The sequence below is a fragment of the Parus major genome, chromosome 2 (assembly GCF_001522545.3).
Source record: "Parus major isolate Abel chromosome 2, Parus_major1.1, whole genome shotgun sequence".
NCBI classification, from domain to species: Eukaryota; Metazoa; Chordata; class Aves; order Passeriformes; family Paridae; genus Parus; species Parus major.
This window is the reverse complement of record NC_031769.1, coordinates 91657841-91729548: the sequence shown is the minus strand read 5'-3', so window position 1 is coordinate 91729548 and position 71708 is coordinate 91657841. Positions and strand designations below refer to the sequence as shown.

The window sequence follows — 71708 nt, the reverse complement described above, 5'->3', positions numbered from 1 at the left end:
TTTTATACTTTAAAAAAAAAACCCTCACTTTTATCTCTAGTCTTATCTTTATAAGGCTTTCTCTCTTAGTGTATCCTGCACCTACTTCTATGTGCTTTTTTGGAATCCTTTCATTTGTCCATCTGCCTAAGCTTTGGTAGCAGGTAAGGCAGTAAACAGAGGCTGGTTATTTTACAAGTGCTGCATAACTAAGCTTCTCCTGATAAATACACAGGTTTCAAGCTCACTTATTTATGACATGACAAAACTCTCTGCAGTTGTTTTTTTTTGTTTGGTTGGTTTTTGTTTTTGAGGCCAAGACTTTAGGAAACCTATTTTTGACAATAGAAGATGGGCAAAATATCAGCACATAAACCAGACGTTCTTTTTCTTTTGAGGTATTGAGTACCCAGAGCCGCTTGTGGTGGGTAGCTTTAAACACTTTTCAGTAAGATCTGTTGGTTTTTAGAGGAATCCTGTAAATATGTAAGCACTGCTACTTGTGTAGCTGCAGTTTTATCTAAAATGAAAAGTTATTATTCCATGTAGAAAAGCATAAGATAATTCACCACTCATATTCAAAATCCAGGTCTTCAGAAAAAGAGTTTTATTTCAAACAAGAAGATTTTAGATACAGAGATATCTTTGGAGAAAAAGGCTACTTCCAGCTAGCACCTACAGTTTCAACTCCTGTGCATTAGGAGACCTGTCAGATAGGAGGCAGTGTGTCATTGCATCTCTGATAGGCATGTGGCAGTATTAGCTAAGAATCAGAGTAGTTTTCTTCCCACTTAGCTCTCCAAGATCTGAAGCAGAGAGAGATTGCACCATTTCTTGCTATCACTGATTTCTCTGCCTCGTGGCTTCCAAATTAGAGGGTTTTTCTTAACCGAATGACTGAGTAGTATTAATTGGAGAAATATTACTAATCTGAGAGCTTTTCTCACTCTTTCAGAAACTTGGGAATGACACAACTCCCAGAGAGTCTTTTGACACAGCAATGAGCTCAGAACGACTGGATGGAAGTGGTCCAGGTACAGTATAAGTTTTCTGGTATAAACTTTCTAGAAAATGCAAAATGCCTGATGTCCAAAATCTCACTTCCCTCTTCAGATTGAATGTCTACAATTGGTTAAGCAAAGTAGGAGCTTACACTGAGTGAAGAGGATTAGAAACAAGCTCACTTTTTGTGCTACGGATGGCCCTTTTCATGTACTCAGCTCTAGGGCTGAGTTTACAGTGCACTTTTTACTCTTCTTGCACAGAAAGTACTTGGTGCAGGTGCCTGGGCACACCTTTGAAAGAAGACTGGCTTTTAATGGGATCAGCAAAGCTGAAGCTCAACCCAAGAACCAGCAGAAATTCCTGTGCACAAAGAAGTGGAAGTGTTCAACATATCTGAGGACTGGAATATGACCAGTTTTCAAGGTTTAAGTCTGCTCATACTAACTTGAGTAATGCTGACTTTCAGCTGACTGTAGTGCTGTCTGTCTGTCAGCAGTCCTGACTCATGGTCAATGGCAGCTGGCTCTTCCCAGGATTTGACCAGTCTGATCGAAGCCAGGCCTGTTTGCAAAGCTGTGGAGGCCTCTGGATACTGGTCATATGCACAGAGCAGCTCTCCATTGTGTGCCAAATGGTGTTCAGCCTTGCAGTGCTCACAGCACTGATTCCCTCTGCCCTTTGTCTTTCCATGCCTTTGTCAAGCCGCAGTCCTGGGCCCTGACATGGCAGTGCCACACTGCAGCCACCTGAGGACAAGGTTGACAGACTGGTTTCCATGCATACTTTGGGGACTGGTCAATGAAGGCTTCAAAGGGGATTCAGCTCTGGTGGTTTGAGTTTACTACATGAAAAGAGTGATGTGAACTAGGAAATCCAGGTCTTATTTCTCAGCAGTGGTGGTATCCTGCAAGCCTGGCACACAGAATTGCTAAAACATACAGAAGCAAGGCTGGAAAAACATGCCAAAATCAAAATCCAAATGTGGCCATCTTGATTGAGCACTTCAAATATCAATTTTGAAGTTTTATATCTTTCTAAAGCTTTTTTTGAAAAGCATATTCAAAGCATGCCATAATCTATAAATCAGTGCTTTTTAAGCCTGCTTGTCTTTTGAGGAGGACCTTGTGGACTGTATGTGTCCCCTAATGACGGCTCTTATGAGGTCAGAGGAGGAAGGATAGTCTGCACTTCGGGCATTGGAGTAGCTGAGGGTATCTGACCTCAACTTTTCTCTGGTTTTTGTCTCTGTATGTGACACATTCACCCCCACCACACTGCACTGTGCTTGCCCCTTCCTTTTGGCCTCCAGCTGTCAGTTGTTTCCTTACCACTCTTGCTTGAGAGCTCCCCAAGGCTCCTTTTCATTGTTGCAACTACAGTTTGTCTTTGGCTTGGGCTAATTTATTTTAAATTACTGTGTTCTAATAATGTTAGAAGGCCTGAGGTCAGGAAGACAAGAAAGAAAGTTAATGGAAAATTGCTGAATATGGTTACAGCAGAACTGTAGTTAGTGGTGCAGAAGGAGAATAAGTTTTGGGGGTTTTATTCCTTGCTTTGTGTTTGGATGTTGCCTGCTTTTTTTGTATGCACGCATTCACAGGTGCAGGCAGTGTCCTGCTGTTTCACTTGCAGCAAGAAAGTATTTCATGCATGCAGACACAAACTCTCCCTGTCACGCACTCACGCTCATCTATATGCGCCACACAGCTGTCTGCTTTGCCAGAGTTTAACTCCAGCTGGGCTGGAAAACAGCTACATAGGCTAGAAAAACATACTGGAGATTGGCTTGCAACAAACTGTATAAACACTCCCCCTCCCTCGCCCTGCCATTAAAATGTCTGTGCTCAGCACTTCCATGTTCAGTAGGCTTTCTGAATGGGAATAGCAGGTAGGTAGGTCAAGTCAGCATCTGTGAGCATACACTTGGTTTTGCCAAATACCAAAGCTACCAGGCTCCATTTCTGTTAGCCTGTAATTCTCTTCTGAGAACAAAGATGTAAAAACTGTTGAAAGTCCCAGGCTAACATAAGAGTTCCAAGATTACCATTGAAATTGCTTCAATATAATATAATATAAGCCTTCAGCCTCCTGAAAGCTGCGGAGTAGGAAAGTAGAGCAGGCTTTTTGCTTGTTAGCAACCTGGAGTCCAGCAGGCTTTCTACCAGCTTGCACAGCTAGATGGGACTGACTTACTGCTTAGAAGTCACAGTAAATTGATCTCTAAATACCTTGGTCTTTGTTTGGGATAAACAGCATGTTGGTAACCCTACTAATGTGTGGAAACTGTAAGCCATGTACAGTGTTATTAGACAAATCAAAATACTATATAAAGAATACTTTGATCTGGGCTGAGTTTCAAAATCTCTTCTAGAGCTTGCTAAAAGCAACAAATAAAAAGATGTAGCCTGCTGGTCACACACTTGGGATTTATTTTCTGGGCCAGGATTTCTCTGTTGGTCTTGGAAACCCAACCTTTTGTCTGTAGAGACACAAAAACAGTCAAGAGCTGCTTTTCCCACTGATCCATCACTGTTTTCGCAGCAGGTAGACTGTGCCATCTGCTCCTAGAAATATGAACAAGGAATAAGGTCCAGGTAGCCATCATCCCAAATATATTAAAAAGGGCAACATGCAATTGCTGTCTTGGGCAATTGAATCACAAATCTTAGCACATGTCAAAATTAGGAGATTTAGATGCTTTGCTTGCAGTGATTTTGAATAAGACATTAGAGATCCTCTTACGCATAACAGTGCATTTGTTAGCTTGTGGTAGTGTTTTCCACACCACTATACCTGTGCATGCAGCCTTCTGTGCTGCAGCAGACTTGATTTTATGTGTCTATTTATTTCAGTGCCTAAACAACAGCAGACCCTTCCAGAGAGTCGGTTTGCATCGAATAAAGGTGACTCCATCTCAGCATCATCAGAAAAAAATTCAAAAGCTGAACCAAAGGCAGAAGCTGGTGCAAAGGCAAGAAGTTCTTCCAATACACCAACTAGTCCAAAGCCCCCACTGCAATCAACAAAGCCCAGCCTGGCAGGACGACCCACAGTGCCACAGAAACCACGCTCTGCCTCTCGTACTGGTGAGAAGCTCTTCTGGGCAGTTGTTATCCCCACCTCTGGGTGCTGTTGTGTGGGCTGTGGAGGAGACATCCATTGCTACATCCTGAACAGAAGTTAAATGGAGGGGGACAGGTTCTTCATTGCCTTGCTCTTGACTCACAGGCTTCTTTTCCACCTCCTTTTGCCCTAATTCAAATAGACGTATTAAAATGGTCTAATGTGTGATCCTCAGCAGTAAAGTGTGAGAAGCAGTAGTGGCAGTGGCAGAGCTGTTTTGAGTTAGCCTGCTTTCACAGAAAAGGTGAGCACAGAAAGCTACTTCAGCATCAAAGCCCTGTTGTAATAGCACTGACAAAAGTAAATGTGTTTTCTCTAAACACCTGACTATATACTAAAGTCCTTGGGGTTTTGTGGCAGGCTGTTCTTAGCCCCTCAAGTAAGCGCCTGTTATTCTTAATAACTTGCACAAACCAGCTGTCTCTTACTTTTCCCTTGTTTAGCCTTTGTTTATTTCCTTTCCTTATTGCTTTTGACTGAAAATAATTATAACTGTGTTTTTATAACCCTGCAAGACTGTCTCTTGCCCAGATATTATCTTAAGGTTTCCAGTAGTGGGAAATGGTTCTGCACTTGTCTGTTTGCTGTTTGATAGGCCAGTGTCACGACCTCCTCTTCCCAAAGTATAGCCACTGCAATTGAGGGGAATTAAAAGCCAGTTACAGATTTCCCAAGTATTCACAGCAAATACAGCTCATTAACTGACAGGGAGTGAAAAATATGAGCATGGCCATCTGTAAGAGCTTGCAGCCCTCTTGACTTTTCCCATAATCACTGTTGACTTTAGAATGATGCAATTTGTGGTAAGGATGAGGAGTCAAAGGGATGTTACAGCCTCCCCCCTGCCCTTGATGTGAAACCTGAGCATTCCTTAGTCTCTGCACTCCAGTGGGCAGAATGTCGTTCACACACAAAATCACCATCAGGTTTTAGGTAGATTTACATTTATTTTATTGACCATCTTAGAAATGGTCATCGAAGTGAGGGATGTCGAGTAAGATGCTCATGAACATGAATGCAACAGGAAAGCATAGATTTAGTGGTGCTTAATCTGTAAAATAGGCAGTCAGAAAGACCTGAGCTGTCTGTTTCTGCCAGCTCCTATTTCCTGCAGAGAGAGCATACTATGGATTTAGCACAAGGGAGTAATTAATACTTACCCATAATAAGCCAGGTCTTTGGCCAATAGTTAAAGCAACACTGTTGCAGTCTAACTTCTGTCATAGTACTTGTAGGAACCCACTGCCTAAGGATACCCAGGCAATGTGATGAAGAAAACCAAGCAATCATCCTTTCTATGCTCTTGCTCTTGCTGTTGCTTCCAGCAGTGTGGCCACAGAAATAGTAGCAAATTTTTTGCTGAGTAATCTGGGTACAAAGGAGCACAGCTCAGATGTCCACAAATGGTCAAAGACTGAAAGTCTATATCTAGTTGTGTTTGCCAATCACTGTCCTCCTCTTCGTGGTGGTATAGAGCTTCCCCCAGCAAGTGGCCTCACAAATGTATCAAATGCAATGGAGAAGGTCCAAGGATTATATCTGTTCATACCAAATTGCATTTGGGATCATCACTTTCCCGTGCTGAAGGTGAAATAGTTGACTCTTTGTGGTGTCTCCTCAGCAGAAATAAATTTTGATGAATTTCTAGTATGTAACTGAATTAACTCTTTTTACAAATAGGCAATACAGATGATAGTCTGAATTCCTGTTGTTCTTCTGTTGATGCTAATGTATCTTCCTAGTTCCTCTGTTATGTACTTATGCCACTGTTTAGTTCTTGAAAAGCAAACTTAAAAGCAGTTTAAGTAATCCACTGTTGCTGCACTTCTCTACTAACGAAATGAGGCCTGTCTAGTGTAAGACTGAAAAGGTCTTCCTGTAAGGACTGTAAAGATGGTAATCAACTTGCCTTACATAAGCCATATCCAGCCTTTTAGGGAAACAAGATATGCAGATGGCTTTAAGCTGTGGAGTTGAATTAAAGTTTCAGATTTTCTCACAGTCCAGAACATGGAAATATTTTTTCTTTTTAGCAAATCTTTATGGATGCCCTTGTGTTATGCTCTGGGAAGTTATTTGTGGAAGTACAGAGTTCTGTAATGCTTTTTATGTAATTTGTTTCCTGATTTCACTTTTAGACTTCAGTTGTGAAACAGGACACTAAATTGATCAGTTCATTATGTTTCAGAACAATAAAAAAATAACTAGAACAAATATTTCCAAAAAAACATCCAAAATTTCTTTTTAGCTGTCCTTTGCAAATAAATCACTTGGTCACATCAGATTTCTATTTATGCTACAATAGTAGCACACAAGAAAAAAGGCTGAAATTGAGGTCTTCTCATTGACTGCTTAAAGTCTCTCACCTGGATTGAGGTCCATACAGTTTGTTCTCTTGTTGTAATGTAAATTCCTGAATCCTTTTTCTGTTCTGGCTGTTTCTTGTTTGTGTATTGCGTTGAGGTTTGGCCCGTCATAAAGAGCACTGTTTCTTTAATCTTCAGTGTAGATATATTTTTTCCTTCTCACCCTTTTGTTTGTGGTACTCCACAGAGGATGCTCCAGAGTCTCCCTCCGGCCCCAGTTCCCCAAAAGTTGCCCTGCTTCCACCAGTGCTGAAGAAAGTTCCTTCTGAGAAAGAAAAGGATGGTCAGAGCAGCCCCTCAGTCAGATCATTTTCTCAAGAAGGTAGGAGTGTTTGTGTAACCTGGTGTCTTCTAGTGAAATTTGTTGTGTCATTGTCTCCTGATTTGTTTTCACTTGGAAGGGTTATGCATTTGAAAGTACAAAAAGCAAGGCAAATGTATCTGGTCACCTATTCCACATCTCATCCACCCGTCTTCTTTTGATCAAACCAAATGAACAATTAATCCCTGGGTATTAATAATATAACTGAACAATTAAGTGTAATTAATGAACTAAAAATTATGTGTTGTGTACCTTTATGGTTGGTTGGGTTTGAACTAAGATGCTGGTTGATATTGGTGGTATTCACAATAACATGAAATGCAGCTCTGTGGTTCAGCACATTTCCAGGGGAGCAGCCATAACTTTGTTCCTTGCAGCCAGCCCCTGCTCTCTTTGTTTTCCTTTCTGTGGGGTCTCTGTGTGTGACTGGGTTTGCCTCCCCATCCTCAGGCAATGAGTCTCTATGCCAAGTCTTGGTACCTTTTCTTTTAGGCCACTGTCTTCACTTGGCTGATTTTCATGTGTGCACTGGATTTCTACTTCTGCTGATGCATTTTCATGCCCTGACTTGACTCTTAGAAGAGCTAAAGCTTCCTCTGGTAGCATAGGATATGTGGAGAAGTAGTCACAGGAATGTTGCTCACCGTTTGTGAAATTGTGAAGCTGGTGTTAGCTGGCACAAGTGATGATTGAAATCTGGGGGTGAGATGTCTTCCTTCCTGGGTCTCTCAAGAAAGACATCTAAGGTGATTCCCATCACTTAAGCTGTGAAACAAAGAGGTGCCCTTTCACACTCTGACAGCAGATTTTTACAGCATAGAATGGGAAAAAATGAGTTGAGGCAGCTACATAATGCTGGGTTGTGAAGACTAAGAAGTTGTGCTTCCTGCAGAGCCTACTGTCATTATTCAGACATATTGCTAAAAGAAATAGGAGTCAGGCACTGTGCTTTCTTACTCCTTGCTCCCTTAAACCTTTCCAGTCAAATTACCCAAACCCAGAATTTTCTATTCATCCCTACATGGCACTGTACATATTTTATCGATAATAGTTTAGACTTACCAGGTCCTTAAGGAACTGCTGGGCTTTGCATAAAGTTGTTTGGGAAAGAGTAAATTCTGTTTATTTTATTTTTATCCTTTTCATGTTTTCTTTTTTATTCATTACTTTCCTACTTCCTCATTCAGCCATTCCTCTGTCCTTGCTTTCTGCCTCTCTTCAGGCTAGCATGTTCACTTTATTTCTGCAACTGGTAAATCACTGCATATCTGTCCAAGTTAGTAACAAAATCATATCTTCTGTGAAATAAAGCTACAAATTAGATGATACTTGATTTAAAATTGCTTAATATTGATGTTTTTAACTGTACTTCATGGGACAATCTGAAAATACAACTCTTTTCGCTCTTTTCTTTGCACTGCGTGGCTGAGATTGGGCTGCAGTTACCAACACTCCCAAGATATCTGGGCTACATTTAAATAAGGAACTGGAATACTGATCACTGCTCTCTGAATAATTGATTAAATAGGTTGGATAAGTGAAATTCTTCATATTACCTTCTGTAGGTAGGCCTACAAACCAGCTTAGGAGTATAAATAAATCCTTTTCCTTGCTAGAGCAAACAGGAGATTGTCAAAAAAGAGATGCAGCTCTTGACTGTGCCAAGCCATCTGGCAGCGTGAAAACCACTCCGGGGCAGTGTTCTACCAGTGCAGAAGAGGAAGCTAATGTGCTTGGGCAGAGGATGGCACAGCCAACTTCTGGTTAGAAGTTTTCATTTTTCATCAAGGTGGCACTTGTGAACTGGCACTAACAATTGTTAAGAAATGGTAATAGCAAAGAAGCCACAGAAGGGTTTGTCATTTGTCATTATGAGAAAGGTAAAAAGCTCATGGGGTTCTAATCCTATTCTGTGCCCATGGGATTTACATAGCATAAAAAAATTCGCAGATAAAACTGTCTGTATTTTTTCTTTGTGTCAACTCCACTGACCAGTCCCATCTAGCACATGCAGCCCCTCTGCAGAAGAGCACTCACTACAATCTGTGACTGCTCAGTGCAGCAACACTGGCACGCTGCAGGGAGGCTGTCTGCTGCTTGCTGTGCTTCCACACGTCATTTCTAAGATCATGCACTTTAGCGTTTCAAAAAACATTTCAGATTGAATATTGTTAGTGCCAGTTTTAGTGCATCATTCACAAAAACCATTTGAGAACTGGGTAAATCAGATCATTTATTTTTACTTTGATTTTCAGTTGCAAAAGCAAACAAAACCACCACATAAAGAACCCAAGCCCGCCACTGTTAGTTGAAGGAGCAGCTTTGACTCACAGTGGTCTCATTCAGTAGGCTATAAAATGTTTGTTTCCTTTATGTGCTTTTAAAATATAAAAGCTCCTGTTCTCAAATGGTATATGTTTACATGTTTCTCTTTACCTCTTAACTGGTTGGTTTAAACAGTTGCTCAAAATTACTTTTTTTTTCTAAAGCATTTTCACTGTGTATTTGAATATCTTATGCAATTCCATTTCACCCACAGTTTTTCTTTTTATAAGACAACACATAACCCTTCCTCAGCCCAAAATTATCCTTTTTGTATTGTAGAATCAATCTTAGCCCATCCAACCTGGGAATCTCCCCTCTCTATCTTAATCAAATTATTATATTTTGCTTCATTCTGAGATACCTCTCTGACAAAGTAAGTTTTGCAAGCTGAGATCCTGTCATAGACTGCTGCAGGTCACCTGTGTATGGTTTCATCAAGGCAAGGGTAAGCTCTTCTGGCAAGAAGCCTGCTTGTACTGTGTGGACTTAAATGCCTGATACATCTTTCAGTCATTTATGAGGCAAACTACTTGCATATATATATCAGGCCATAAACTAAAATGGCCGCTGCAGGTTGTGTTTTTGGGTTTTGTTTGAAGAGTCAATGAAGGCCAGACAAAAGTCAGCTAATTATTAGGAGGTACTGGTGCCAAGGATGACTCAAAGTATTTCCAGGCACCAGTTTCTTTGAAAAGCAATGGTGTTTTGGAAGGTAGAAATACCTGAATATTTTTTACAGGGTAATCCTCTCCAATTATATGAAATGTCTTTAAAAACCTTTCTCAAAATCCCTTCCTGTTTCCCAACTTGCAATGCCAGGACAAGAATGCAGTGAGTGTGTAGCTGTTGGCCCTTATTTCCTCACATGTTTCAGCTAACACAAATGAGAAAGCAGGTATTTTGGACTCAGGAGAACTCTTTGCCTGCCTTGGGATCCCTCTCTGTCCTTCCCACATTCCTGGCACTGTGACACAGCCTGCCACACTTAGAAATGGCTGCAGAGATGGTCAGTGGCAGGCTGCTGCTGTGGCTGGAGCTGCGTGCTGGTGACAGGGCAGGCTGTCCCTTGAAGTGGTGAGGCTACAGGTGAGTGGTACATGGGGAAGGAGAGGTGGTGCTGCATGGCCACAGCAGCTCCTGGTGCCTTGTTAGGAGAGGGATTCACAAAAGTGATCAGGAGCAAGGATCAGTATGAGCCAAAGCAAATCATCCCTACCCAAAATGGTGGAGCAAAGAAGGTCTTGTAATGGCAAGATTTAATTTTGTGGGAGTGAAGTGAGATGACTTGCAGCAAGGTCACATTTATGGGCCACTGTGTGTTTGAAGTTTCACTTTAAGTGGAAGTAAGAGATTTGTAATGCAATCTGTCCTTGGGTAAGGTCACCCTGGTTGATGTGTATAACCATCTTGTTCCCACAGCAGTTGTAGGCCGCTGATTAGATCAGCAATCTCAAGAAGGTTTTACAGCCTGCTTTTCCAATTTATTTTGAAGCTTATAGGTTTGGAGAAAGCCCTGGCTTTATGGAGATTTCAGAGTGCTGGGGGAGCAAAATGGGTACTGTTTGCATTTAGATCATGGGAAGTGGATATGGCCTCCTGCTTTCCCCATTGCCGAGCACAGCAAGGTGCAGAGCCCATGGTCTCATCTGGAAGAGATGATGGTTGGGCTCAGCCATGGGTGTCCTTACTGTCAGCAGACAGGGAGGACATTGGGACCTGGCAGTGTAGTGGGGCAGGGATAAGCAGTTTGGGTAACTTGGATGCTGAGGTGAATGTCCTGATCAAAGCTGCTGAGTTCGAAAGAACACAGATGAGTCCTGCTAGGGGGAGACAGGCCTGCCTGAGATGTGCATCGCTGGTTTGAGGGGTGCCCAGCAGGCACATCTGCCTGAGCAGTCAGGAGCGCACTGTCTGAGGTCCATCCCAGCTGGAGAAAAGAATGCTGTTCTGGTTTGGAAATAGTGTGATGAGAAGGAAATCTCCAGGCCATTTCTAACTGTAATGTTTATCCATGCCACAGTGATATACGAAGTGTCATGTTTCAAGTTTGCCTGCTTGCCAACCAACAGTGGAATAAAGCTTGCTCAAACTCTCCTCACCTTTTTCTGGCTTGAAGAATTAATGGACCTATTGCTACTCCTATTACTGCAGCTTAATTCAGTGGGACCAGGAGCAGCTTCCTTGCGCATTAATGACTTTTTTGATTGTTATTTTTCCTTCTTTCTTTCTTTCTCTTCATTAGTAAGTCCTATTTCTGTTTTATGCAGCTGCGAAAAGAAGCCCTGGGCAGCAGTCTCATGAGTTCCAGGAACTGAAACAGAGATCCTTAAGTAAAGATGGCCATCAGGGAAGCAAGTCCAGTGACTCTGGCGAAGAAGCAGATAAAGATTTTATTTTTGTTTAGCAATCACAACAAGTGCTTTGTAGCGCAAGAGCTTTTTATAACAATTGGGGCTCAGCAATCAAAAGCCCTTTTAGTCAGCTGCTCTCTCACCACAGGTACATTTCCATGCAGAAAACCTGATCTTCCAATTGTGATTTACAGTACACCTGGCATTGATTTGGTCCTTAATTTCTGGTCTGTGCAGTGCAGGCATTCCTTTCCATGCCTTTGCCTAAAGCCAGCTATTCTTTCATGTATTCTACTTGAATTTCTCTGAAGCAGCTACAAAGAGTGCCCTGCATTAGGGCATTTAGAAAGCAAAGCAAATTAACTGGACACTGTCTTACACTAATACACTGTACAGCAGGTAATGTGTTGTACTGCTGAATGTAAATGTGTCAGATCTGCACGTGACTTACCTATAAATATATTCTTGCGGTATGCAATTGCACATTGTAATTATATTAAAAGAGCACACTAATAAAATAATTTGTATAGATTATATATATTAAATGCTTGGGTATGGTTTTTACATTCTCCCATAGGGAGCTTCTTTCTTCCTGTTCTCCTACTGTACATAAAGCTCCAATGCTTACATTTGTGTACCGTCAGAAAGCACAACAGAGAAGGATTTGGATTACGTATAACCATGGTATGCTTCCACATTTCATATATTAATGTATATAGTTGGTTGGAATGAGGGCAATTGAAATTTTATTAATATTGGTGTTTTCTGGAGGCCTTCCTCAGTTCTGTCTGCATATTAGCTTCCTTTCAATGTGTAATTCTATGAGAAACATAGTTCAACATCTGTAAAAACATTTCAGCTTTTGAGGGAGGGGATGCAAATTTCACAGCTACCCACTTACATTACAGGTTGAAGGGATTTTATTCATATGTATATTTGTAACAATAAAAAATGATTTTACAACTGAAATACTAGTCTTTGTTTTTGCAGCACTGTTTGTGGTCTAATGGTCTCTAATCACTGAATGCTGGCATTGGGTCGGGTAGGTAAAGTGTGCAGTTAAGAAAAAAAACCTGTCTAATTTTTCTGCTTCTAGTTAAGTGCCTGTTCCAGCTGAAAGGAACACATACGCATAATAAAACTGCTCAAGGAACATCTCTTTACTATTCTCCTCCCTTGGAACCTTCAGCAAAGTAGCCTTTGTGTGGGCCAGAAACACCTGCTATCTAAATGCTCAATTTTGGTCCAGTAGGACAGAATAAAGTTGGTTTGGTAACCGTCTCCCAAGAGCAATTTCCCTGGCCCTTCTGTGGCTTCTTGACTGGACAAAAGTGCTCAGACACCTGCCTGTCTGATGACCTCCTGTCTGATCCCAGTGCTCATGCCTGCTGTTGCCACTTCTCCTATTGCACTATAAGGGGCTGCTAAGTCAAAACAAAACATCTTAGAAGCACTTGGTAGAGGTTTACATCTCAAAAGTAGGTTACAAGGTGGTGGGAAAGAGGTCCTGAAGGCTGGGGGTTCCTTCTTGGGATTTGCCCTGGCTTGAAATGGCGCACTTACCTAAAATTATTAAGAAAGAGTCTTCATATTCATATATATACTTTTGATTTATTTTCCATCTGTAAAAACAAAAGATAAATTGCAAAGGAAAACTTGAAATACATGTATTATAAATGGAAATTTAATTTATTAGTAAATAAACTGCAACTTTTATTCCTATAGGATATAGAAAAGACAACTGTCTGAGAAGTATAAGTATGCAAGAAGGGTTGTTCTAATTATTGGTTTTGTGAATTTAAGAAAATTAACGGTGATGATCATGGTATTAAGACAAAAATTTAAAATAGTTTCTAACTTCCAGAGCAGTTAGTTGTTGAGGATTTCTTACTTGTGCTTGATGTTCTCCTCATCAGTCATCTGAGTTACCGTTCTGGTCCTGCTCTGAGGAACCACAGCAGTAGTGTGTTCTCATCACCCTGGTATCAATAAACCAAAGAAAGGAATGTCTCAAATGCTGTAGACAAAGCATGTGTTTGTACTTTTAAGAAGAAGAAAAGCTTCAGTGCTGTAACATTAGTTTTCTGGAGTATAAGGATTTCATTAGACATCAGTGGTTTTCCATAATTTCCATTAGGAAGGTCATTCAGTGTGTTGTGGGCAGACTGAGTGGTGGAGGAACAACTTCAAGGGAGTGCTAGTGAGAGCTCTTGAAGACCTGGGGTTTGGCTTTTTCTGTGTGTGGCTTGGGGGTGGGGAGGAGTAATGGTTTTCATTTACTTTCTTTCTGCCTGGCATGCCCAGCACTGTCAGCCTGACTGAAGAGAATTCATGTTGCATCCAGAGCACCCCTCTTGTACCTCTTCTATACTTAAGAAATAATGACTTTTATTTGAGCTCATAGAGGCCATGGGTAAGTGCCAGTGTGTTTCAGGAAAGGAGCAACCATTGTCCCCTGCTGCCAAGCCAAGTCAGGAGGTTTGGGGGGGGGATCCTTGTAGAGCAGGGAAGGTGCTGCCTTTCCATGAGCTGCAGGCCCTCCAAGCAGGTACGTCACTGGCAGAACCCTCATGTCCTGTTTCCTCCCTGCTGCCTGAGCTGCTCTGTGGGTGGCTCCTGTGATCCTTGCCTATCCTGGCCCATGTGCTTCTCTGGAAGGGTGAGGGGCAGAGCCCAGAAGCCACATGCAGCTGCTTTGATGAGCTGTCAATGGCAAGGATCCCTGGAGTTCCTGGGAGACTGAACCAGAGATCAACTAGAGGAATCAACCAGATCAACTAGATCACTGAAGGAAACGGTTGCTAACTTGTTCTCCCAGGGCATCCAAGGAAATGGTTGCTAACTTGTTCTCCCAGGGCATCCATAGTATCTTTGAGAACCACCAATGTACTGTGTTCCTGTCACACACTGGTACTGCCTGAGCACCTCCAGCTCTGCTGGCAGTGGTGAGAGCAGTTTGGCATGGAAGAAGAGGCACCCTTCCTCCCAGGCATGCTGCTGGCATTCCTTTTGCAGCTGAGGGCATCTCCACAGTGCTGTGCTGCACATTCTGGTCACACAGGGCTCAGAGGCTTCAGCTAGGGTTATGTGTGGCACCATGGCTTGGTCCCTGGGCCATGACTGCTGTCAAACAAGAGTGTAGTTCCCTTCACCATATTTAGGGGTGACTGCAAAGGGGCAGCAGCATCTAAGGTGACAGCAAGGCCCTTTGCTTCCCCGCCTGCACATAAGCACATGCATAGGGAAGGAGCAGCAGCCCTGGTCACCCAGAAACGCTGCCCTGAAATGGGTCTTACTATGAGCATCTCAGTTCAGAGCTGCATCTAACTGGTCCACCTTTAGGAAAAGGGGGGAAAAAGCGCTCCTGGAGGGAGCTGCTCTGCTCTTTTCTGCTCTTAAATATGGTTGTCAGGTTTTGCTGTCAAGGAATTTCACGCCTGATGTACATAGTGGGAGCACTTCCCCCTCTGAGAGGCACTGAAGGGCTGTGGCTGGGTGCCAGGCTCCAGCGTGAACTCGGACAGCTCTGTACCACAGCTGCAAGACCTACGCCCCACTTCCTGCTAAAGGAGGTTAAAATCTGACTGACATATGTTGAGCTTTTTAAAGTATTCCCTGATGTGCAGTAACAACAGTAAATAGCTGCTTCCTAAGATGGGAATTGCAGTCATCCTAAATCTTCTCCTCTGCCAGAGCCAGCCATCCAGAATGAGATAATTTGGGAATTAATGTGGTCCATTAGTCATAAATCTGTGCAATCCACCACACTTAGCTGAGAGCTGCCACCAGCACGAGCTCTCACCACCACTGCTTATTGATTGATTAATGTGGAGATGCTTTCTCCCTTCTATTGCAAACAAAAAAATGTACTGAGAATATGTTTTGGGAAAATAGCAGGAGGCTCTGCTCCTGTTTGAAACTCATGAGAGCTGTGCTGCTTTTCCCATGCCCAGGAATGCTAATACTGGGTGGGTTGTGCCTGAATCCCACCTCTGGAAATTATCCTCTGCTTGTGCTGAAGCTTGGGGAAGGTTTCAGGTAGAAACACAGTCCTTTCTCTCCAGGCTTCTCCTGGAGCCATGAGCCAGAGGAATAACAAACTGCGCAGGTTGAGTAACATTATCATTTAATGCGTGTCTCCTACTGATCAGGCCTGGAAAACAGCACAGTCTTCCCCCATCCTAAGAAAATGGGGAGGATGAAAATCACAACATGAACACATGATGCCAACCTTCTCTTTCCTTCTAAAGTAGGAGCTCCCCATCCCAGAAATAAGGGATCATAGGAAGATCTGCCAGGCACCTTCACAGCTTTCCTACTGATGTCTGTGCCCATCCTCCTGCAGTTCCTTATGCCTCCTCCCAACAGGGACATCTCGCCAGCACCACAGCAAGTGCCTTTGGAGCCAACTGAGCCATCCTCCACTAGTGTCCAACATTTCCAAAGCCTCCAGACCACAGGCAGGGCAGGACTTCACAGCAGCTGGGGTGTCTTCCCCAGGGGGCAGAGAGGAGTGCACTCATTTTTAGTTGAGAGCAATCAGCTTCACCAAACAGACAGTGCTCCTGGGAGTTCTTCAGGCCATGATAGCACCTTGTTTCAGCAAGCACTGCCAGTGACTGGCAGCTTAAAATGCTGCTCTTTTCATTGCACATGGAAGTCTTCTTTTCCCTTCCTGAAACTGAGATTTCTCCAGCTCTGGAGGGCTGTTTTACAGAGCTGCAGAGTTTGTGTATTCAGAGGCCCAGGGAACAGGCATCTGAAAGGGTGAAGAAATGGTGAAGTGAGGCCTCAGGGTGATCTGCAGGGCAGGAAAACAAATCAAATAGTGTAAAAGCTGATGGCAAGTCACTAGAAAGCAGCCTAGTTGGGGGTTGCATCCAAGTGTCCCCTGGGATTGTGAAATGCCCTAGGGATTCCAGGGTCTCTCCAGGGAGAGGAGAAATCCTAGCTGATGGAGAAAGACTAGTGCAGGGCAATGGCTGAGCTCCTGATAAAACTCCTTTTTCCTCTGAATCTGGAACAAAGCTGCGCATTCTCAATCAGCAGCCAGGGACGAGGTGGTCCTCAGGATGAGGCACTTGCTTGGGCAGGTACCAGGACCAGGATTCCAGCTCACCCCCTCCCTGGGCCCTCTCACCTGTGGTTGCTCCTGCTGCATCAGGGAGATCCTGCAGGGGCAGGGGCTGTGGGTGTCTGAGGGGTGCAAATTCCCTCTATGCCAAGTGCCAAAAAGAAATTGCTGTGAGAGCAACAATGCTCATCAGCACCAAGAAGCTGAAGAGTGAGACCCTGTATTTTTGAGTAGAGAGGAAACAATCTCTGCACAGAAGATGGTGTGATTACGAGGGATCTGTTATTACAGGACTTAATTTCTTATGCAATCTCATAGCAAACTGAAGAGGCTCCAGCAGATAGTCTCTGCTCCAGCAGATAGTCTTCCCAATTAGAAAGCTGCTCTGACTTTGACACCCCTACATCAGCTGCCCCAGGGATTTATTACATGCAAGTTCCAACTGCTCATGTTTGGGAAGCATGCACAGAGAAGCAGATATGTTGCCATGGTCCCTCCCAGTGTGTTGAGGTTTTTGCTCTGATGCCTATGTGCTGATGCTGCTTTGGCAGTTTATGATGAGTTCTGCCAGCTGACCCTGAATCCAATCCTTCAGAACCTGTTCTTTCTGCTTTTCCAGTAAGTTGAACTGAGAAGAAAAAAGCTGCATGGGAGAAAGAGCATTTAATTAGATTTATACCAGCCAGGGAAGGCAGGAGAGGGGCTGCTAGCTTGGCAAATCCAATTTGGTTTCACTGAATGGAGGAGTCAAGTTAACTCTGTAATCTCTGTTTAGCATCGTTCCAGGAATGCTTCCTTCCCTTCCCATTTGCTTAAGTAGGTAAGACCCAGCAGAGGGTAGAGGAGAGTGCTCTGGAGGCTGTACAGCCCAGATGATTTGGACAACATTAAATTCTAGCCAAAGACTGAAATAATGAAAGTCATGAACTGTAACTGAGACTGCAGCCCCTGGGTAGCATTGAATAGCATGTAGCTGGGGGACATACCAGCTTTTCTTCTGGGAAATCTCAGATCCCTTCTGATGGCCTGAGTCCTGACTCCTCATTTCAGTGGAATCCTTGTGGAAAGAGGTTGTCTGCTTAACACTCAAGGGATCCCATTGCTGGTCCAAAATGAAGAAGAGTGAAGCCTCACAGCTTGGAGGGCTGGTTGGGAAGGTTGGAGAAACTTGGCCTTAATGGAATCTGTGGATGAAAATGTCTGTGGGATGGTAGTCTTTGTGTCACACCACATCCATCAGTTCCTGACCTGAACTATCATTGCACTTATTTGCACCTTGAACCCACACACCCTGCACCACCTGAGCCAGAAAGATGGATTCAGGATCTAGCCCAGCACAGGAATGTGGGATTTTTTGGGTCAAGGGAGGGGGTGGGATGGAAGGTGGGGCAAGAGAAGGGCATCCTTGTTGGAAGGTGGGGGTCTACTGCTAACAAGCAGCTTGTACCCATCTGAGGGTAAGTTGGAAAGAAGAGTCTTTTTCTTTTCTGCAGCAGACAGCTTCATCTCTGACTTGATTTCCAAGAAATGGTAGGAATGGTAGGGGTCTTCACTGACTGTATTATTTCTGTTTCTATTTCCTTTCAGTTTGCTTTTCATTGCTTTTGAAGAATTTTCCTTTGCTGGGATGCTCATAGACCCCTTGCTGGGCAGGAGCACATCATCCCACCCTCGGCAGCCCCAGCTGTGTACAGCAATTCAGCCAGCACACCAACCTCCCACTGCTCTGATGAAAATCTGGGTCTGAGGAAAATGGGGCACACCGAGGATCTGGGCTGGGGCTTTCTGCAGGACCCATGCAGGATCCAAACCACCTGTGAAACACCTTCTCAGTGAAGGATGAAATGCTGATGGCTGGTGTTGGCTTCCTCAGTGTCTCTGGTCAGTGAAAAGCTGAGGGAAGATAAAGCCATTTGATGAAGAAAATTATTTCCATTTAACTGTGTCTGTATGTATTTGGAATTTTCTTCTGTAAAGGCAAGGAGCAAAGTCATACTACAAATCCAAATATTTCATTTGTTTTTTTGTTCTCTAGTCTATTCACAGGAACCCAAATGTTTCATTTCACATCAATACTTTGAGTCTGGCCCAAAGAATGAGGCATTTGTCAGCTGCCCCTTATTTTTGTTTCCAGATCAGCAATCTGCACTTTAATCCATGTTTTCCCATTTACAGTTGCTTGATTAAGCCTTTCTACAAAGCTAGCCAAGGTTGGGGTTTGGCCACAAGCTCCTTATTTTGCTGTTTACTTGGCAATAATTGCCATTTATTCATTTATTATCAATATCAATTAAATAAAGCAGCATTGCTGGTGTCCTCAGCTGGAGGGTTCCTTGAGCCACACAGCAGGACCAGGCAATGGTTGTGCAAAAGTTTCCAGCCTCAAGGGTTTTACTGAAGCACATTCGTTTAAGAGCCAAGTGCATCTCTGGTCAGGGTGGATACATTTGCTTTTTTTTTAAGCTTTTCAAAACACAGATTTGAGCTCTTCAGCCTGGAACTTTACTGCACAGTGCAAAGCTGAAGCCAAAGTCCTTAATCAAAAGTGTTCATTACCTTTTAAAATACTGCCTGCCTCTAACTGTCATTTATTCCTCTGAGTAAATAAGCCAAGGCACAGTGGTCACTGAGTTTGGTACGAGCTGGACACACAGCAGCTATCTTCAGTGTGTTGCTTTAATGCTAATGCCAATAGGTCCACAGTTCAATATGCTCGTCAAACGTACAGTGTTCCACAGAAAGTCCAGCTGGATGAGTAAAAATTGTTCTGAGCTGTTTTCTGTTTAGTTTGTTTTTCTTCTCATCCAGGCTTTACTGAGTCACCTAAAGCAACTGGAGAAGCTGAACACTTTTCAGGCATACTACAGGATGGCCACATCCTCTCTGCAGGCTGGGATTTACCTGGTTCCAGTCACTTTGAGTTAAATTTTGCAATTCCACCCCTACATCCATTTTGTGCAATACTTGAGACAGGGCAGAGCAGCTAAGCTGTGCATCTATGGGGTGGCCCCTGTATCTATAGGGTATTTCAGTAGAGGGTTTTGTGGGGAGAGGAAAGGCATAGCTGGTACAAACAGAAGAGGAATCCATCATCTCCGCTCCTTTTTCCCCCTTTGCTTTGCATTTCACGCAGTCTGCTGTGTGAAATCAAAATCTCACTCTGCCAGCACTGAGAGTGCCCTGGGATGACAAGGATGCTCAGATGGAAGGACACATATCCTCATGCACGTGTTGCTCTTGTGAGAGCCCTTTAAGCTTGAGGATCCTTTTTTTCTCTCCAGACGGGACCTGGTTTCACTGGAGTTGTGTGAGATGCTAGATAAATACAGTTAGTTTAAACAAGGTGTCACTTCTTGCCTGTTCTTCCTCCTGTGAAAACATGGGGGAGAACCAGCTATGAGAAGCTCTTCTCAATGTCCTGAGCTTTGCATCCTATCCCATAAAATCTTGCTATCTCCATCCCTGCCAAATGGCAGGGTGCTTTCATGTGCAAAATATTTCAAAACATAGATAGTGTTTCCTCTTAAGTTAGTTTTGTTAAAGATATTTTTTAGAAAGAAACCAGTTGTCACGATCGTAATACCAGGGGACCTCGTTGGTTATCAGCCATGGTGGTGGTTTCCAAAGACAGGTTGCAAACCATGTCTTTGGAAAGAAGAAACTGACCATATTCATGTTCATCATGAAACTGATGAACATCTCTTTCCTAAAAATCCTGGATCAAAATGTTCCCTTTCTGGGGCAGATAGGCTTTGGGTCCTGGGAAGAGAGACGGGGCTAAAAAGTGACCTTCATGCCATAGTGCAGTGGCAAGTGACTTCATCCCACACAGGAGATCAGGCAGCTCCCATGGGGCACATTAGGCCACTACTGCCAGGGAGCCACGGTGGGAAACACTGGGAAGAAGAGACTGAAGGAGGGGTTCCATGAGGTAGCCCTCAACCTAAGGCAAGGACTTTTGGCAATGAGGTAAAGACAGATGATAGAGAAACCTGTGGAGTGACTCTGGTCTTGCCTGCAAGGGACTTGGGCAGGCATCCCCTACAAATTTAGACTTTGCCATGTCATTACCTAATGAGTTCCTCTCTCATGCTGGGGTTTCCCCCCCTGAGCATGGTCAGGGAGTGCTTGTGGCCTTGCTGTTGCATTAACATCTTGATGATAGTTTTTCTGAGGTCTAAAGGTGATCCCAGGCTGCTGTCCAAGGAATCCCTGTACTGAGATGCTTCCATGCTGCTGTTCAAACACATTAGCTTTACAGGATCTGATTTTTCTTAGCACACTGGAAAAGCTGGATATTGCTGCGATTTCTGTTGTGATCTCCCTGAAACAAATTTCCTGAGTAAAAAGAAGTCAGTTCTTCAAGGGTTTTTTTCCCCCCTCAGATCAAATAGGAACCTTCTCATGGCAGACATTAAATCCTTTTTAAGGGCCTTTTTTGCTGCTTCTGAGAGCCTCTCTAAAGCAATCATTATGTGAATAAAACAGAAATATGTATATATTGAATCAAATGCAATCTAGAAAAAAATGTTTTTAAGAGTCCCAAATGAGATAATGATTCTGGCAGTACACATGGAGACCAGCTCAATCCCAGGTGCCTGAAATCACTGCAGGTGAATGTCACATTGGTGACATTCAAATCAAATCTACTCCCAAGCAGGGCCATCATGAATATAATGCACTATCAGTACAGAGACCTTTAACCCTATGGTTTCTCCGATTGATTAGTATGACAGGAGGAAGACGATGCAGGTTTCTGTCCGTCTTCATCCTCTGGCATTTCATTCTGGTAATGACTGTGAGGAATGAGAAGGTGAGAGAACTCTCCTTGCTGCTGCTCTGCTCTCATAAATCGAGCAGAAGAGTTACAAGCTTTAGAAAACTCCCTTTTTCTCCCCTGAAACTCCACTACTTCTCTGAAGCCTCACATTTCACTTCAGCCTTCGTTCGGAGAGGTTTGAACTTTAAAGGTCGTTTGCAAGCGGCGCACGGCTCTTCCGAAGCGGCGACTGTGGGGTCGGGCCGCTCCAGCCCACCTCGACGGCTGAGCTCCGTCCTGCCACAACTCACACCCGAGAGGGATCTGGGAAGTCGCTGGGACGAGCCCTGGGAAGGGGGAGACTTCCCCCCCGACCCCCGTGGGGCCGCCCCCGGGGCGGAGCCGCCGCCCTGAAAGCCGGGCCCGGCGGCGGGGCCGGGGCAGAGGCTGCGCCGCCGAGTGAGGCTGAGGGCGAGGCTGAGGGCCGGGTCCGGCAGCAGCACCAGCAGCAGCACCAGCAGCAGCACCATGGAGAGCGGCGCCGACGGGCGCCTGGACGCCGCCGCCTTCCTCGGGGCCTGGCGGCGCTTCGACGCCGACGGCAAGTGGGGACACGCGTGGGGGGAGCCGGCTGAGGGGTGCGTGGGTGCCGGCCCCGCTGGGTGCCATGCAGGGCTCTGTCCGGGCAGAGGGGACCGCCGGGGTGGGTACCCGTCAGGATGTGTGGCTGGGTGGGAGCCTGGGATGCTGCACATGGGGTCGACATGTCCGCGTTTTTCCCCCACAAAGTCCTGCAGGTGTTTTCAACTCCCCCTCTTTCTCCTCACCATGAATATCATAGCTGTAAATCCCCCTTTTCACCCCAAAAGTTTTGCCTTTTCATCATTTCCCCGTTTCATATGCTGCCGTCTCTTTTGGTTCCAGTTTGGGCGTTTATTTTTGTTTCTGAAAAGTTTTCTGTAAGAAAAACCCCGAAGGCTGCACCACAGCTGTGCCCGGCCCTCACACAGAAGGGAACAGATGAAACTGAATAGGATGTGGGGCTCCTCTGAGCGGGCAGGCAGGGCCCCCAGCTGAAATCCTGACCCTGAAGCCTTGAGCTTGCATGCCCATGACATAGTTCCTGGAACTCAGGCAGTACCCATGACCATTAATACATTTGCTTTTTATTTAGACAATGGTTACATAGAAGGGAAGGAGCTTGACGATTTTTTTCATCATCTCCTGGAGAAACTGGGACCAGAAGTAAGTACTGTGCCATGTTAGTTGGGCATCAGATCCAAGCAAAAAAGTTGTGCTGAGAGATGGGTTGTGTTTGTTGTTCCCTGATTGCCGACTTCCTTAGCAATCCCGAGGTAAAGAGCTTTTCTCTTGGCAACAGGGTGGCATTTAAGCACGTACAACAAGTGTGCTCAGCTGAGCAGTTTGATCAGTTGTTTCCAGCACAACAGCTGCTGGTCAGGGGGAGATCGCAGTTGGCACCAGCTGAAGGGGCTGGTTGGCAGCATGGAGAGAAAGTCATTTACTGTTGTTGTGTAGAAACAAGTGAAAAAGCACCGGCACACAGCCTGGCCGGCTGAACAGGAGGGCAATGTTTGTGGTTAATTTGTTCAAGCCTGTGCTGATGAGTTTTGTTAATATGATAGGTTTCTTTCCCAGGTCAATTTTTAACAAATACACTGTCATTAATTTTAAATGGTGCTTAGGAGGAAGGCTTATGTCTATATAGCCACAAATGGCTAAAAGCCAAATGAGAGTCAATTCTGTTGCTTCTAAGACCCAGACCTGGCTCTACAGTGTTTCTGGACTTCTCCCCAGTTTCCTTTCCTGGTTTTGGCAGCATTTCCCCTCTCTCATTGTCTTCATCTCCATATAAACAGAAGTTGCACTACAATTTACAGGGGCTGCTTTCCTTGGCTCCAGGTCACACCTTGCCTATGACTGTCACCATCAGTGAAGGAGAAATCCTGCCAATCAGGCCAGCACTCAGAAATATACAAAGGATAGAGTAATATTTTCACTCCACAGCATGTGCCCAGATAGGAAAAGGAGGAAATGTCTTCCAAATGGAAGGAGAGGGCATGCCAAAAAACAGAGATGAAACAATTCCTTTAAGCAAAAAGTAATTAACAAAGACAGAAAATGTAGCTGATAAAGGGCATAAATTCGTAAGTATCAAGTGTAAATCAGAATTGTACTTACAAGCCAATTAGTATTGTTGGATCTTTAGGGGTACAATTGAAAAAAATAGAAACTGTGAGTAATTTCTTTCAAGCATATTTTTATTTAATTTGCAAGTAAATTTGGATTGAAATATTGGCAGTTTCTGCAGAAATGTCTTTCAGAGCACGAATGGTTAGATGAACAGGAAGGCACATAAAAAGGCTTCAAATTAATCAAAAAAGATTCAGCAATAAGAATATTTAGGGACACAGAAAAGCTGATTAAAAGAGAAATCAGAAAGTTCATGGTTGTTTACTCAGGAACAAAAGATGAAATTGGGATTTGCTTGTCTTGGGGTATTGAGACAGCAACACAAAGCATGCTCAAACAAACTCGGTGACAGCAAACATGAGATGTTGAAGGAGACACTTAAGATGAGGCTGCAGAGCTCAGTGCTGCAGTGGGACCTCCAAGTGGGGCTCTCTGGAGTGAGATGATGGTGATAAAATCTAGAGTTAACCAGAGATCTCATGCTGAAGGCAGCTTCCTAAGGATGTGAGTCAAGAGCAACTTCAAGCCCCACCCTAGCCTCTAGCTGCCCTTGTGCATCCCTCACATGAGGTCCTGGGACAGCATCACACCAGCTGAGTAGCAATCCCAGGGTGTTACAGCAGTTTTTGTGGTCTTGATGATACCAGTGTGAACTCCATTACATTGTGTCATTTATCAGCACACAGAACTTGCAAAATGAGGGTGTTCTAGCAATGAACTCCCTGCTTTAAGAGATCAGTAATAGTTTTATTGCTTGTGAGAAGTCCCTGCTTGGATGACTCCAGCTTAACTCAGCACCCTGATCCAGTTAGCATCTCCATTGCTTCTGCTATCTAAGTTCTGCCATTAATAGAAATAATTTAATACAAATTGAATGGAGAAAGAACCAACTCCCTCCCCTCCTATTAAATAGAAGAAATAGGCTGATTCTGGGGGACAGTGCTCTCTAACTTTCAGGCTGCTCAGACAGGCTCTCAAGTGCTTTTGTTTTTTTCTCTCTAATCTTCTTGCCTATTTTTGGTAGTATTTCCACTCTGGTAATATTAGGGATAAAACTACATGGCAGGTTGCAGGCAGAGCAGGCTGTCTTTATGGCCTAAAACCCAGAGGGAGCTTTGTCCTGAGAGGCTGAGAGCAGTCCTCTGCCTACTCCCCTGGGTATGGGGGTCACTTGAGCACCAGGTTAAAAAAAGGTCTTTACTACATTTGTACAATGAGTTTCTCTAACAACATTGAGCTACTTTTCTCCTTTCCACATTATTTATATTGTACAGGCTTGTTATTATGGCAGGAAGGGTAAAGGATCCCCTCTGCATTGGTTTTACCATCTTACAGAAAGTGTCCTCTGTGATGAAACTGATGAGCTGGGACTAAGCATCTCTCTGCTGTACCACTCATCTTGACCTTTACTCCTTTGGGTTCTTAATGTCTTTGTTTCCTTGCACAGTAAAAGGGGGAGACAGCAATACACTGGCACAACTTACAGATGTGTCACAAGGATTAATTAGTGACTGCGCCTGAAGTGCTACACCAGTGATAAATAATGTTATCAGCACTGGAAGTTGTCTTTGCTTGAATAGAAAATGGCTTCATAATTATATTTTTTCAGCCTGCATTCTCTAAGCTGTTATTTTTCTTAATGACCACTGTGATCCTTCAGTTCTGTTTTACTTCCCAGTTACTCTGCAGCATCCCTAGTTGACACTAAATGCCAGGGGATAGGAGCAGCTGGGAAAACAATGCAAAAATGACCCTGTCGGGAAAATGAGAGACACAGCTCTTCCTGACAACTCTGAAGAAGGAAAGAAATTTGAAATAGCATCCAGTGATGGAGGCAAATTAATTGTCATTTATTGAACCATCAATAACTGTGGGGGGAAAGGGAAAACTTTTCAAGAAAGGTAGACCTGTAGTAAACCAACCAAATCCCAGGTGCTGCTTCCTGTCCCATCTTTTCCAGCAATGGATGATTGCTGGGGGAATTTGGACAATACACTTAACAACACACTTAAATTTTTGTCCAGTCTCAAAGTGGTCAGACAGTTGGACTAGATGGTTGTTGTAGGTTCCTTCCAACTGGAATATTCCATTCCATTCTCTCCTCTCCTGTCCTATTCTATCCTATTCCAGTCCTAAGAAGGTCCCTTCAGTTTCCAGGTGTGTGTAAATTCATCCTCATGCCAGCATTACATTTTCAAGCTGTTGGCATTATCCACCTCTTTCTCTTATCATTGCAGTGACTTCTCTCTAACCATTTGAGCCTCCAGCTTCCAACCTGCTACTGCATGGTTACTATGAGCTGCCTGGGCTCTCCTCTGCTCTTTCATAAACCTCTTTCCTCTACATTATGGCACCTCTTTCCATGCATTTTCTAGAAGTTTTTATGCTGAGGTGAAAGCGCAGTAGAAAGGACATTTTCTTTCAGCATCAAGGAAGTAATTTTATTAGAACAGGAACTACACCTGCATTTCTGTCTTATATTCCTGTACATCTTCCTTTCTGTATCAAGATCATTAAGGATCTTCCTTGCTTGCTCTTTTCTGTGTTTTTAATGAAGCTCTGTATATATTCTCATAATAATTAGGTAAGAGTTTTATAGAAGAATGGCTATAAGTTTTGTGATTGGATTACTGAAAGTTTCCATAAAAACAATGATGTCTGGGCAGAAATGGAGAAAAATGCACATTGTTGGGTTTTTTCAGAAAGGTATTTCACTTTGCTTAAATTATACTCAAATTAGATAGAAAACTTTTAGATAAAGAACGGTTGCCTTCACCTAACTGTGTAGGAGACCACAACAATTGTTGAAGTACAAATTTTATCAGACAAGACAAGTATTAGCCTTTTTAAATCCCTCCTGCCTGAAACCCACATGGATAATTATGACTGGAAGGGGACAAAAGTTAATCCTCTGGAGCTCACTCTGAGCAGCCATTAAGGATTTGTCTTTGCTTTTTACTTCCAAAGAATAGAAGCACCCTCCAGCTACTCTTGAATTTCATCCTTGCCTTGCACACTGCATTGTGTCTAAATAATGTGTATAATTTAGCATGGTCAGGAATGCAACAACTAGTCAAATAAAGTTTAATGGCCAAAATATCAGCCAGCCTCAAAGCCATCCATGGCAGATTTCCCCTGTGTTTACCACCCCAAAAGAACTAAGGTCAATGGTAACCAGCAGGTGAACAGCAAGAAGACTCCTAGCAGAAAGCAATCACTTTGCATCCACATCCAGAATATTTCAGAATTCTAACCCCTGGGTAATCCTGACTCTTTAAATACTAGGAAAGAATTCTTTCCTGTCAGGGTGGAGAGGCCCTAGAACAGGTTTCCCAGAGAAGCTGTGGATGCCCCATCCCTGGAAGTGTTCAGGTTGGATGGGGCTTTGAGCAACCTGGTCTGGCGGAGGATATTTGGACTGGTTGATCTTTGAGATTCCTTTCAACCCAAACCAGTCTATCATTCTGATTAAAGCCAAATAGAATGATTTCTTTAGGTGTGCCTTTCATCAGCCTTGATTACCCTAGCCAGCTCCCAGTCCTGTTCCTTGACATTAAGGCATGGATGTGCCTCAAGGTATTTCTTAATGCAAACTCAACATACCCATGGTAAAAATGACACAATATGTTTTAATCACCCAAATGCATGTCAAACTACTTTCAGTGTAGCAGAGAGGACAGAACAAAGAATCTATCCAAAACCTAACCACAAAACCATGATGGCACAGGAAAGGCTGCAGTAGTCTTTATTGGATGCTGGTGAGTGCTATGGGAAAAAAGCTTTCCCATTTTTGTGTTGATGAGAGATAAAAAAGGAACCAAAACGGCGATGCAGGATGACAGGGTAATTGCTCATCTATTGCCACATGCAGGACTACAGTAATTCCTAATTGAAAATCCTAACCAAAATTCAGGGCCAAATACTCAAGTGATAGCACTGAAGTTAAATGAGCAAGATTGGCCCAAAGGAGAAATTGGCCCTGGAGATGTAGGGTGATATCCCACAATAATGCAGGCAATCCAGCCTACAACTACATGGGGGTAACAAAGTCATTCATGAGATTAATTTTTACAATGAAGAAATGTCTGGCCCAAAAATGAAAGGTTCTTCTTCTAAAGTCAAAGCGTACATTACTGATGTCTCTCATCTGGTCCTTGCTGGCCTTGTATCTGTACTGTGTAGCTTTTGGCACAATAATAGCTGTTGACTTTGTTTTCCAACTCTCCTTCTTGGCAGGCACAATTTATTTCCGTAGATCTTGTAGGAACTTGATATCTGTGGGACCCTTGGCCTTTCTATCATATTTGGCTGAAACTCTAGAAGACACGTGTTCAAGCCAGCATTTTTAGAAAATTCTCTAGGTTTTCTTCAAGAAACAGAGTATAACAGTCAATTAAAAGGAGTTTCATCTTTTTTTATACCCTTTATATCGCAGCTTGCTTCTAAAATCATGTCAAGAAGGAAAAATAAATCTGTTTATTACAGGATTTTTTTGATGAGCAGAAATTAAATGAGACATCCCATTTCATCAAGTTGGAAAGGCTCCACAGTGCTCCATACATTCACTTTTTGCCCCAAAACCAAGTGACTCATAGCTGTATTTTCATCAAGGCAAAATTCTGGCAAGCACATGAATCCCTTAAGGAGCAAAAATTTAATTAGTCAGCATGAGGCAAAGAGTGCAACAATATAAAAGGAATGGATTAACAAAGAAGACAGATTACAACCAGGTTTCCAAACAATCATAATGAGCCATGACAAAGAAATTAAATGCTGTAGAAATTTAAAAAAAATGTGACTGTGCCCTTTCTGTGATTACAAACACTATTAAAAACCAGATTACCTTTGTGATGCTACAAATACTTCTAAAGGGTTTTCACAAAAGGGAAGACAAGAGACGACATGGAAAGGAGAAGCCAGGAAGCAGAAAATGAATTTGTTATGGCAACTTGAAGCACAGAAACTTTTTTTTCCATAAAACTCTGCAGAAGAGCCTCTGTAGTAATAAATGTACTTGTTAATCCTGAAAAATAAATGAACAAAGTCACGGCAATATTTTAAACTGTGTTCTTTTATGAGAATAAAAATGACATGGCTTTCTCCTCATGTTAAGTAGTCAAGATTTCTTTCCTGGCTGCAGTGAGAACATGAAGCAGCCCTTGGAAACCATACATCATCCACAAACTCAGGGAGGTGCATACACCAGGGAAAATAAGGAATTACAAGAAAGGCTTCTCTGTACAGAGTGACTGGAAAGGATGCAACAGCATTCATTTAAGCCCTCACCAAAGGGAAAGCTTTGCAAACCTCTGAAACTGGTTAAGGATCTGTTGCTTGAGATAGGCAGCATAATCAAGACAGCATTTTCTGATAAAGAAAGATATGCTCAGCTGAAGATGTTTACTTGCTGCAAAGCCATTTACTCCTGTTCTATCTTTTGAGACAAGAGGCACATTTTTCTATGCTGCTATTTGTTATATCATGGTTTAACCCAGCAGGCAGCCCCACAAAGCCACTCACTCACTCACTCACTCACTCATACACTCCCCAGTGAAATTGGAAAGGAATCAGAAAAGTAAAGTGAGAAAATTCATGGGATGAGACAAAGATGTTTTAATAGCTAAAACAAAACTCAAGGGCACAAGCCAAGGCAAAACAAAGAATTTGTTCACCATGGCTTGCCACAGGCAGGCAGCTGTTCAGCCATGTCGAGGAAAGCAAAGTTCCATCATGCTGACTTCAGTAGACAAACACCACTTTCCAAACATCTTTCTTTTCCCCTTTTCCCCCAACTCTATATGCTGAGCACCTGTCTTGGTTTGAAAAGACAGGTGTCTGTTAAGGAAGGCAGAAACTTCTCTTGAAATAGAAATATGTAAACACAACCCCTCTCCAAATTATTATAATTTGGAAATCAAGGGGCTCTCAGGCAAAGATATGGGAATAGGAATAACAGTTCTTTACCAGGAAAATTAAAATAAAAATGCAGTAGTACAAAAAACCACTGACAGAGTCAGAATATAACCGGATGCCCTGTTGGTCAGGGTGTTGGTAGCAATCAGATTAAATGGTGGCTGCAGTCCTGCAGTGACAGATGTGGTTCTGTTGAAGCAATGATCCTGTAGAAGAGTGTAATTTTCCTCTGAAGGTCCAGTGCTGGTGTAGATGGGTCCTGTCTTGCTCTAGGAATCCAGTGGAGAAAGGCTGCCTGTGGTGTTCCAAGTCTCAGATTATATCCAGGTAGGAATGGTTGGCTCCTCCCCCTGGGTGGAGTATCTGGCTGATGTAGTTCCTGTCATCTGGAGCATCTGGTTGATGTAATTCTATCAGTCATGCAGTGACTAACTCAATGGTCCATTAACAGAAGATGTCCCCCAGGAGTTATGAGGGATGAGTCATGGAAGAGATAAAGAACATTGCAGCAGCTGTTTTTAACAGATGGTAACAGAACACATACTTTTGGTTACATCTCACATTGCAACCCAAGACAGGACCATGCCATATAGTATGGATGTCTTTTGGGTCAGTTGGGGTTAGCTGTCCTGGCTGCGGCCCTTCCCAACTTCTTGTGTAGCCCCAGCCTCCTTGCTGGTGGGGTGAGGTGAATCTTCAGATCATGTCCTTTCTTGGACAAAGGGAACAGATCAGGTAGGTTATGGGGATTTTCCAGTCTTTTAAATGGTTTTGGAATAGAAAGGAAAATAGAGCAATCTACTTGTTTGCACCACCAGTAGGTCAGTCTTGAAAATCAGGTCTCCCCACTTTAGCTTCTGTTTGGAATGTCTAATTTGATCTGTTGGGGCTTTTTTCAGTCTTCTGGGATTTTTTTTTTTTGGTAAAGAGAAAGGTCCCCTTTGAAACCTAATGGTCATAACATGAGGTGTATTGTTCCTAGTCTAAACACTTTTAATATAGAAATAATTTTGTCTTGAATATGCATCTTCAGAAAGCCAGTTTGTGTTTTATTATTTTATCCTTTGTGAGTGAAGGCTGGGTTTTGGTAGAACTATTACCAGTTGTGTTTCATAAGTAGAGTATTTATGAAGAGAGAAAGATTGCACAGAATGAAAAGTCCACTGTAGTGTAACCCCTCTGACTAAAAGCTTTTGGAGCTGTTTAAATATAATAAGTATTCCAGGCATTTATCCCATAGTTTAAATCAGTTTATAAAAAGATGGTCCTATTTTTATGCAGATAACAGTGTCCTTGCCACAGAAAGCTCATTAAAGTGGTGGTTAATAGTTGACCAATAGCACCAAGTTGAGGAATAAGTGTTTTAACAAATGACTAGTTTGAAATGCACAGCACACTTTTCAAATCAGCTATGATTATAATTTTGGAATTATCTCATCCTACTGGGCTCCGAGGAGGATCGTTTCAGAATACTTTGCAAGCCTATTGAAGCTGGCAAGTGATAGGCTCACCTAACTCCTGGGAGGTGTCTCAAAGTGTCAAGGTGCTGTGAGAAGGCAATTTAAATAGCACGAGGGTGAGTTATAATGCCAAGGGGGAAGAAAACCAATGTGTGTGTTCAGTGATGTGCTGTACCCTCAATATCCAAGCCCACGGGACTTTCTGGACACCACCATGGGAAAGGAGGATCCTGCAGCCATGCCCTAGGACCCACTCAGCCACTTTTCCTGAGTCATGTAACCTTGGGTGCATCCTGGTGGGATCACTGCTTGGTGTTTCATCCCTAAACTGGGAGCTGCCACACTTGGTGTTACACACCAAGGATGCACTCCAAAGGCTGCACTGTGTGGAGCTGTGCATTGGGTAATCACTCATCGTCTTGTGTCACAGTAATAAAAAAGAGAGTGTACAACCTAATGGAGATTCACTAGCAGGTAGAAAAAATGAGAAAATGTGCTAGAAGACCCAGGAAGGAATATCTGTAGTCCCACATCCACCTGGTTGTAGAGATGATAAAAACTTTGAAGGACTTTTATTCAGGGATTGGGAAGCTAATTTATTGTCTTGTAAAAATTTCTACAAAGGTATGCCACAATCCAGTGTGGGTTATACTTCTCCCTTCCTTCCCTCCCCTCCCAGGGAGGGCCACCTCCCACATGATTGGAAGAGAAGTCAGGTTCTGCTCAGTGTAGGTGCTAAGGGTAACATAGGATTTAATTGCTCAGGAAGGATTAACTAGGTGAGCTTCCCAGCCCAGCCACAAAGCTCATATGACCTGAAGCCTTTTCACATGGTGAAGAAATTGTATTTTGTGTAGTCCAGTCAGAGTGGGTACCCTCATGGTTTCTGCTAAGGAACCCGTGCCTGATGGACCTAAGCATTGTATTTCACCTGTCACAGCAATGCCTGTCAAAACACATAACCTGACAAGTCTGGAGAATGCCTCACTATGTATAAATCGATTACGGGGTTGAGCAGATACAAAGGGAATGTCAATTGCTTGAAATTCTGTGCTATTAACCCAGAAACACTGACAGGGCTTGGTGCCAGGTCTTAAATCAGCTGACAGGCAATAATAAGCAACAATCTAGCTCCACTGGCGCCTTTCAAGGCTGATGATCTAATGAACTGGAGACATGTCATTCAAGGATAAGGATATCTTCCTGAAAAGCACAAGCTGAAAACAAGCAGGATGGAAACTGCTGTAACATGCCCTTGAGCAAAACCAAACTCCAGTGATATAATGGGAACAGTTGGCTAAAAAAGCAGGTGTCATTGAAATATTTTGGGGTTTCCAAACACTGATCTCCCAATTGAAAGCTTAGTAGCTGCAAAGATATGCATAGGACTTATTTCCAAAAATTCATCCACAATGGTGTGTCTGTGGGCTTTTAAAAGCATTATCCCCTACTGTAAGAATGCAGTGGTCCTGGTGATTATCTGTGAGTGAGGAGAGATTTCTTCCAGGAGGATCTTCTGGTGTCCTCAGCAATTTCATGCACATGTTTTCCCCATGGCAGAGCACCATCACAGAAGAAAAAGTTCAGAGAATGAAGGAGCAATTCATGTCTGTCTACGATGTCACCACAGATGGACGCTTGCAAATCCAGGAGGTATCTCTGCACAACCCCAGCCCAGAATTTCTTTTATAGAAGGATGGAGAATTAGAACAGACTTTTTATAGGGTCTGTAGGAATAGGACAAGGGGTAATGGTTTTAAACTGAAAGGGGGAAAATTAAGAGTAGATTGAGGAAGACATTTTTTTAATGAGGGTGGTGAAGGACTGGAAGGGGTTGCCCAGGAAGTTGGTCAATGCCCCATCCCTAGAAACATCAAATGTCAGGTTGGATGGAGCTCTGAAGAGCCTGATCTAGTGGAAGATGTGCCTGCCCATTGCAGGGGAGTTAGATTGGATGACCTTTAAAGGTCCCTTCCAACCCAAACCATTCTGTGATTAAGACCTGTAGCAGCAGACTTGGGAGATCTGGAAGATAGAGCCTAGATGCAGAGGAGGTGACTTACAGAGTATTACATTGGTCAGATCCTTTGGTCTGGAATTTATTGCCAAGGGAGAAACATGCCAAACCAATCTTGCACATACTGGATCAGCAGCTACCCAAGTTTTTTTATTTACTCTCATGGTGTGGGTTTGTTTTTTGTTGTGGGAAGTTTTTAAAGGTTTTTTTTCCAGCTTGCAAATATGATCTTGCCGGATGATGAGAACTTCCTACTGCTTTTCCGACGGGAAACTCCCTTGGACAACAGCGTGGAATTCATGCGGGTCTGTATCTACACACTACCTCCTCCGCCTTGCACACCACCAGCTTCTTCAACACCAACCCTTCTGCCCTCTGTAAAATACAACTTGGGAAATAGATGGCTATTGTGGAAGCAAAACATGTTCTGACCTGTTCAAGAAGGTTTTACATTATTTACACAATCAAAACACAGGAATGGTATCTAGGACTGGACTAAGGGTACCCAGAGAGCTCATTATACTTCACAAACACTCCCATCCACCTATCAGTCATGCCACTACAGACAAACATCCCCACTCATCAATTCACCCTGCAGTCCTCATCTGCAGTACAGTATAGACCAAGACAGCAGAGCAGGCACATTTTTAAGCACCATTTTATCCTGAAACATTAGACTGTTAGGGCATGGGCAGGAAACCTCCATAAGCTGGGTCAACAAGCCCATAGAACTTCTTCCTCTGCTCTCTGCCCCTAAGTATCCCAACATGGAATTTCAGTTTTTCCAAGACCACATGTGGTTACTTTTACTTCACACACAAACTGGGGGCTTCTGCAGATCAATGTTTGTTGTTGTGTATGGCTTTGACTCAGAGCAATAAAAGAAGCTGCATGTACAAATTAGGTAAGAAATACGAAACAATTTCTTAGTATTGTCTTCCTTTTATAGACAGTGTGTCTGCATTAAACATGTGATAACAGCATGTAGCATGTACAGCATCCAAGTGTGAGTAAGACCTATTGTGTGAAAAGTTTATTTTATTTCATCTACAATTAATTAAATGTTGGATAATGCAACAACTTGCTCATTATGGAAGTTCTGCTTTGAATCTTTACAATCTATCACCAAGCAGATGAGTAAGTGCAATATTTATGTGCTCGCATGAATCTATCCCCATTCAGATCTGGCGCAGTTACGATGCTGACAGCAGTGGATTTATTTCAGCTGGTGAACTCAAAGTAAGTTATTCTAACAAATCTCTTTGGGCTTGACCTACAGCTCACTGATGTCAATGGGAGCACTTCCATCAGCTTTACCAATTTGCTGTCTTTTTGTGTGATTGACAAATGGTATTTCTGTGTTGTTCATAGAGAGTTTAAGTGCCTTCTGGCATGGTCTCAGGGGCCCTGCAGGAGGGAGGATGGTTTGCTGTTGCCCTCGATGTCTTGCTTCCCCCTAGCCTTGTCCCATGACCCCAGTTGCCTTGGTGACCTGAGGCATCTAGTGAGCCCCACAAGCACTGCCTCACCTTGGCTTTGCACATGTGCTTCTCCCAGCTAAACAGGGAAAAGCCATTGTGTTTTATTATGGGGATTTCTTCACAATCTCTTCCTGAACCTGCAGGTTTTCTGAACACTGATTTCTCATTAAAGCTCAGGCTATTCAGGCAAGAGCCTGTTCAGAAACCATAACTCAAATATTTTGAGCTGGCAATCACAAAAGTCCATCACTAGGCTGCACATCATGTGCTGAAGTCTCAGTGTGTGGCTTCAGCCTGTGTCCCACCAAAGATGTAAGAGGAGGCTTGAGTGTTGTACTGAATGACAAATATTTTGATTTTAGATCAATTAGCAAGGATTGCAGGACTTATGTTGTCTTTTGCTTATTTCATGAGTCTATTGGGATTCACTCCAGTATGCCTATTCTGAGGAATTTCATTTACTTTCTAATTTATTCAAAAAACATATTTCAGCTAAAAAAAATTGAACTTTGTTCAACCAAAGACACTAGTACTAACCAGGAATGTGAAACCAGATTTGTGTAACCCTGCTGAATTTGAATTGAATTTCCTACTGTAATTTCTTGACTTTACTCTAGAGAGTAAAATTTCCGTCTTTTCTTACTACAGGATTTCCTGCGAGATCTCTTTTTGCAGCATAACAAGATGGTTGCTGAAGTAAAGCTGGAAGAATATACTGACACTATGGTAAGAAAAGATAGAATTAATGTTGTTTAGATCAGAGTACAGCCTAAAATCTCCTTTAGGGTCAATGTCTGCATCAAAGCCCTCTTAAAAGGTGTGTCAGAGATCCCTGGGGGGAGTTAGTGCAGACTGCTGTTAACAGTTCTTTGCACTGGATATCAGCTGGAAGTGCATTTCAAGTAGTTTTGCTAGAGTTGAACTATTTCCTATGAGAAAAGAACTCAGCTTTACACCAAAGCTGGCTGAGCTCTAAACCTCTTTAAATAGAGGTGAGGTGCATCCTTCTTCAGGGTAGGTTCAGCCTCAGCCAGATCTCCAGCTCATTCACTTCCTCCTTTCCTCTCTTCCTCCTAGCAAATCCTTTTCCTCCCAAAAGATGCAGGTATCTGGCTTGTCTGTTCTGCAAAGCCCAGCAAGCCTTGCTGGCTCCCTGCTGCTTCCCTAAAAGACTGAGAGCTTGAAAGTTTCAATTCTCTGCCTGGCTTATCACAATATAGCTTTTATACTGCAGTCAACAACATAGTATTTGGTGTGGGTTTAGCATCAGTCGCCTGGATTTCAGAGAAACTTCTTATATCTAAACATCTAAAAACAAGAAAAGAAGGGGGAAAATCTCATTTCTGGATGTCATTCTCAAGGGTATAATTTGAATTCCACTAGCAGACATCTATCACTGCAATTTTCTAAATGGTTTTCAGATTGGATTGCCTTGCTTCTTGGCACAAAATCTGTGTTTGTACCTAAAAAACAGCTTGGTATGCAAGCAAACAAGGAGCTTCCCACATATTTTGCAATACCATATTATGTACGTGTGATGTCTGTATGCCTAGAGATGTGACCCTTTAGAGCAATGTGAGAAACTGTACTGTTACAGAAGAGTGTATATTTTGTTTTTCATATTTAAAAGACAGTGAAGAGAGAGGAATGCCAGCTGCAGAAATTATTTTCCAACTGGCAGAATCTGAAAACAAAAAAAGCCCAGAAGTTACAGCTAAGACAAAAATCTTTATGGTAGCATTTGCTGGTAGCAAATACTTTTCATTCTGCTCCATTAAGGTTTCCATCCCCTGTGCTTAATCTCTGATCAGGTGCTGGGGAATGGGTGATCTGAAGCTTGTAGACAGTGGGTGGTTCATTTCCTCCAGCTCCTTTCTCTTCCCTTTAATTTCAAGAGATAGATCTATGATTCCACTACCCAAAGCAGCTAGGTTGTGTAGATCAATGCAGCTGAGAGCTGAGAGCCAGGAGGTCTGGTTGCTACTCCCATGGTTTCTTGTAGAAGGGCTTTGTATCTCCAGAGTGGCAGTTTAAAATCCCTATGTTAGAGGATAAGATTTGATCTGGGAAAAGGGATGCTTTGTATATCTAGGGGAATCTATGATCTGAAATGCAAATCTGGCTCCTGAAGACAAAGGTTTGCCAAGCTGCAATGCCAAAAGAATCAGGGATGTTAATGGTTATTAGAAAATGAGAATATGGTAGATTATTATTTTATTCTTTGCAATTCTTTTCTCAGAGCTGAAGATCAAGGATGTTTATAAACAAACCTGGTCCCCAAAGCTAAGGCAGGGAGTGAAATTACCACAGGCATAATCTTATCCTATGATATCCTGGAATAAAATAGAGGATATGAATTCCACAAGTAACAGCAAATTATCTGCATGGGCAGTATCCTATAGCATCAGATACACTCCACAAATGATTGTGCAGGAAGTTAACTGAAGTAAGAAGGCAAAATTCCAAGGAGGGAAGAAAGATTCAGCCTTGCATTTGCAGGGCTGAATTAAAGAGGGAAAAGTGACTCAAAGGTTTGATGTCAAGGCCCAGGGTAATGGCAACCCTTTGCTTCTTCTCTCTCATTCCTCACATGGAGTGAGGAGCTGCTGGAGTGCAGAGCCCCACTACCACTGGACTCTGCCACCATCACCACTGTTTAGGATAGAGGCCAGTGGCCCATCCATTCTTTTCCTAACAGACTTCCTGTTATATCTTTGACAACCAGCAGCGATTCTTTTTCTGAAGATTGGACATCTTATATTTCTCTGCCTTATTGCTTTGCTCCCAGCCTTTTATCTTTTCAGAGCACAAATTCCTTGGGACCAGGACCTGTGTCTGCTGCACACAGCATCTCTCAGGGTGGCCCATCCACCCAGCTCAGGGCTTTCAAAGGCCAATGTAGTTATTATTCAGTTGAAATAAGCTGTGTCCCAAGGAGCTGTAAGCCCATCTGTCTCCCCAGGAATACCCAGATCTCTGCCCTATTTTCTGTACATGTACAGCTGGCTGCACACATCTTAAGCAGCTACTGATATCCTGAGTGGACCCTAGGGCCTTCTGGAGATAAAGAGGAAAATGGAAAAACTATAATTTTAAAGAAGCTAGCCCAGGTTTGAGAAAGAAAAAAAAAAAAAATGCAGCGTTTTATGGTTCTATGCTGGGTATTTGTGAGCAGTGTGATCAGATATGATAAATTCTTGCCCCTTGTGCTGCTATCAATGATCTCATACCAAATTAAAAAAAAAAAAAAGAAAAAAAAAGGCTGAGAAGATGGAGAGAGTATTACTTTTGGAAGAGATTGGTCATCTCTGGAAATGAACATCACTTTATCAGGTTGCTTAGCAGCCGCTTCTTAAGAGGCTATTCTGCTTCCTTGTGACCTTGACATCCTTTCTTCAGAGAGCGCTGATATAGATCAGGGATTTGATGAACAAATGATGAGCTCCTATAAAGACAACAGGTAGTGAGCACATTGGTATTGCACAAACTCTGTAAGTCTGCTAAATCAAATCTTAAAGAGCACTAAAATCACTGGGGAAAATCACTAAAGAACACTTGAGTTCTCAAGACTCTACATGGGGGACTTTCAATGATGATGCTGTGCTGAGGCAGCCCCTTTGTAGGCACTGTTGGTTTTTTTTCCATGCCTACATGGATACATATTTGTATTAACAGCCATTAAGTGTGTATTAATAATTATTTACATGCACCCACTTGCAGTTCTGAGTCTTTGAAAACTGTAATCTGTAGGTTGGTTGCCTTCCCATGGGCACTGACCAAGAGCACTGACCTGTTGGCAGGGAGCAAGTGCTTGGAGGTTGAAGTGAAGCCTGGTATAGCTCTGAGCCTCCTGAGAAGAACTCCCAGGCGTCCTGCAGTGTGTGCTTTGGGAGACAGAGTGACATAGATAGAGACATGGCTGAAAATGGTTGGAGGGTTTAAATAGTGTGGTGAGAATTTTCGCTGGAGAAATGAAGACTAGCCCCGTTGATGCTTCACAATGAGGACACTGTGGATGATGACAGTAGAACAACTTTTCTCAATCCTTCCCACCTCCATTCGGCCTCTGAGGTCAAGCTGTTAGGTTTCTGGATCCTGGTGAAGTTTCAGCTCAGGAATGCACATCTCACATATGAATTTGACAATTTTTATGAGTGACAGACATTTTTCCCTTACCTGTGTGTGCACGCAGCTGTGCACTTAAGTAGAATATTGTAAATGCTGGGATATGAACTGGATTTAAGATATGGTTTCTGATAGTCCGCAGCTTCCAGATAGCAGCATGTCACTTCTGGTTTGTAATCCCAATGTCTTCAAGCTGCATGCAGGGCAAGCTCATTTCTGAATCAAACTTCAGCAATTTAAGTTGTTTATTCTGCTGAAACAGTCACACATGCAACACTGAAATTCACTTTTTTCATTGCCTTACGTTGATAATGTCAAATGGAGCATAAAAAATTCCTTTTATCTGAGCATTATTATATTCCAGTAAAATGCAAAGGATAGTTTTTGTCCAGCCATCATGCCATCTTTGCCCACCACAGGTTAATATTCTAGAGAGGCAATAATGTAAGTGCAGTGACTAATAACTCAACAAGTATTCATCATGAACTACAGCATTTGAAAGCTTGTAGATGGTGATGACTGAGGATGAAATCTTAACCCCAGAGAAGTCTGAATATATATTTTTCCCAGCTGTAATGACACCAGGGTTTTGCTGGAGTTATCTGAGAAGATTCTCCTGGGCACTGAGTGCACAAACCTGCAGCTGAGGGCTCCTCATCTTCTCAGTGCAAAGGGAAAGATCCCTGAGGATGATCTATGTCCACATTATGCACTGTGGACTACCTTTATTGTACATTGGGGGGATTTTAGGTGCTTTTGCAGCTGCTGCCTGTCCCCTCTGCAAGGATAATGCCTGAGTTTCAGTGTGGTCAGTTCCATGGCTGTGAAATTCTATCTTTTCTCAGTGCTGATGCCAATGTACTCATGCAGGTAAATAAAAACCAGAGCACAGAAAATTCAGGTGATTTAGACCCTTAACATCTTACTAGTCAAGCTTGCATATCTTTGTTAACAAAGTCTCCTATGACTACCAAAAAAAAGGTGTAATAATGGAAAGACAAATATTTATTGTATTGAAAAAAAAACCTAAACAGAATTTGTTATGTTTGTGAACACACCAAGTAAACTTCCCAAAGCTCTAGAAATACCATGGGAGTAGAGCGTAGCACACAAGATTGGTTCCTAAAGTGCAGTCTTTGCTTATCTCTTCTCCTGGTAGTGGTCCATGCTGGCCTCTCTCCCAGGTACCTGAGAGGACCCACACAGCTGATGAACACAAATCTTTCTCCTGTGTCCCTTCTCAGTTTAATGCCAGTGGTACTGTCACATCCAGTTTTGCACCACACTTGCTGTGGCATAAGCCAAGGGAAGCAGAAAATCCCATTTAAGCTCAAACTTAATTTCAGAAGATCAAAACCCATAGAACTCATGAGCCTGCAGGCTTTTGAACACCTCAACAGATAATGCCTTGGTCTCTTAGGAATCAAAACACTCTTAGAAATCCTGTGCTAAAGAACTTGTCTATGTGACACAGGTGGTCTGGCTGAGCAGGACACTGAGGGTAACTTGCTGGCCACTGGGCCCTCCTGCCACTCTGTAAATGCCTTTGTGACCCCATCTTTCCCTGAAGAAAGAGCCCACAGGCAGTCCTGCAGCTTGGCCTGATGCCAGTCTTTATACAGCCTCAATAACCTCTCTACTCCATGGCCAACTTTAGTTTCAGCTGTTGGGCATAGATGCCCATGATATATATATTAAAATATGTCTGTGAGAGTAGGAGGTCAAGTAAAACTGACTCTCTCAGTGTCCCACTTTATTACACACAAAGAAAGAGAACCAGAGAAGTATAAAAGCAGGTTTTAGTGAGTCTGCTGATCACAGAACTATTTATTTTGGGTTTGCTTACTTCTTTCCTTATCTCTGTCATGGAAAATAGTTGTATATTTCTCTCCAAAAAACATATGTGTTTGTCATATTGTGGTGTTTCAATGGCCTTCACAACACTGGACTGAGAAAGCAGAGCTATTTCCTTTGCTGAATTAAAAGCTGATGGCAGATTTGATTTTGCACTTCAAAGAAATGGAGACGTAACAACTTCTATTTGCAAACCAAGCTCTTATATATTCTCTGTCTGTCTCAGAGTGCCTCAGAGTACATTCAAACAAACAGAGGGTGTGCCCTTGCTGCACTGCCATTAAAATGTCAGTGAATTAATTTGTGCAAACACTTTAAAATATGGGGTAGCTTGTCAGTAAAGGAAATGCATCATCTTACAAAGCATACTGCTAGATGCAACAGAGCTTTTAGTAAAATTGAGTGCTATTTAAACATGCCAAACCATGTCCTTAACCACACTGAGATGTTTCATATCAGCCTGGCAGCATAAATATACCTTTCAAGAGTGTAAACTGAAAATCCATCAAATTTAACATATCAAGATGGGGTGTGAAGGCAAAAGTTTAAATTAGAAACAACCTCATAACCATTTCAATTATCTGCTTCTCCCATGATGTATGCTTTGTCATATAGGGTGGGTACCCTCTGTCATTCCTTGTGTACTCATGCACACAATTAGCAGATCAGATCAAGCACTCACATGCTTGAAACTTGAAAGTTTAATTAAAAAACATTTCCCCAGGCTGTTCCTCGAGTAATGCAGCCATGTAGTGGGTATGCATGAACTCCACTTGTCCCAGTAACAGGATTAAGTCTATCTTATTAGCTGTGGTACCTGAACTAATTCAGTGAACACTAGCCTTCCTTCCCTACATGTTTTCCATCTTTCATGCCACTGGGCAAGAGTTAGTTTGGCCTAGCTCTTCCAGCCAGACTTTTTTTCTTTTTGTTGACTGGTATGGATGATCAAAATATTGCATTTGTTTGAAAATTGTATTCAGGGTAGTTGTGGCAGAAAAAGGCCAAACAAATAGAAAACACAAAGGTTATCTCTTATGGAGCTGAGTGAAGGAGGTCAGGGAGGGGAACTGGTTAGCTATAAGTAGACATGGTCACTCACTGGAAGTTTAATATCAAGCTGAAAGATAGTGTGCTAGAGAAGAATGTTTCCTTCCATTAGGCAATCCACTAAGGAGTTTATTACCTCTCATTTAAATGTGTTTTAATGGGATCTGCCCTGCCACAGGAATATAGTGAAGGGTTCAGAAACAGGTAGGATTTGAAATCAAATGCTCACAAAATTGATAATGAAGCAGAAAGCCTTTCACATCTAAGCCACCATCTCTAATCTAGTCTGTTTCATTAAGAGTGCAGAAAACTCTACAGCCTCCTGGTTATTTGCATCTTCTGAAACCATGAAAATATGCTGCACCCACAAAGTAGAGCAGATGCAGGGCAGACAGGACACATGAAGTTCCAAGGCAAGGACAGCCATGCTGGGATGCTTTATTTATTCCTTGGAAAAGGACATGAGGCTGGAGATGTTTCACTGGAAAACGAACATGAGACTTGTCCCAGATAAGCCTGTGTGAAATGAAAATTGTGCCCCAAGTCTGCTCTTGGACAGGAAGCCACCAGTTCTGTCCTGGTCCCATAAGCTTGTATGGAGATCAGGATATTGTGATCACAGAGTTAACTTCTCCCAGAAACTCAGTGTTTGCTTTTCTGAGGCATCACAGAGAGAAAAATACATCTGAACTTGAAGTCTAGGCTGAAGCACTGAATTTTAGTCTCAAGACAGTAATTCTGAAATGCAGCATAAATGAGAGAAAATAAAACACACTTTCAGGAGCTCAGAAACGTGTAGAAGAAGTGAAGTACAAAGTCTGCTAAAGGCAGTACATTTTAGTGTGTTTTGGTAAGGATACTGTATTTTTGTATGAACCAAAGACCAGTGCCTTCAGCCAGAGCTGTCCTGACCTGTCAGCAGAGTTCCTGAGATCTGGGCCCTGTGTTTCCCACCAAAAGCTGTCCTTTCCCAGCAAATGCTGTTCTGTCTCACCCCAACAGCTGCACTGCTTTGAGGTGAGTTCCTACAGACCATGTGGGTAACTAATGCTCCTTGGTGGCCTAAACCAAGAGATTTAGAGTGACATTTTCAAAAGCACTGAAGTTACTGTAGAGCCCAAGGACTGTGGTATTCCCACTACCCACATGCTGGTACTTTCTCTAGCCATCTACACAGGGGTTGTCTCCATAAGCTTCTTTTAGGCAGCATATTTTAGAGCAATGATGTAAGCTGGATGTAGCCAAGTCACCTGTGGTGGAGAGTGTACAAAAGTGTAGTGGTATTTCTCCCTCTCCTCAAACAGCAGACAAAACCAGGTTAGGCACTGACGTTCCATTTGGAAAGAGGCTTTTAAAATATTTGGGCTTATTTATGACTAGAAAGAACATCAATCATTTTCTGTGACTTGCAGAATAACTCCTTTGTCAGCCAGGAACTGAAGGCTTAGGTTTATCTCTCTGATGGCAGTGGGAGGCTGTCATTGCAAGGACATTTCTCCCCTTGAGAGAAATTCACCTTTTCACCAGCAAAGGCAGCTTCTGCTCCCATCCCTTCCTCTAGCCTTGTCCCACTGCTGCTCCAGCAGAGACCAGGGAGAAGTGCCCTATTGCTGTGGGAGACCTAATGGGGCAGGAAGCAGCATGCAAGAAGTTAGATCAGCTGGAAGGGAACAACCTGGACTGATACAACCAGAGGGAAGTCCTCAGGATGGCCTGGCAGCTTTATTTGTCTCCCCAGCTCTAGAGCGAAGGAAGATTCAGAAGTCTTTCCTCTGTGGTTTTGCAGAGAGCACATTTGGCAGAGGCCAGTTAAATATGAAAATAGCTTTCTTTGTGCCACTGAACACCCACATGGCTCTCATGATGCCATTTTTCCAAATATCTCAATATGGGCCTTCAATCATTCATAGGACTTTCATGCTGCCTTTCAATGGGAGAAAAAGTGAGCCCATACCAAATGCCTCTTCAAAAATTCCACCCAAACCTCACAAATGTAAAATACTAAGAATAATTAATGGTATAGAGTCTGTTGCAGAATCTCAGTCTAAAGGTGGTACAACAAAGGGTTACCATGGACTTGCTGTCCTTGCTCCCCTTGAGCAATGGGCAAGGAAGAGGCAGCACTGACAAAACAGGAAAATTTTCCCTGAAAAATGGCAGCTCTCCAGATGCTAACTTTTCTCACATGATTATTAGGCTCTGCCCTGGCTCCACTGCTGGGAAGTGCTCAGGACATGCTGCTGGCTCCCACATATTTAGGCTATATCATAGGGGATAATCCTGTCCCTCTGAGCTTTGCCAGATAGGGACTGGTCCAGGCCTTCTCCTGCAGGTGTGCAATACCCAAAAGATCTGTAGTGAACCAATTACTCTGCACAACCACTAAACAAGCAAATGTGATCTATCAAGGTAAGATTAATGCATATTCCTTAAGCGAGTATTTGACAAAAAAAGGTAGTCTGTCATAGTAAAATATTCATCTTCCCCCAACACAATGTGGAATGTATTTTTTTCTAGAACTTTGAGCCATGAGTTAGTCATGTTTGCAACTCATTAAACATCCCCTCCACCCCTTTCTTTGTAGCAGACTTTGTTTTGTGCCTTGAAGAGAAACACAGAACCAAATACAACAAATAAAGAAATAATACTTTTTTGTGTGTGTGATGGCTCATCAAAATGATACTGTTCAGGAAAAGAAAAGGATAAGTTTTGAATTCACATTTAACCTCTTGATGTTGGCAGCATGAAGCTTCTTCCGAGTCTTAATGCATTCTAGCAGCAGGCCTTGAGCCAAGCAAGCCCCACAGCTTTAGTGGTGCAAAATCCTGACCTGAGTGTTAATTAGAAGGTGGCATTTGCACCTCAGCTGCTCAGAAGCCACAGCAACAGTGAAAGGTAAGGTAGGAGCTCAGGTGGAAGTGTTTAGAAATTTTCCCCTTTTTCTGGCATTTTTTTTCAGGGCCAAGGCAATGTCAGTATTTAATTTCTGAAGGTCTTTTCTGCAGACCTGCTTTATCCCAGTGTAAAGTGGGAAGGGAGTGGTACTGGTATTTGATTGCTTTGGGTTGTTGCTGTCAGAAAGCTGGTGGGTTTTGCTGTTGCCACCCTTACACCTGGTGTTAGCACAGGATGCCATGCTGCCCAGGGTTTGGGCAAGCACCCCGAGCAAGCAGAGGGAAGGGCACAGGGCAGAGTAAAATGTATATTGGCTATTTTTTTGTGTGTTCTCTTTGTGGCCAATCTATTTTATCTATTGTCTTCTTGATTTATAGATGAAAATCTTTGACAGAAACAAAGATGGGCGACTGGACCTGAATGACCTGGCAAGGTAGGATTTAATAATGTTGATGGGGTGTTTCAGCTCACAATGGTAGATCCACGCAAGGTGATGCTCTCCCTCTGGGGATGTGCAGTTGAATTCTACCTCCTTTTAAATTAGATCTGCTCTGATCCCACCTCTCTAACCCATGGTCCCCATTGCAATAATTTGAGAATCTAGAGCCAGTGATACAAGCAATGCCAGGATCTGTCTGTACAACATCAGTGTGCTCTGGCATAATCTGAGGTGCTTCCCAGGAGGTGGCAAAGCAACCAGTGGCTCTCTTTCTCCAAAAAAAAAAGGATGTCAATCCTTTCAATAGGGTCACAGACATGCATTTATTTTTCATCATTATGTGCATCAGGGATTGCAAAGAATTTTGAATGCATTTTGAATAATGAAAGTCCCACCACAAAAGAGTTTGGCAGTGGCAGTAGGAAAAAATTTGGAGAGCCAAGGTGAGATGCTTGTGAATGAAACTGGGGACTCATTCATGGGCCTGTCTCTTTTCTTGATACCTCAGAGGCTTTTAGATGATTTTCACTACCTTGAAAGTATGCCTCTCTCTGTAAAACTATGTGCATTGGTTGGAAAGGACTAAATTTGCAGACAGAGTCTTAAAAGACTATTTTAGAGGATGAGGGGACAGAGGTGATGGTTTGCCACTGTTACTCTCTGCTTTGGTTCCTAACAAATGCCAGCACAAATAACTGCGGTGCATACAGCAGTTCCCTTCTACCATGAAATATATTATGAGAATCTGAGGCAGGATGGAGAATATCTAAAGGGAGTTGCTGTTACAATTTTCTCTTAAAAACAATTCCATTTTGGGAATCATGACATCTGAGGCTTTCCTCAGATGGTCTGAGAATATTTCTCAGACTCCAAATCCCTCCATGTGCAGACACTGCTTAGCATGCCCTGTGCCATGGGCTTTAAAAACCTCAGGGTTAGTAAAGCAGTTGGAGAGAGAAAAGGGTTTATCAGTCTTGACAGGCTTTAGGAGATGAAAAGAGAGGAATTCTGCCAGTCTTGGTACACAGGCCAGTATTACTTTTACAACCACTAAGTCTCCCTCTGAGAGAGAGCTATAAATCACTTTCTTTAATGCAGCACAGCAATCCAGTTACAAGGAATAATTGTCTGGTAGCTCTTGCTTTGGAAGCTGACACCCTCTGTTGTGCAGGACCACCAGAAATGCTCTGGGAGAAGCAATGGTACTAATAGGCATGTCTTTGGTGAACCAAAGGGCACCCTCTGTGGCCATCAGACAGGGAGGAAGGCTTGTGTTCCCACAACAGCCCTCTGTAAATAACCCCACAGGCAATATTCTCTTTTATAGGCCTTTAATCTAACATCCCTTTGCTCTGCAAACAAGGAGAGCACAGAGTAGTTTGTGTGCAGATGATAAGGCGAAAAGATCATAATTTAAATCTCTCCATTCAGGATTCTGGCACTCCAGGAAAATTTCCTTCTACAATTCAAGATGGATGTAAGTAGCACTAATTTTTGATACACTGATCCTGTCTCAGCTAAGATGACCTCAAACTTAAAATTTTTGCTTGAATTTTCCATTTGTTCATCCTTTCTGTACACAGGCTTGCAGCACGGAAGAAAGAAGGAGAGATTTTGAGAAGATCTTTGCACACTATGATGTTGTGAGTCCCATGAATCAGTTCATTGCCTTGTGGTTTGTAAACGACAGATTTAGCATATGCTGCTGTGCTGAGACTTCTTCCTCCTGCTGGGTACTGCTGGAGTCACTGAGGAGTGGCAGCTGTGCCCAAGCCCATGGCCCATGAGCCCAGATGCCAGATTGGGAGGGGTGAAGTAGGGGCAGAGAGAAGCAATGCTCAGAGATCTTGTGTCAAGGACCCATTTCAAATTTCTCCATTGCCACGGCCAGTGCTGCTGCATTAACAGTTTTTCTGCAGGAGATGCAAAGGAGGCAGAGGAGGTGGTGGCTTTAGTGCTCACAGTCTCTGGCAGTTCAGGACCTGCATCACCACCATGCTGAAAAATAAACCCCATTCAGATATCAAACCCAGGGAGTCTGGCTCAGAACAGACACAACCATTTAACTGCCTTTTAGACATCAGAAATTCAGTGCTGCTTCTGACAGTCACACAACTCCCTCAGGGTGATGGGAGACATTGCTCCCATTTGGTGGGAAGAGATGGTTTGTGAAAAACAAAGGGATCTTAGATACTAGATATTAGGAAGAAATTCTTTATTGTGAGGGTAGTGAAGCACTGGAACAGGTTTGCCCAGAGAAGCTGTGGATTTCCCAAACCTGGAAGTGTTCAAGGCCAGGTTGGATGGGGCTTTGAGCAACTTTGGCTAGTGGAAGGTGTCCTTGGCCATGGTGGAATGGTTGGAATTGGATGATCTTTAATGTCCCTTCCAACCCAAAACATTTCACGGTTCTGTGAACTTTATGCTACAAAGTTTGGTGACCAGGTGGTGCTACTGACCAGTAAATGCTGCAGCAGTTTTGATTCACTGGGGAGTTTTGATGTTTATTCCTTCTTTCAGAGTAAAACAGGAGCACTTGAAGGCCCAGAAGTGGATGGGTTTGTCAAAGACATGATGGAATTGGTCAAGGTATCTTCATGGCTCTGTTTATTTGTAGTCTGTATTTCTTTAAGATCAGTGCTTTTAGAAATGTACACAGAGGCACTAGTAAGAAGATGGAGTCAAATTTTAGTTTGATCATCAGCAGAAGGGAATTCACCATCTCAGTATATACACAGTAGAGCATTTCACCGTAACAGAAATTCTGCCTCACAAATGAATACAGCTTCCCTCAGCAACTGTTTTTAAAAGGTCCATTCTAGTTCATACTTTGAATTAGGCAGATGTTACAGCATGACATGATATGGATGTAACATCTGCCTAATTCAATGGCATCATAAGGATGGGTCATCACAATTTCTTTCTTCTGTTTTCCTTGTGGATGTGGTTCTCACCAGAATGACCTCATGGTTCATTAGTTCATCTCAGGACTACAATTGAAAATTACTTGAGGTCTATATATAATCAAGAATACTGTACCTGGTGTGTCTCTTCAGCTCCCAATGGACAGAAGAGTCTGTCTTCATTGGATTATCTTGAATTTCCAGATGAGTTCAAGATAGAGCTTTTGACCCAAACAGAATCTGATCTTTAGCTTCCTTTGAGCCTGAGCTGTTGCATTTCCACACAGTGTGAAATATCTGTGCTGCCACGTCCATTCAGGAGAGAGCAGAGAATGGCAGCTGTGTGCTGATGGCTGTGTGCGTGTGTTCTGGCCATGTAGAGGGCAGGGTGTGGGGATGGGCAGGAAGCTGGATTTGTGCCATGTGTGAGTGTAAAGGAGGGAAATTTGTACTTTACCTAAGGGACTTCATCAGTATTGCCCTTGGGCACCACAAGCTGTGCATGTGAATTTGATCCCCTCCTGAGAATGTGGGAAGCAGAACAGGCAGTATAGCATTAGGAACATACAGACTGTGTGGCCTGTGAAATGTGTCTTCAACATGAACTTGATCCACTGAAAGGTATTTTTACATTGCTGACTAGCCTGTAAAATAGCAGTATGCTGACAGAAATGTCACATTAGTCCTTGCACAGCAGGTTTCAGAGAGGAAACCAGATGAAAGCACAGGTCTGGTAGAGCAGGGATCTGCATTGCATAACTTACCAAAGTTTTCTTTTATATGGATCAGATATTGATGGCATTGACTGAGCACAAAAGTCATGGTGCATTTCTATATAATCACTTACAGTTCCATGCACCTTCTGCTTTTGCAGGGCACTCTTTCCCCATCTTCTGTTTGCTTCCCCACAGCATTTGAGATGATGTGGGGCCTTTAGGTCATTCTTCTTTGGGTGGATTTCCCAGTTGCTACATGGTAGGCTGCTTTACAAGCTGGGGAAATCCAGAACCATTTTCTCTCAGCATTCTTTTTCTCTTTGTCTGCAGCCCAGCATTAGCGGGGTGGACCTGGACAAGTTCCGCCAGATCCTGCTCAACCACTGCGATGTGAACAAGGATGGGAAAATTCAGAAATCTGAACTAGCTTTGTGTCTTGGGCTGAAAATTAACCCATAGCTGGGAAAGTGCTTGTGGTTGTGTTTTCCTTGAAAGATTTGCCTGCTGCTCCTCATAGAAGTGTGTCCTCTGCTGCTGTGGGAGTGGTGGGGAGCTGAGGCACCATGCTCCCAGGCTGAAGAGTGGGATGTTCACAGGGGCCTCCTCACTCCACCAACTCCTTTGTGATGTTCACTTGCTGTGCCTCTTGTGGGTCCCCTTAGCAATGTCTCTGCCCACCAGCAGATGAGCTGCTCAGAAGAGAGGTTGTTGTTCTTCTGCCCTCATGAAATGCTGCTATGCCCATTCTCCTAGGATAGGACTAAGCATCTCCTCAAAAACATTCCCTCAGTGCTCTCAGAGTGCAGCTACTAGGTGTTTGTGATGGTCACTTTATATGTGTGAAGTCATTACTTTGGTGAACATTGTGCTTTGTGCATTTAAAATATTGGACGGAGGAGAGTGTATTTGTGCAGAAATAAAATGGCAATTACAGAAATTCAGTCACATCTAAGTTTGTGTTATGTACAGAAAGCCATCTGCCACAGGCTGGCAGGCTGTACATAGTAACCTTTTATGTAACATGCATCAAATGGCAAGAGGTTTTGTAATGCCTATCAGTTGTGGGGTTTAAATCTGCAATGAAACACAGTATATCCTTCCCATGTGGAAACCACACACACCATATGTGGCTTGTGTGACACCCTCACACATGTCACCCTCAGGATGAAGCCACAGAGTAACACCACTCCTGAAGGACACTTCTCTTCTGATCCAAACTGAACTAACCTACAAGGTTTCAGTAAAATGGAAAACTGGAAGGACAGAAGCCTGATGAGAGAAAACTCTCATGCTTGTTTTTTTTTTCAAATCTGTTAGAGTTGATAGATACTTGTAACCCTTTTTGAACTTAAAGCTTCCTATCACTCCTGGACCATGAGTATAGTCCCAGAGCCCAATGGCAACAGCATCATTTGTGACACATATTTCCCTATTCCAAAGGCTTTGACTGAATATTCAGAAAGTGTCATGCCTACACTGTCATCCCCGTATAATTCTTTCTTCATTTCCCAAGAGAAGATTGCGGGGGACTGGTTGATGGCAAAAATTCCTCACATTTCACAATTTCTGTCTCATACATGCCAGACCCACACTTGACACTACTAGGGTCCTTCTGGTTATGTTTTCCAGGAAGCAAAATGAAACATTCCTGTTATACTCAGTTTTGTAAAAATTAATCAGAAATTGCCTTCAGTCAACATGAATAGAGATGTAAACATGGATTGCATAAAGCTCTTAAGAACATACTCAATTTATACTCATTTTCATTGATGATAATCTCACAGACCAAACAATGCTAAGTGCTTGTTTAACCCCAGCAGGAGCTAGGGCTTTAAATTCTGAAACTGCTTTTTATCACCCTGGCAGCAACACAAATCACAACCACAATAACAGAGCTTTACAATGGTTCAAAAAAAAGGTAAACAAGGAATCAGGCCTTAGCTTTAACTCCTCAAGCCAGCAGGGGTGCAGTTTTACCCATGGATGCTCTCCCCTCTAAGGAAAGAGCTGTGGTCAGGAGTGCAGGACCACCAGCAGAGAAATCCCCCACACTGCTGTTTATCAGAAATGCTTTATCACCATCTTTGAACAACTTGTAACAAATTCAGCAGGGTACAACAACTGTTGTTTTATTGTACCTCAAATAGGATGTAGGATGTGACTTACCAGCATAAAGAGTTATGCCTTTAAGTATATTCCTCTGTTTGTCTCTCTTCTTTCAGTCTTTATATCATTCTAATTGTTATTATTATTTTCTTAAAAATACAGTTTTTATTCCTATGGACATGGGAGCTATTTCTGTACCATCCCCTTTGATTTATTTCCACACACAGATGCTGGGTCTTTTTGCTCTTTGTATTTCCCAGTGATGGAAGGTCTATTTTCTGCTTCCCCTCTGTTTAATCCTACTCATATCAGTAGAATTTTTTCTTATTTATTGAAGTATAAATTGAAGCACATCCTGTCCTGCCCCACCAAAACTACAGAAACTCTTAACCTAAAGGGAAAATTAACTTTTAAATTAATACAACCACAGCTCTCATTTCAAGAGAATTATAAATTATTATAATTATTATCTCATTTCAGGAATTATAAGCCACTTCCTCTTTATTGAAACCTTATGCTTTTCACATCCTCTACAGCTGATAGCTTTTATTCAACAGACACTGAGCAGTACTGAATTTGAGATGTCTTGCCTCTTTTGTACAAGTCTGGGATTTATTTTTTTAAGTACTGATTTTGACAGAGGCTTCACACAACTGGTTTTACCAGCTCTTAATAAATGAGTGCATAACCTCCAGTAACTGAGTTTAAAAGAGCATTTTACAAAACATTAGCAAGAAGTAATTTGTAATCATGGATTAAAAGGTTATATATGGAACTTAGAGAATGAGGTTTTATGATTTTTTTAGTTAGCTAGTTTTCCATTCCCACAAGGGTTTGTGTTTTTTTTGTTGTGTCCTGGCCAGAAACCAGGGAGCAGGAAAACAGACATGCATGCTGCCTTGTAAGGAGAGCCATATCCCAGTGGGACTACAGCCTCAGTGAGCTGCAGATCCCTTCTAAGCAAAACAAAATGTCAGGTGCAAAGGAATTTGAGCCCACATTACAAAGGTCAGCAGGTCAGTCACTAGTGAGACACCGTTTTATAAACTTGTAGCCTCTGAAAGTCAACATTAAAGCAGGAAACAGGCATCTTGAGACTTCTTGCAGAGAAGACCTGTTCCTTACAGAGCTTTTTATTTTGGTTTTGTTTTTTAATTATTATTCTCACTTCAGTAATAAATAATCTACCAGGTCCTTTGGTCTCAGACTCTGGTAATACCAACTTTTTCTGTTCCTGTGGATATAAAGCTGAGCAATGCATCTGATAAAGTATAGCTGTCTTCCATTTTGCAAATTTGAAGGGTACTTCTACGTATTCCTATGTACAAAACACAAAATACTTCATACTTGAAGGGTTACACAAAAATACTTGTTTAGCATTTAGATATATGAAAACAGCAACAATTTTGATGGTTATCGCTCACTTTTTAGGAGGCTGCATCATGATGACACGTATTTGAAAGCAGAAAGTGAAAAAAATCTTTACAAATACAGTTTTCCCTTAGTATTTTCATGTCTTTCTTTAGAAAAGTGGGGTTTAAGGGATTCACAGTTTTCTATCTCTTCATAGTATTCAGATCTACTGAAATAAACTTTTAACTGACTCATCATATTTCACAGATGTATTTCCAAAGCACATTTAGCAGCCACAGGTGTAGTGGTTAATATGCACGGTGCTCCCAAATGTGCATATTTATGGTTGGTTTTCTTCCTTTGCTTGTTTAACTGGCAAACTGCTGGATCTGGAAATCAATGTATGAATTTCCTCAGAACAAAGCTGTTCCTTTGCTTCTCTTTTCACTGTGAGTTGTATGAGATCATGCCCTGCAGTCCTGTCATGCTCCCTGCTCCCATGCATGCTACCTCTCATTTTTGGTACTTGGCATAACTTTTATCTGGATGTCTTGACATGACACCTTCATTCAGGAGAAGCTGACTCTGACAGCTTCAACTGGCTCTGTAGAACTGATACCCATGAAAAATTAACATTTATAGGGCTTCTAAAGTCAAATCCATCCTTTGTTTAACTTAATTGGTTCTGCTGGAAATGAAGGTCTCTTTTGTTCCATCATTTTGAAAGTCAACACATTCTTTGCCATCACAAAACCATCATCACAGTGACTTGTCACTGGAGGCCCCCATTTTTCTGAGTCAGCCTCACAACCCCAAATGACTCACGGGCCATTTGTGCCTTGGTCTGTGCAATTTTTTCCTCAAGATAATGAACCCACATATACATGCTCACCTCATTCCCCAGTCTGAACACACTCCAGCAATCTCACATCACTGACACACAAACTGGAAACAAATGAGATGATTAGGAATTGTAGCATTTACATTTCATCAGTGCTTTTTTTTCAGATTTAAAAAAATAATTTTCTCTCTTAGTTCTTACAATTTTGCTTGAAATAACAGGTGTGAAGCTGCACATCTTACAAAACCTTCTCTTTATTCCAACTGAAAGCTAAGAATTGAGCACCAGTCCAAAAGAGGGGTTCAGAGCATAGGAAACCAGCACAGTGTTTTGATTAATCACCTTTTCTGTTTGTCTGGTAAGAGGGTAGTGTCAATATTAATGAAAACAATTGTGACTAATGCAGTCAGCAAGACTATCAGAGAATCTTCCGCCACGTTACAATAGGAGCCCATCACTACAAGCACCTTAATTACAGCTATTATCTCTTGAAATGTCTGAGTAACTCTTAACATTAATCTGATTTGAAAAAGAAAGTTTCCATTATGTAGTGAGATGTTAAACAGGGCTTTGCTGTGTAATTACATGGGGTAAAGTAACTATGAAAGTCGATTTTGTATGAAGGCTACACTGACTGCTAACGAAAAGATCTCATTTTCTGGCACCTGTATTTTCAGTATTTCCATGGAGAACTGAGTCTCATTTTAAGGAACATTTTCACATGGGAAAAAGGGGGAGTAAAGAATGCAATTATGACCACTGTGAGAGAAAAGAAGGGAAGTATTTGTTAATGCCAAAAGACATCTACAGGGAGCTCCAGCTGGGTCCCAGAGGTAAAAACATTTCCCTGCCCTCTCTTTCCTAGCTTGAAATCACTGGTTTTCACAAACTTGTTCCATGGTAAAGCATCCTGCTTGCTGCCTGCCATATGCTTAGCCTTTACACTGGCTTGAGGCACTCCAATTTATTCCTTCAAAGTTGCTCTAGCCCATGAAAATACACCCTGTAGGTGTGCTGGACACCTTGCATAGATGATGACAGAACCAGAGTGGATGTCTCTGCCCAGAAAAATGTTCGGTGCAATAGCACACACAGTGTGGACAAATGTTCAGGCTGCATCTCTGACATCACCTGGCATCTCTTTAGATGAGCTGGTTCAGGAAAAAATTAATTCAAGTGGACTTTAGGGAGGCACCACAGCCCATGAGAGATAATATTATTAAGCAACATGTCTGGAGAATGGGTGTCTGCTCCAGGCTCAGAGAGAACTGGGTTGGGGTGGCTGTTCTCCCCAGCATCATTGCTGTGAATCTGAAATGTTTTCAACCTGCTCAGTCTTACCAAGGGAGGGCTTCTGCTGTGGATGATGAGAGCACATAGCTACATATTTAAAAGGAGTCATTTTGGTTTGGAAGTGTACTTTCAAGGGATATATTCACAATAAGAGCCATCATGTTCTCACTATAGGAGAGCTGAAGGTTCCAGTGCCTACATGCCATGTGAGGGATTGCATGGGTTGCACTTTACTCTGAACCTGGTCACCCCTTTGAGGTCCTCCTGCACTGGACCCTGGATTCAAAGCCCAGGGAAGGATCTCCAGACTAAATACAGGGAATTTAAGCCCTAAATTAATTTTCAATCCAGCTGTGGCCTGCATGCCTGCACAGTAATGTTTGTTCCAACTCTTCCATGGTTCTGTTTTGTAATCAACACTAGAATGTAAAGAGAGAGAAAAGAGTCACTGCTGAGGTGGTGTGTAGAAATCACCCTTCCTGCATCTCTCTGTGAGGTGGGAGATGGGCTTTAATAACAGAAGCTACATGGGGCAGCCACAAGCTGAGTCCTCTTCCCCCAGCTGCTGCCAGCCTGCTGATACCCCTTTGCTCCAATGGAGCAGGACCAGCTCAGGATGGCAGGAAAAATGGCTGTGGTTCTGTTTCCAGACATATCCTAAAACTTTTAAAGACGAAGGCTTCTAAATTAAACAGTGACAGTGGTACAAAGTGGCAGCATGAAAGCCTGCTCAGGTTGATATCTCAGTGAAACACCTCTTGTTCTGAGAGAGGCTGTTGGATGCTTTACATAGATAAAGGGCTGTTACAGAGTTGTCAAGGGGCTTCTAGCTGCTGTTAGAGTTAAGGAGAACACGTTCTCAGTTTTTGATTCCCTGCCAAGTCTTATGTAAAATATTAATCCCAATGTCTCATAGAGAGGAGGATAGAGATGCGCTCAGCAGTCTTGTTTAGGTAGCTGTTGGAATAGATTGCTATCATCTGTCACTTTGGCCAATACATCTCTTAACTTTGATGGTGTGACCAAGAAGTTTTAATTTATTGTTGTTAATACTTAGGAAAGGGGTTAATTTCTCCAGCATATTAAAATTAGGAGCCAGGAGACTGCTGGGGTGTTCTCTGCCAGGGTCAATGAGAAGCCTGGAAAAATTTTGGTTTTAGATGAGGATCCAGGTGGCAGCTGGGTGGCAGAGCCTGGAGGAACATAGAATCTCTGTTTTTAGATGAGCCTCAATTAAGCTGAGAGACAGAGCAAGGACAGCCAATTGCTGTAGATTAGGGGAAGATCAGTGCCTTTTCAGACATGCTAACCAGACCATTGGGAAACCCACAAATACACTTCAAATTCAGGCCAACCCATTCTTTTTTCAGTTCCTCCTACAAGGAGAGAACACACGTGATGGCTCCAATGATATGCAGAGCTTGCCAAGGTACCACAGTAACTTGATTTTTGCCTAAAATCTAATTAATGAGATCACTGAAGGCAATTGTTTGTGTCTTCCTGGTAAGTAAATGTGCATAGGAGCATGGACAGGAGTCTGGGACATTATCTGGTCATTAAGCTGAGAGTGATCTGCTTAGGTTTAGGCTGTGTAGGAGATTATAAACAAATCAATAGATACTTCCCAACTATACTTTTATCATAAGGCACAAAATGCTAACGTAGGTGGCCTATTACAAGGACCTTAAACGATTGAGACAATAATGGGATGGCATTTAGAGACTTGTAACTATGGGGAACAAAGCGACACGGACCCCCTTCTGCATCTGAAGGAGATCCCTTTATTGCAGAAATCAGCTCCTTTTATACCTTTAATCTCCACCCAACATAGCTGAAATCAAACCTAGGCCTAACAGAATTTAACAGAAGGAGGGCACCCATTGGCTGGCTCAGCTGCAGGACTGCTGGCCACGTGTTCCTCCATCCAATCAGATTCCCTCTCATACACTGTCCATATTACTCCAGCCAATCAACTTCCTGCTTGTATGGCTCCATGTTTCCCTCCAGCCAATCACAATCTCACTCCCAGCTGTCAGTCAACTGACTCCTCACTCATAACTACTTCTCACCCCTCAGCCACATCCAGCGGTCCAGCCTGCAGCTGTGCCTTCCCATAGGGCCTTCTGGTGAGCATAAGCCTTAACCACTTAAACAATTGTAACCTCATATCCCACATCTCCCCCTCCTTTTTTTAATTATGCAACGAAAACCTACCAGGAAAAATGAAAACAACTCCTAAGACATTAATAATAACAACAATAATAGCCATAGCAGCTTTTCAAAAACTGTAACATATGCTTATAACATAGCAAGTGTATACACACAAAATCAGAAGGGTGTGACAAAAGGTCGCACACACCATGGTGGAACCTGCTCCACATGGTGACCTGTGGAGACACAGGCATGGCCTCTCCCCCATATTAATAAGTCCAGGGGTCCTTTCCATTGTCCAGTTAGTAAGTCCTGTGCCATTACTTGAGGTCTTAGATGGGCCTTTGTGTTGAAGGAATGCTGTCTCTCACATGCAGTTTGTCCCATCTCATCCTGATTTAAAAAATTGAGGACATGTAAAGCTTTAGCTAGTCTGTTATGAGGGCACCACAACTCCCCCTCTTTTTGTTTTTCAAGCATGGTTTTTAGGTTCTATGGCACACTTGACAATAGCTTGTCCTGTGGGAGAGTGGGAAGTGCCCATTTTGTGGGACACACCCCATTGCTGCAAGAAGATACGAACTCACTCTAAGGTGTAAAGGGATGGTGAAAAAACAGTCATTTAAATCTAAAATGACTAAGGGCCATTTTATGAGGGGAATCATTGTGGGTGATGGAAGCCCAGATTGCAGAGCACCCATAGGTTCAATAACTGCATTTACTGCTCATAATTCCTGCAATAATCACCACTTGCCATTTTGCTTATTTATACAGAATATAGGAGTGTTTCAGGGGCTAGAAGATGGACAGATATGGCCTAAGGACAATTGCTCTTTCACAACCTGCTTTAAATTTAGTAGCCATTCCTTTCATAGGGGCCATTGGTTGACCTACACAGGGTCTTCAGTCCACCATGTGAGTTTACATTTGTCCAGTATTTGATTTTGGAATGGCTGATCAATGGACCCTATGAAAAATGTTTTCCGGTGAGGTTGAGTCTATTTGTATGGTTGTTCCAAATTGTCCCAGAACATCTCATCCCCATAATGTGCATGGTATAGAGGCAATGAGTGGGGCACTCCAGGCAGTTTGCCCATCAGAGCCAAGGACAAGCCGAAGGTGAGCACTCTGTCTAGGGTGTTGCATTCCTCCCACTCCAATTGGGTTCATGTGGGGCTGATTGTGGGCCAGTTACTTGACCGTTCATTGCTTTTCATTATAGAGACATCAGCTCCAGTACCAACAAGCACTTTAAATTTTTTTCCATCTATGCTTCATGTTAAGCTTGGCTGAGCTGTTGTAATAGAGCTTGTTCAGAAAACCTGTGGCTGACCATGCTACTGAAGTTATTTGTGCCACGTTTACCCTTGCCACTAGGGGTTTTGTTGGAAAAGGGAATAAACTGTACTATACAGCTGCAGTTGACCTGCAGGTATAAAGCAGGGTGGCACACGAGTCCATAGCATAATTTGTATTTTGCCAAATAAAATCCAAATCAATAGCTCCAGGTAGCACAAAAAGTCCCAAATTAGTAGCAGAGAAATGCTCTATTAGCAAAGCATGGATGTTATTACAAAGGGGTCTCCACACTCCAGTAGGAACTAAGTGCAATGAAGATGTCATAAGAGTAATTGATTCTCCAGAGGCAAGGTCCAGCCCCGCACTGCCTGTGGTTGCAGGCAAGAGCTCACTTGCCAAATGTTGTGCCTCACTTTTTATTTTACTCTCTTTTGCTTCTCTTTTTTTTTTATTTTTTTCACCTGCCCCCTGCCGGAAGTTTCCCAGCTGTGTAGCCTTCCCTTTTACAGGGTACCAGGAGCGGCAGTCAGCAGCTCAATGCTTCCCTCTTCCACATTGGGGACAATCTCTAGGTGGTATTTTTATCCCGTCCCTTTGTTTTAGGGCAGTCCTTTTTAAAATGACCCATTGAACCGCATTTAAAACAACCCCCACCCACGTGTCTGAAACCCAGAAGTGCGCGGCCAAAGCTGCTGCCAGAGAGTTAGGATTGTAAGTGGTAGTTCCCACATTTTGGCATGCTCTAACCATATCTGCTGTGTCACAGGCATGTGGGTTACGAACAATGAGCAATGCTTTTCTACAATCTTCACATTTGTGAAAACAAGCTGCCGCAACAGGATTGCTTTGGCGTCATCATTATCGACTTGCTGGGAGAGCGTGGGTTCAGTCTGTCCAGAAACTGTACAGATGACTCTGCTGGACCCTGTAAAGTCTTAGTGAAAGACATGTTAGAATCAATACCCATCCCTGAGAGTTGCTACAGGGCCGGCAGGGCTAGGCAAGTGATGATACCATGTACCTCATGTGGATAGTATGCTTGCTGTAAGGACTGCATACGGACCCTCTCTGGTTAGCTGCGCGACAATTGGTGGGTTTCTGTCTCACAGCATTTCTGCCTGTGTTGTACACAATTCTGTAAACCACATTGCAAACTGTTGTTGTAATGCATTTAGAAAAATGGTATGACCTGAGAATGTACCCCTGAAATATAGCATGTAAGCTTCTTCTCCTTCCTCCCCAGCTCTCCCTATTGGATGTAAGACCCTAACCATCCCTCCTTCCCCTGCCTTCAAAAAGAGGCACTTATCTGTGCTCTCTCTCTTTCTCCATGGAACCCCATCTCAGCAAAAGAGTGATCCTCCTTTTTAGCCCTCTGGTCCATGCTACATAATATCTTCCCTGCCTCCCTGGCTGCCGCGGACAGTGGCAACAGAGCGGCAGGGGACATATTTATATAAAAAGTAGCAAACTGCATCTCAGTTAACATCATTTTCCTTACACTATTCCGGTCGTGAGGCATGAGGACATAGGCTGTACTGAGAGACTCCAGGTAGCTTAGGGCATGCTGGGAGGATATGCTGCTTTCTTTTACTAGCATCCTCAGTTCTTTAATTGCTTTATAATCTAATTCTCTGTACACCGGCTGTTGGTTCGCACATATATAACTGGACAGGCAGTGACAACCGCCACATCGCCCTCCTTCATCGCAGCTTCCTTACACTTCTGCCAGCACTGGGTTGCAATGTCATCATTCTGGGCAAGGAGTGAGCCTGACACTTGTTCACAATGTAGGAATTCCATGCCGAGGGGGCCAAATGCGCAGGGATTTTTATCAGTGTAAGACAATTCCGCAGGGTATGGGTTAATCTTGGGGTAGCCTCATCAAATGATGAGATATGCATCAAATGATGCATATTATGATGATATGATGGTAGATGCATCAAATGTGGGTTCTGGTGGTTCTGAAGGCTCAGGGGAATTGGCTTCCAAAGCCACATAATGGCTGACCTTTGCACGACTGCCTTTAATGGCCACCATGATTGTTCCCCATGTAGAGAGACACCCACAAGCTTCAGCATCGTGTCCCCAGCAATATAAAAAAGACTCTTCCCTGCCACTTGCCAGGCTTCTGATTGAAGGGAGTAAGGATTTCTTTTCATGTCTAAATAATGGAAGATTCTTTGGGCTTGCCAGTAACGATATTCAGAAAGCTGTGTTTTAGTTTTTAAGAACTAGAAATTGACTGATGTTAAAAGGGTCTCATCAGTGTTATTTTTAGGTTCTAATAAATTATCATGAATATTCTGCCTTCTGACTCTCTGACTATGAAATTGGTATATGTTTGCCCATATTTACCACTTTTCCACTCGGGCTGAGAGGATCCTGAAGTGCTATTGCCAACACTGGGCATGCAGTGTTTATGAGTCATGCTACACCAGGCTGAGCAGCTGGCTTTAAAACTGTAAAATCTCTACTTTTTCCTTCTCTCATTGCCCCCCTGCATCTTTGCCTTGTTTTTCCCTTTTAAAGGAACACTTTCTATCCTGTCTTCTTTTTCTGAAACCTCTTGACTGCCACATCCACAAGCTTTGCTCTTCCTTGGTTCATTGCTCTGGGAGACAGAGAAATCCAATCAGGTAGGTAGAAAGAGAAAAGAAAGGTGAGAGTATGCCAGTTCAAGGCAGAGGGATATGCCATGCTATCACCAAACATGCATCCTTGCCTGAATTCACACCTTTAGGCACCTCTGTCAAGAAGTGCACTTCTTTCCCTGTACTGAGGAGATGTCCTGAGGTGTTGGTTAAAATCTCACCAGGCTCCCATCAAAGCTCGAGCTCAATGAAGCAGGGAGCTGTATGGCTTTTCAGTCCACACAGAGAAGGGTGTGAGGGATGGCATCAAGCACAATCCTGACAGATGCCTGAGATGCTCCCCACAACTTCTTTTCACTGCCTTTGAGGTTGCTGGTGCTGGGGGTGTCCTCTACTGCAAGATTAAGTATTTATTCTGTTGACCACATTCCTAGTTTTTAAAAATCTTCCTGATCATGCTCGGGCTTGGAAGCAGGAGTGGACATTGCTTGGACTCAGTCATAGGGAACCACATTGCTGAGGCTGCTCCTGACCACATGAGATCCCCAAAAGCTATGTGTGAGGAGCTGCAGCATACAAGCTGAAGAAATTCTGTGTACCTCTGGCATTTGAAAGCAATGCAGGGAAAATGCTCCAAGAGTAGGGAAGGCATTGCCTTTCAGCTGGAGGGTATTTGGAAAGGAAGATGCAAAATGCCTCATCCCAAAGTACAGTCCCCAGAGACTGCCTGGGAAGATGCTGTGGCCCCTGTTGGAGCATGTGGCTGAGGAGCCAAAAGTCCCTGGCATGTGTCACACAGCTTTCCCCTAATACATTTCCTTATATCCAGTAACTTACAGAGGAGCACCAGTAGTACACAACTGATGGCCCAACACCAAAATCCTTCAAATGGAGGAGACAGTTCACATCAGTGGGCTATTTATCCATTCTTGAACTTCAAGCTTTTCTGTGCAATTCATTTTTTTCATTAAAAAAGCAGCAAAAAGTTAATTCACAAGAAATCTATTTGTTGATGCCAATTTTTGCCATTTCATCATACAATAATTAGGTTGGAAAAGACCTTTCAGATCATGAAGTCCTACTGCAGCTTTTCATCAAAAAATCTCCATTACAATTCAGCTCTAATGCCATAGCAAACAAACAGAAACATGCATCACTTCGGCATAGGACAATATCAGTAATTTTCCCAAAGTGATAAATTTGGGAAGGAAGCAGAAACTGAGACAGTCTCATAACTTTGTGGCAAAGTTTTAGTGACAATAGGCAGCGCTGAGGCAGCACTGTTATATGTAGCCCCTTTTCCTGGATCCCACTGTATTGGAAAGACATCCCTGGATCAGGGGCACCTGGCAGGGATGACAAGCCTTAAAGTGTTTGCAGAGGTTCAGAGCTCCTCTGCTCTTTGGACATTTTATCACTTTACTTGTCCTGTGCCTATGCCTGGCAGTGCCCCCAGGTGCTGCTCAGCTGTTGCTTTTTCTGCCCGTCTTTCTTTAGCTTTGTAAATAGGCTTTCCTTGTTCTTCTGATCTCTTCCTGTTCTGCTTAAGGAGTCTTAAATCACTGCGTGGCAGCTGCATTTCGGGGGGATTTGGGGTTCAGACATGGGTTATGTGTGGTAACAGCTCTGACATCTTGCTTTTTCTGGAGATACTGGCTCTGTCCAGGCTGTTTCACAAGGCAGGATGTGCTGCAGGAATCAGCTCCATATGAAATGGTCCCTGCCAGGCACAGCAGCCACCAAGAAGGGACTCTTCCCAGATGTCACATAAATATCTCAGTTTCACTTATGGCCATCAGTGTCATCAAACTGATTGACCAATGCCAACATTCACCTTTTAGGTAGCATACTTGGACATTTCCCAGGTCAAATCCTGTCCTCATGTCAACACATCCAAGCCCATTCATGTTAACTAGGAAGAAATTCAGCCTCCAGTCTATAAGGGACGCTACAAATGCAGTAGCCTGGACAATGAACTCCCCTCCTGAGCCATTTAAAGGCATCCAGCAGCACAGGAGTTACACAGGGGTCCCCACAAGGTGGAGAAGCACTAAGGAGAGACAAGCTCCCTTCCTGTTACCTTGGTGAGCACTGCTTTTCCTCATCAGCAATGAATGCTTTAACAAAAACACAGGTCCAAAAAACCACGTCATGTTTGAGTAGAAATGGATCTGAAAAGGCTGATGGATTAGTCAGTGACAAAGATGTTTCTTACCTTAGTGGAAGAATAATAAAAAAAAGAAAAAGGTTTGTGTTAGCATCTTCTCTGTGTGTTATCTTCTGCTGCATAATAATGTATTAGTAAGTTAAATATAGTACATATATGTACATCATCTCCTTCAGGAGATTGCCTGGCTTTCCTTTTTTAAAAGACCATTTCAGTAAGGATCAATTTCCTACCACACTGTTAGTTTCTTTTGAGTTTCAGTAGGGAAGGAGTCACATGGTAGGTGCCAGCCCCAGATTTTGAAAGGCTCTTCCATCTCATATTTGAACCATCAGCACAGCTAACTTGGTGTTCACAGAAGAATCATAGGAAACTCAGCTGATTTTAACATGCATAGATAGGCTCCTGAACCACCCAGACATAAAAGGCTCCTCACAAATAATTGGTGAATTATTGATGCAATTAAAACATCCACTTTTCCTGTCCATGGGAGCAGATCATTCATTTCTGATTGCTTCAGCACTTTCTGGGGGATCTTTGATCAGCTCTGTAAAGCACACTATACATTTCCATTTTCTGCTTCAGGTAAGTTTTATCACTGGGCCAAGGGCTTAAGGAATTAATTTAGTCCATGAGTCTGTCAGGCTTAGATTTCAGTGTAGGAAGAAATGGAAATCTCTTAAATGTCAAAACCTTCCCTTTAATGGCCATGTTAGTCTGCCATAGGTACCCTGCTTTGAAAAATGAGTGAATACAAAATGCAGCACTTGGTGTGGAGATTACAAAGCCCATCACTGGGACAAATGCATCAGATATTTGTTCTTGTTTATTTAATAGTCCTATTAGAGACTTTTAGGTCACACCACTAAATAAGCAGGCATGTGTCTACTTTTTATGTGAGTCATATTGCAGTAAAGGGAGTTCTTTGAAAGAGCAGGAAATTAGTGATTCATTAAATTAAATTGCTGCACATTCCACTTGAGAGTTGTGTTACTGGTACTCACTGCATGCGAATCTGTTTTTCTAACATTCATATAAATTGCAATACTACATCCATATAAAATCATCACAATGCAGAACATCAGCTTTGAAAAATCTAGCTGGATTCAAAAAATCATTATAGTCTCCCTTTTTTTGAGTTCTCAGTGTAATTTTCTAGTTGGGACTACTTCACAGTCTCAAAATTCACTTACCACAAACCAATGTGAAAGGCAGACTTCAGTTAGTCTCAGGCATACAAAGAAGGAAAAAGCAGAGATCGGTGGTCCATGATCATTCAGCCAGTACTTCTGGCTTTCACATTTCTACAGAAAATTTTGCATGGGCTAATATTAAGACAAATTATAGCTCTGGATAGGCTTATTTTTTTCTTTTTTTATGTCAGAGCTGTTTTCTTGTCATCACAGAATCTATGGGTCTTTTTTGCTGTACATTAAGCAACATGGCCGGTGTCCAATTTGCATAGTTCATCCTCTCCCTGCTCCAAAGGAAGCAACTATGTGTGTAGCATTACAGTATGCAAGGATTTTATAACTGATGTAAAGGACTGCAAGGAAAAGCAGCCCCAGTTCACAGGTTAAATCAATCCTATGGATATCTGCAACAGATGTAGCTAATTAAAATTAACATTAAATGAAATTAACTTTCAATGAACTACATTATAATTGAAAATCCACTTGAATTAAATGACTCCCATTTCCTTCCCTTTATTTTTTCTATTAGTAATATTGCCAATTAAAGGTCATGCTATTTTCTGAAGCCTTTTTGTGAGGTTTGTTGTTTTGCTGATGCTTCTCAAATCCCACAGTCTGGATGTGCAGCAGTCTGTGCTTGCGTGGTTGAGCCCCCTGGCCCACAGATATGACTTATGCAAACAAGCATCTGAAACTACAGATTAGAAAATTAGATTCAGTTGCCTCATGGCTTAAAGGAAATGGCCATTTCATGCAAAAATTAGACATTTTGCCAAAATGAACACACAGAACAACACAGAGGAAGATGGGCTGAAAATGCCACCTGCAGAACACATGCATGCAGCACCCAAGCTGGCATGTGCAAACTCTAGGACATTTTCTATTTATTGCAATACCTGCAGTGGGCTACATAGGCATCCCTTTATGAACTCAAATTAGGGTTAAATGCAGTATATTTAACTGCAGTCAGACTTTCAGCCTGTGGGGCTCATAGAGCTTTCCATAATTATCCAAGGATTTTTTTTCTGGGTTTTGCTTTGAATAAAGAAAAGCAGAGTTTCTGAGGTATCTGTCTGAGTGCAGCTCTTTCCAAGAAGGATATGGCCCATAGCATCTTCTAAGTATCAGCTTAAGCTTCTCTTAACCTTTATTTCACAGGCACTGTGCACTTGTTTGCTAATACTAGTCTAGGAAGGTTTCTGTCCACGGGTGATGCTTGTATGATTTTGACTGCAATATCAGTTGACACTTGTACCTCCAGCCCATAGCACCTGGCCAAATACCTCCCAGTCAGACCTAGAGTTAGCACAAAGCTGAAATCTCACAGGCCCAGCCTCTACAAAGTCTGGCTCTTCCCTTATGTCAGTCTAATATGTCAGTCTCCCACCAGGGAGGGAAACCCTGTATTCTATTTTCAGCCTAATTTCTGAGGACACAGAGCATCCTTTCTCATCCCCTTCTTTTTTTTTTTTTTCCTGTGCTTTTCTCATGTGAGAATAGTTGCTTTGTTTCCTATTTGTAAATTGTTCTGAAGGATAACAAAACTGTGTTTATGGCAGCTATGCCTAGCAGCTATAACAAGGGTCTGTTTTATTCATAAATGGAGAAAAAGGAGCAGTGAAAACCAGGAGATTAGTTCAGGTAATTACAGCAGGTGAAGAATTTGGTCTCGATCAGGAGGCGTTCATTGCTCCTGTCCCACTTTGCATGAACACTGGGAGCCAGTGTTAAACCAGCAGAAAGCTTGAGAGGAATTATCAAGGCTTACTGTTTTAACCTGCTAGTCCTGCTCCCCACAAAGCTCTTGCCCAGAGCACTCCCAAACACTGCTTGCCTGACAGAGAAGGGAGGTGCATGGGCACTCAAAGGGGTTGTGTGTGATGGGAATCAATGGAGCACAACAGTAGACTTAGAACTGCATCCTCAGCTCAGAGGCTGCTCAGCAACTCTTTGGCACAACGCAAATTAAAAATCTTTTATCAGGCTGGCCAGAGATCACAGCACAGTCTGTGGCACAAGCCTTAAGCTCTTTTCTGTACTGGGGCTGGAATGTTCACTCAATGCTACAAATGCCACTTTAATACCTTCCAGACACTCATAAGTGATAGAACTCGCAGTAAATATTTTACAGAAGACACTTAAGCATCATTGTAGATGAACTCCTAATTGATAGTCTAGGAGCAAATGTGGAGAAGTCGAGATGTGCTTTACTTCAACTGTGGTGTCAAAATAAATCATGCACTCCAGAATTTTTCATGGTTTCTTATCTATCTTATTTAGTCTGTTTTGCTTAAACAAATCAATATTTCTGCTCACATTCATGTGAGGACATAGCCACAACCTGCAGGTTTGCCAGCCTTGCCTGGCTCAGGAAGACTTTCCAGCAGGTACAGTTTGGGGTGAGAGCATCTTGCCTCTGACTTGACACCCTGTGTACCAAGGAGACATTAGTGTTGGTAACAGCTTTGGTGTGCAACAGGGCTTCACAGGCAGGAATCCGAAATGCAGTTGTAACTTGAATTAGACAATCCCAAATTTCTGAGGGCTACATATATCAGGCACACATAGCTATACGTAGTGGCCATGTATATGCAAATATATTAACAAACGTGGACAGGTTAAATGCCCGAATTCCTGTATAGGAACTAAGCATGTACATATTTATTTTATTTGGAGGTTGCATGTTGCAATCAAACAAAAAACAACAGGGATGTCTTATTAGGAAAACCATGATGGAAGCATGCATGGGATGCCAGAGACAGTAAAATTACCCTCCAAGCAATTCAAGTCTTCTGGAGGTTTGCTTTACACTGTAATTTAACATTTCTGGTGTAAGCAACTCAGACTGACATTTAATTTCAATGGTTTGGAACTGTGGAGCCACTGGAAAGCTGGGAATAGCTGGCTGCCACTGAGTCTGGTCCAGCCTGCTCCAGCAGCCAATTTCTGCTGTTGGCAGGGAAAGAAGGCTTTGACATAGCTTCTCCCCAGCTGCAGGACTAGCCAGCATGCATCTGCCAGCCACGTGGCCAGGGAGCTCCACAGGGCTCTTCCCTGCTAGGTAGAGTCCCTGAGTAAACAGAGTGCCTGGCATTAACAGCACCTTTTGGACTAACCAACTGCTAAAAGTTATCCTACGTAATGATTACTGCAAAGGTGGTAATTATTAGTAACAAGCAATTATTAAATTACACTTGAAAACCTTGTTGTGCCAGCTTCTGAATAAATACATCTGAGGAAAAACGTCCCTGCCCTGAGTTCTTAAAGCCTTGTTTAGTGACTGTTCGTAGGGTGTGGCCAGAAGAAAAAGAAAACAGATCACAAAATATGTTTTGAGCTTCATGGTTCAGAGGAAATTCTGTACTAAGCACTTGCAAATACTATGTGCCCCTCAGCTGCTGGGTATCATGACTCACAAAGGTGAGCTGGTAGAGGAGAAGTTTGCAAAAGGCCTTGCAAAAAAATTTCAACATAGCATTCCACATTATGACATGGAGTCATAGACTCTTTAAGGTTGGAAAAGACCTTTAAGATCATTGAGCCAAACCATTAACCCAGCACTGCTAAATCCACCACTAAACCATGTCCTCAAGTGCCACATCTACACATCTTTTAAATACCTTTATTTAAATAATTTAAATATAATTAAATACAAGTTTTAAATAATAGAGATAGTCACTCTACCACTTCCCTGGGCAGACTGTTCAAATGGCTGACCATCGTTCCAGTGAAGAAATTTTTCCTAATATCTAATCTAATATCTAAAGTTCCCCTGGTTCAACTTGAGGCCATTTCGTCTCATTCTGGCACTTGTTACCTGGGAGAAGAGACTAACCCCTATCTGCTGAAACCTGCTGAAACTCCACCTGCTGAAGTCTCCCTTAAGATAGTTATGGAAAGCAAAAATGTACCGCTCCTTAGCCTCCTTTGTTTCAGGATAAACACCCCCAGCTCCTTAGCTGTTCTTCAGAAGACTTGTGATCCTTCAGCAGCTCTGTTGCACTTCACTGGACACACTCCAGCACCTCAATGTCATTTTTCTTGTTAGGGGCCAAAAACTGAACACAAGATTGAGGTGAGGCCGCACCAGTGCCGAGTACAGAGGGATGATCCGTCCTCTTGTCCTGCTTGCCCCACTCCTGCTGATACAGTCCAGGATGCCATTGGCCTTCTTGGCCACCTGGGCACACACTGGCTCTTGTTCAGCTGCTGTGGATGAGCATTACCAGATTGTTTTCCACCAGCAGCTTTCCAGCCACTCTGCCCCTAGCCTGTAGTGCTGCCTAGGGTTGTTGTGACCCAAATGCAGGATCTGGCACACAGTGTCATACATTTGGCCTCAGCCAATTGATCCAGCCTGTCCAGACCCCTCTGCAGAGCCTTCCTGCCCTTCAGCAGATCAACACTCCCACACAACTCGGTGTCATCTGCAAAATGACTGCGGGTACACTCGATCTCCTTGTCAAGTCATCAGTAAAGATGTTATACAGGACTGACCCCAGTGCAAAGCCCTAGGGGACACCTCTTGTGACTGACTGCAAACTGAATTTAACTCCAGAGGAACTTAATGCCTCCTTTAGCTCAGTGTTTGATAGTAAGACCAGTTTTCCTAAGGGTACACAGCTCCCTGAGATGGAAGACAAAGATGGGGAGCAAAATGAAGCATCTACAATCCAAGCAGAAGTGGTCTGCACCACCGAGACACACACAAATCCTGCACTTGGGTTACAACAACTCCATGCAATGCTACAGGCTTGGGAAAGAGTGGCTGGAAAGCTGCCTGGAGAGGGATAAGCACATCCAGAATCTTGAAAGAAAGTGTGCAAAGCATTAAATAGCTGCAAAATATAGAAAGACTAGGTGATGACATATAGATGAATAGCATCCTTTCAGTGCCTTTAGTCTGATTGGAATTGTTCCTGTGCAGTTGCAGGGTGGATTAAAGACAGGATTTGGATAACACAGTATCATGGTCCTAGGAGACTAGTTATTCAAATTTATCTTCTGTACATCTTCATATAATCATTGCAGTGTACAGTGCAAAATAGGAAAAATATTTTAATCTGTTTCTGTCTAGATATGTTTTCTCATCACAGGAAGCACCACTCAAATTTTTAAGTAAAGAAAGTATCCTACCACCACTGGGATAGACAGAAGCTCATTTTGGGGCTGGAGTAGTCCTCACTCAGGCTGCTGTACTGCTGGCCATTTACAGAGTTGGTAACCCTTTCCTTTCAGCAGCAGGATCTCTTTCTCTTCTGAGTCCTTCATTTCAAATGAAGTTCATAAAAAGACATATCATCTTGAGATTGGGCAGTTGTTCAAACCCACCTGAGCAGAAGCAAACCAGACAAATGGGGTCCCAGCAGGTCCCAGTACCCTCTGCCCTGAAGCATCACTCATGTCAGTCTTGTTCCCTTAAAGTTTTCCATTACCTTATGAAATCTACTGTCCTATTTTGCCTGGGATTATTTGTTCATTAAACATCAACAATGACATTTAAAAGGTACTGCCACAGGGAGGCCAAATTAGATCAGGGTGGCTGCTGTGCCAGGCACTGTGCGTGCACAGAAATAGATGCGTGGCTGGGAGGACTCTAATTCTCTTAACCTCTTCCTATGAGACGTTCAGACACTTTGTTGAAGGCTGATGATGACTGTGGTAGGTACTGCCAGCATCTAGCTGACCACAGGGTAGGGAAAATCACATGCAGCTGTGAGGAGGTAGAAATTCCCTTCAGCCATATATACTTTAAAAATTCAACCTTAGCCTGACCAGAGCTACTACCAGAAAGGTAGAGTAAACCTGTTTCAAGGGCACAACTAAAGCAGTGCAGAGAGCCCTGTCTGCTGGGGAGAGAAGATGGACCCAGACTGATGTGCTTAAGCTGTGTAAGCTCTCAGCAACAGCATCAGCCACAGCACCAGAAATTCCATCTGTTATGATGTAACTGCTCTTCATAAAATATTATTCATTAGGCCAGAGGAAGTGTCCTCTGTCCCTCTCTGCACAGAGCATTCTTGTCCTCAGAGCAAATGCCTTTTTATACTCCTATGCTGCTCTTCTTCATGCTACCAAACATGTTAATGCACGGAGGTCCTTTCCCACAGTATTATGGAAGACTGCTATTCCTGAGTTGGTAAGAGAAATTCTCAAGGACATAGGTGGGCATAATTTCCACATCATCCATGGACTAGTCTAATGTCTGTTACTGGTGATAGGGAGGCAAGCTGGCCTGCTTCCTTCAGTTTGCACTGTGAAGATCTTCCTCTAATATAAAGACATGCCCAGTGCAGAGCACAAAAACCAAAATATTAAATCTCTTCCACTTTATCTGGGATCTCTCTGTGATAAGAGGTTTCCAAAGGCTAGGAATTTAACACGGAGTTTAAATACCCTTTGACTATTATTAATCCTTATGGAGTAATAGTGGAGGGAACTCCTCACCAACCATGGAGCTTTGAAGTTAATTCCCTGTAGAAAGATGCCTGGAAAACAGCTGTGACACTCCACTTCCTACAGAAGCCATATAGGGGAAGGAGAGAGCTGGGCAGGCAAATTTGTTCTACTTCAAAATGGTCCCCAAAGGGTGCCCTGGGTTAAGGTACACCATGGCAGGTGAATGGCTCTATAGCACCAAAGTTTAGTTAACAAAATTTGTATCATCTCTTAAAAAAAACTGCATTGAGCAGAAAGCGCAGAGGAGGAAAAAGTGACAGATGTTAATATCTATTACTGTTTTTACAGATAACTGCGGTCACTGGTTCTAAGCCAGATTTTAAGACAGTGTAAGCTTGTCTTCCTTGATAATATTTGTACTTCATCCTAAATCCCATGTTGTGGTAATGTTCTAAAGTTTTTGCTAATTTTCATTCTGTTATTTTTAATTAACTTGGGGATTCATGAATGTACATTTTCTATGTTCTTAGAGATGAGGTGCTTTTCCTGCTGTGTGGTGTCAGCTGAGAAGACAGGATTGTATTAGGTTTCAGTTATTCACATTTCACAGTTAAGCTGCACTCTCAAACTGCCCTACCATCAGTAACACATTTAGATGTACAAAGGAAAGGGTGAAAGCATGTGGGGAAATTCAAGTTCTGTCAAATCCCTGGCTTTTGCCTTTCATGGGAAGGGCTGTATCCAGGCCTCCTGCAGGAAGTCCCTCACCCTGACATCCCAGTTTTGACAACTGAAGTCAAGGCCATGATTAGCTATCCAGGTTACGTATGGTGTTCATAGCAAAAAGTTGGCATCCCAATGAGAAGAAAACCTGTTAGAGAAGGTTTCCATACTTGGCCATAGCTTTGCTCCCAGAATATATGGACTTCTGTAGGGCAGAGCACCAGTTCCTTGGGCTCTGTTCTAAGCTGTTCGCTTACCTATGAACTCACAGAGAAAGTTAATGAAGCCAGCATTGCTTTCCTAACTTCAGCTATTCTGGGCAGGATCGTGGACTTACTGTGCTGCTTCAGTTATCTGAGTGCTCTAAAGGAAGGACAATGAGAATGGTATTTAAAGGAGATCATTTGCATTCAGAACTATTTAGGTTCCTCTCAGCCAAGTAGCCTTCATGAACAGAACACACGTCAAAACTCGCCAAGCAGCCTCACCGAGGCAGATGCCTGTGAGGCTTTGCCAGGCTGTTTGCCCCAGCACCTGAACAGAAGCAAGTCCACCCTTGCTGATAAGTGTAGGTGTGCTGTGTAACCTGGTTATTCTGCTCAGGCTCATTGTGGCTTCCAGACAGCTCCTTTCTCTGGTTCATACAAGCTGTCTGGTGTCATTTAACACACCTTGTATGTAAGTGACTGTAATACACACCTTGGAAAGAATTATTTGCTTACTTTGAATAAGTTATACTGATAAATAAGAAGATTATAATGTTATTATTGCCTTAATGCCAATGTGAATGTTTAACTAACTCACTTAAGTGTGAGTAACTGGTGTCAGCTGGGTCAAGAAGCTTCCAGTATCCCTTTTAAAGAAAAATATTTTAAACAAGACACGGGTAGAAAAAGCAGTAGCAATTTAGGCTTGCTTGACTGACTGCTCACACTCATGGCCAGGATAGCTGCTGGGAAGTTCACTCAAGACCTGCCTGGTCTTGAGGCACTCCTGGGAAGGAGGGCAGGCTGGAGTATGCCACTTCCCAAAGAGCCCCTTGGTGAGGCTGCAAATGCCACATGGGGTTATCATTTGAATATTGCCAGTCCAGAAGTCACTAAACCTTTTAATTTTATTTCTTGACTGTAACCTAGAGATAAGGTTCTTGCTGTGATAAATGTGTAGAAGATGCATAATTAGGCTTCCAGCAGCACGCAGATGCAGTTTTCCTTATTA

At 42.8% G+C, this 71708-nt stretch overlaps 2 protein-coding genes across 8 annotated transcripts in view; both read left to right on the top strand.

The window, feature by feature from the left end:
• Positions 1-12440, top strand: part of CARMIL1 (capping protein regulator and myosin 1 linker 1) — a 192670-nt gene extending 180230 nt beyond the window's left edge. For 5 of the 7 annotated variants that reach the window (XM_015617089.2, XM_015617092.2, XM_015617090.2 and 2 more), the window contains 5 exons: positions 935-1013; positions 3837-4070; positions 6661-6795; positions 8412-8558; positions 11388-12440. In XM_015617089.2, the coding sequence (XP_015472575.1) occupies positions 935-1013; positions 3837-4070; positions 6661-6795; positions 8412-8558; positions 11388-11524 (732 nt within the window). In that variant the 3' untranslated portion in view covers positions 11525-12440. The remainder of the gene's footprint in view (positions 1-934; positions 1014-3836; positions 4071-6660; positions 6796-8411; positions 8559-11387) is intronic. The other 2 variants (XM_015617094.2, XM_015617093.2) reach the window with 1 other exon arrangement.
• A 9287-nt stretch (positions 12441-21727) lies between these two features.
• On the top strand, positions 21728-49676 carry SCGN (secretagogin, EF-hand calcium binding protein). Its single transcript, XM_015617097.3, has 11 exons — positions 21728-21905; positions 22479-22549; positions 32452-32544; positions 33124-33213; positions 34091-34147; positions 35038-35115; positions 44691-44746; positions 46184-46229; positions 46336-46395; positions 47273-47341; positions 48702-49676. The coding sequence occupies exons 1-11, from the start codon at positions 21833-21835 to the stop codon at positions 48828-48830; spliced, it is 822 nt and encodes a 273-aa protein (XP_015472583.1). The 5' UTR covers positions 21728-21832; the 3' UTR covers positions 48831-49676.
• Positions 49677-71708: the final 22032 nt, after the last annotated feature.

Excerpts from the sequence above, each read along its gene's own strand:
- SCGN (XM_015617097.3), top strand. The coding sequence starts at position 21,833 with ATGGAGAGCGGCGCCGACGGGCGCCTGGACGCCGCCGCCTTCCTCGGG. Across the intron at positions 21,906-22,478 it reads GCGGCGCTTCGACGCCGACG|ACAATGGTTACATAGAAGGG; the intron begins GCAAGTGGGGAC and ends CTTTTTATTTAG. Across the intron at positions 47,342-48,701 it reads ACATGATGGAATTGGTCAAG|CCCAGCATTAGCGGGGTGGA; the intron begins GTATCTTCATGG and ends CTTTGTCTGCAG.